The following is a 72,089-nucleotide window of genomic DNA, read 5'->3' on the forward strand; positions in this document are numbered from 1 at the left end:
CGCTCGCTGTTCACAGTTTCTTCAAAGAAAAAGGGTCCAATAAGTCCGTGGCTGGAAATTGCTACCCACGCTGTAATCCTCGGAGCGTGATGTTGTCGTTCATGAAGCACTTGTGGGTTTTCAGTGGTCCAAAAGTGTACATTTTGTTTATTAACCGCACCGCATAAATGAAAATGCATCTCGTCTCAAAACCAAATGTTGTTCAGAGTTTCTTCCCTATCCTCCGCCGACTGAGCAAACAGTAGTCTCTGCTGCCTGTGTTCTTCTGTGAGCTTCTGTGCACAGGTCATCTTGTATGGGTACATATGGAGGTCACGTTGAACGGAGCGTCAGGATATTCCCAGTTGCACTGCTGCCTTTCTACAAGATTTCCCGGGACTTCTCTGTACAGCAACTCGTACCGCTTCAATATTCTCCGGCGAACAAACAGGCTTAGGCCGAGGGCGCTTCGCTTCCAATACTGTTCCCTCCTGTACAATTTATCGTACAACCTGTGGATGGTCTTCTTGCAAGGGACCCATCGTGTGTTAAACTGTTATCGAAAACGCCTCTGAGTCACAACAAGGCTTTTAGTTTCATGAAAAAGTAACACAAATGGCGATCGTTGCTGTGTCGTTAGTCTTCCATTGTCAGCCATTGCTGCTTACTAGTCTCCTAGCGGCAGTATCGTGAATTACACGTCATTTCGTAACTGCTGGTACTGCTGTAGAGATCCCAGTGGGATATCTAATGTGCGTCGTAAATTGTGAAAGAAACAATTGGTAACACATTTCGTGCGCCACCCTGTATATACAGCAGAAATAAATACACTATTACATCCATACATATTAAATATAGTTTCTGTGATAACGGCGTAAAATTTTGGATGGTGCAAAAGGTATTTTATCTGCATTTTATGTGTCACAATTTGTCTAGTTCCTTTGTTATATACGTAATCCCATTGTTCTAGACGCTTTTGAAGAGATGCAACTTTATAATGGATATCTAATTCGATTACTTCTACAACCAAGTGCGTATGCACTGCCCATGTGGGACGAGTTGGAGCTACACCAGTGGTACAGGGTACCCTCTGTATCCTGGCTGTGTTTAAACATATTACTTGGATTAAATGATGGAATGTTACTAATTGTACTGTGATCGAAATCACCGAGAATATCACGAAATGCATAGAACAGCATTATAATGGAGAGATGAGAAACAGCTCGATGAATTTCATACAGGGTGATAATTATTGAACCTTATGAAATGAAATCGTCATAACCTCTGAAAGGTTTGCATTTGGACGTTCAAACTGCACGGTTGGCCGCGGGCATGATGGAAATTAGTATGCGCAGTATGGTTTGGTTTCGCGATGAAGCCCACTTTCATTTGGATGGGTTCGTCAATTGGCGCATCAGGGCGACTGAGAATCCGCATTTCGCGATCAAGAAGTCGTTCCACCCTCAGTGGGTGACTGCGTGGTGTGCAGTGTCCAGAATATCGGTGCGGTATTCCTTGAAGGCACGATTATCGAACGGTACGTCACGGTTTTGGAAGATGATTTCATGCCCATTATCCAAGTGACCCTGATTACGAAAAGATGTGGTTAATGCGAGATGGAGCTCAACCCCGTGGAATCAGGAGGCTGTTTGATGTGCTTGAGGAGTAACTTGGGGACCGCATTCTGGCTCTGGGGTGCCCAGAGACCACTGGCCACTGGCACAGGCCTCGATTGGCCGCCATATCCTCCGTATCTGAACACATGCGACTCCTTTTTGTGGCTACATTAAAGGCAAGGTGTACAGCAACAACCCCAAAACCATTGATGACCTGAAAACAGCCATTCGGGAGGTCACCGGCAGCATCGATGTTCCTACAGTTCAGTGTGTCATGCAGAATTTCGCTATTCGTCTGCAGCACATCATGCTGATGAAGGCAGGCTTATCAAAGATGCCATGACCTAAATTCAGATATTTGTAGTGACATTTACAATTTGAATAAAACGTGTGCACGCCGTAGTTTTAACTGATTTACGTTTCTTTCATTGATGAAACCTCTCATGTCGCCTTGTGTGTACCAGATGCGTGCACATGTCTTGGCCTTTTTATTTGCGATTTTCTTTTTCAAATACGGTCTGCAACTACACTGGAAGGCACTCCCTACATTAATGTTCACTACAAGGTGAATAGCTACTTTTGATCTGATAGCATAAGCAAATGTAGATCACACATCCGGTCTGTATAAAGACGACTTTAAGTCCCTACAAGACACACTATTGACAGGAGGATATGTTGTTAACGGAATGCCGTAAATTTATGTGACACATCTGACGTCATCCGATACATAGCTGAGAGGTGTAGATTAGTAGTGTGGGTTGTTGATATCCACGCTTCTGTGTGTAACACAACAACTCTATGAGCTACCCAATTTTTTCTTTGCAATTTTGCTTTTTTCTGTGAATCAAAGGTTGTAAATAAGTGTACTAACGTTCGTATGATGAGATGAAATGTATTCTTATCGTAAAGTGAAATAAATGTTAGTTGGAAGCTAGTTGTAAGTAGACACGCTGGCTTGGTCAGGACGATGTGATACTGTCAGAGAGCGTAGTAAACTGGAAGTTGCAATATCGTTGGGCGCGCAAGCGACGAGCAGTTGAGTTCAGTGCAGGGCAGAATGTAGAAGAGTGTTCAGAGAGACAGTTGAGTCGAGTCGCGCTGCGGCTTTTTTGTTGAGAAGTGGTCGTAAAGCCGAGGTGCTAAAGGTTGTAATAGCTAATGGTTCGGCGTACGTTTGGTGTGGACGGCCAGAGTATACGGCGTTAAATGGGCGCAGTATAATTACCGCAAGAAGATGCAAATTAACATGAAGAGTACTGTGGGCCCAGTTTCATTTGTTACGGAGTTTTAAGAAGAACAGCTTGTGCCACATACTATCAACGAACAATGCTTTATATTGCACCAACGACGTCTGAACCAGAAGTAAGAAGTAATAAATTTCTTGCTTACACTTGTATACGGCTAGCCAGCCTCGTAGTTCTTTTTTGTTTGGACAATACTGATTTATACCAAAGTCATGACCTCCAGTTTTACCTAATACAAACAAAATACGTAAGCAGGGCCCACCCTATCCAATATTCATCTAGAGAGCCCTAATCAATGAGAAACTACTACTATGTTTTTATTAAAAGATATAATAGTAATTAACATTTCAAGAGTTTGCAAAATAGTAATTAACGCAACTAATTTGAAGTCAGTGTTTAACTAAGTAAAATTCAGTAAAAGATATTTTGTGTTGTACTCCTTCGTTGATAAATACGTTTACATTTTTATGCAGCTGCAATCAGTCAGAAATGTGCCTTAACATCTTGAGCCAGTAATGAACCCATGTTCAGAAAAAACAGAACACCTTGAACGACTAGAGATAGAACGGTCATATTCACAGGACATGTACATTAGTATGTTCTGCAGAAATGATAAGCATTTGAACCACGCCGGCCTGTGCGTTCAAGGTCGACATTGACATGGCGGCGCAACTCCACCTACGGGTAAAATGTGCCTGCGGTTCTCGTTGTCGCTATAAACTGAAGGTTATGGATCAGTAGGATTTGAGCAGAACGTGTAAGATGCCTCGCAGACGTATGAGCGAACCACACTGTCAAACCAGTGAGTTTGGAAGAGGGCGCATTATTGGCATGAGAGAATGTGATGCAACCATCTGGGAAGTTGCTGCTCGTGTGGGACAAAGCGTTTCGGCAGGGCAAGGGGTGTGTGCAGAATGGTTCACGGAAGGCAGTAGAATATGACGAGATGGGTCAGGTCGCACCATCCAGACCACCCCCTGAGAAGATCGATACCTTATCCGAACAGCATTTCAGGACAGATCTGCGTCCCCCACGGCTCTGGCGCAACAATGGAACAGTCTAACTCATCGTACACTATCAGGGGTGACAGTCGTCACCGTTCATTACGGAATGGGTTACGTGTGCATCGTCTACTTCTACACATACCTTTGACAAATGTATAGAAACATGCTAGACGGCAATGGTGTATTAAATCAGGTCACTGGGGACAGGAATGGCATCAGATAGTGTTCTCGAACGAACCTAGGTTCCATTTGTTTGTAAATGATTGCCATATTTTGGTTCGTCGCAGATGGAGCAGCATCACACTGACGGCATATGCACTAGACATATAGAGCCAACTCAAGGCTTCATGGTGTGGGGTGCTATTGGGTACAACCACGAATCACAGTTGCTGCGTGTCCAGGACACTGTGAGCAATGTGACCTACGTGAATGACATCCTGTGACTCATAGTCACACACTTTAGACAACACCCCAGACGCCAGTTTTTAGCAAGACATTTCTGCACGGACACATGCCTTCCTGGTGTCACAGGATGCCAGCCTTTTGCTCTGGCTCGCCAGATCACCAGACCTGTCGATAATAGAAAATGTAAGGTACATGGTGAAACTACGTGTGCAGCACTGTCGCCCAGTACCAAGCACAACAGTTTAACATTGGAAGCAGGTGAATGCAGCGTGGATGGCTATATGACATGACGCCATTCGTGTCTTATACGCGTCGATGCCAACTCGCATGGAACCAGTTACCAGGGCCCATGGCGAAACCTGTGCCTACCAGACAACAGGGTACATCCAGAACCGAGTTGACTGAAATGCTAATCATTTCTGCAAAAAATACCAGCGTATATGTGCTGTCAATATGATCGTCCTATCTCTAGTCGTTCAAGGTTTTCTGTTTTTTTCTGAACATGAGTGTATTGGTAATTCCACAAAGTGATCTGATAGTGTCATCATAGTGTATCGAGCACTGTTTCTAAATCACTAACAACGTGAGAACAAGTTCCTTTCAGTGAAATATTCCTACATAAATGGTCTTGGTAAGTAGCAAGAATATATTTGTTTAAATAATGCACTGTGATAATTGTTAAATGTGTAACCATGGGATATTCATGTAATTTGTACATAGAAAGAGTGTAGCTGTTTGAATAGTGCACTGTGGTATTTGTTAAATATTTTTTACGTCTTGCATTTAGGACAATCTGCTTACCTCCTGGATGACGATCTTGGAAAGTAGTTGAAAGTGAGTGTTTGGAATACCGGGAGAAAATTGCCCTAAATTGTAACAAATTTCTCCAAACCTGTAACAAATTTCCGAGACTGTAAATAGCAATGGAAAGTGATCATACTTTCGAGCATCAATGTCAATGTTGGGCAGCCATTACATCATTTTTAAATCATGAATTATAGCATCTTAGCTCACCCCTTCAACCATCTGATTTACATTCGAGTGTGACAGTCTTCTTCTTCTTGTTAGTTTGTCTGGGGGTAGTGGCTAATCTCTGCTGTTGCTAACACTTCATGGTGACTGACTGACATAGAGAGCACAAATTAAAAGTCGATCTTATGATAATCCTCCTTATGCAGATGAGTGGTAAAGTGGTGGTGGTTAGTGTTTAACATCCCGTCGACAACGAGGTCATTAGAGACGGAGCGCAAGCTCGGGTTAGGGACGGATTGGGAAGGAAATCGGCCGTGCCCTTTCAAAGGAACCATCGCGGCATTTGCCTGAAACGATTTAGGGATATCACGGAAAACCTAAATCAGGATGGCTGGAGACGGGGTTGAACCGTCGTCCTTCCGAATGCGAGTCCAGTGTGGATGAGTGGTGAAGGAAATCACAAGTTAGACTGGTGGTGGGGAAAATCTTAGGCAGTGATTTTCGAATCATGGATTATGTCGAATAAGATGAGGCTAAACACACTTGGTCATAAATTAGACTCAGATAATCACAATGTAGAAGCACAAGTGATTGGTTTGTATCCATGAGAGTAATAACTTGGAATGATATAAACATAACTTAAGAGCACAAGTAAGCAGTAAGTTTACATAAGGATCATAAATCAACATGGACCCTGACATATGGGATGAAAAGTGAGGTAGAAATGGTATAGCTCCACTATTGCCATCTGCCATAACTAGAGGTCACACCTACTAGTGATTGACGAAATATAAATGGCACAGCGGTATGTCACGAACATCCTACATCCCCATGTGTTCTCTCTCATGCGACAGGGTCATGAAACCATTTTTCAACATGTCAATGCTTTTCCAACACGGCATGTGTGTCTATGAACTACTTGCATGATGTTGAAGTGGTTCCATGGGGCCGTGCCAGGGAGATCCCCAGATCTCTCCTCGACAGAACGGATGTGGGACCAGCTTGGACGTCAGCTCCATCTCAGCGTCACTATTCAGGATATCAACAATCAGTTAAACATATGTGGGCAGGTTGTCTCGGTAGAGGATACAAGGGCACTATGACACCTATTACAAATGAATTAACGCATATAATCCAGGCCAGAGGGGATGCAGTTTGATAATGATAAGAAGACCCATACTGCCAAGTTGTTTTTAAATTTGACTCAATATTCTAATCACTGAAATAACATCACATACTCTTCCTCCTCTTAATCCGAGTGTTGCACTTGTTTTGTCAGGCAGTGTATTTTGCCGTTGACGTCGTTTTGGAAGGGCAGGTCTCTGATCATTGTGCAACAAGATATAACAACTAATAGTGTGTTACGTTTTAGAAAAGCCTTGAGATGAGTCATAAACTTTTTCCTTAGGATTAAACTTCTTTTCACATCGAAGTGTGTGACGTTTCCTAACAGAAAATCTGCTGAGCAACTTCCTTAATCAGCATTCCATACAAGCAAACCAATTGTGACTTTGCCGGTGGTTGTTCGTACCTTAGGTAAATGGGCAATGCACGACGCTGTGATGTCGATAATGTCAAAGGGTCGAGCCGCATGCATCTGCTTTCAAACCCAGCAGCTAACTTTCTTTAAATAATAACCTGTAGTAGTGGTCCTGCAGTCAGATAGCATATTATTCGTCTATAACTGAAAATTGGTATAATAAACAGAAATGTTAAATAAAAGCCAAATGAAGAGCTAACAAAAAGAGTTCTATTCTAAAGTCTGTATTTGATATATACAACATAAATGAATTTTGTAGAACAAAGTTTATTCATGAAAGTACATTTCAAATAAACAGAAAGTGGTGCTGTGATAACCAGTGTAACACAGATATAAATAACCTTATTAGATGAATTACAATTCCACAGAGAGTATTATAAGAATAGTAGAAAGATTCCCAAACTAGTCATCAAAGATAATTGAAAAACAATGAAATGGTTCATGGTCACAATGCACGAAATATTCGCCAGCTCAAAATATTTGAGTTTAGTGTGATGACTTACAAATGAACACACATGAGTCAAGTAGGGGGTCGCACTCTGTCTATACTCGTTTCTGTAATGCAATCTTGAAAAGTTAAAGTTCTGCTTCAGAGCACATTCAGACCTCGCAGTAGTTAAAGTTCTGTAGAAAGTTAAAGGATTTTAGCAGTCGTTCATCACTAACAATCTGTCACTCATATGACTAAATAACACATGCTGTCACAGGCAGGTCTGCCTTCTTAAAGACTTTGCTATAACGTGTCTGTCCGCTTCAAGAACTAATGTAACAGCGTCTTCAAAATTTAAAGTGTTGTATCGGCCGTTCACTGCCCTGAACCCATCTCTTACGTGATGAAAATCGTACTGTAGTGCAGACAGGCCTGCCTACTTCCAGAAACCGACATAAATGGTCCAGAATCACTCTGTTGAGTGCATCCCTCAAAGAGTGTCTATCTCCAGTTGACCCCAGCCATGTTTGCCACTGTCTGCTTCTCCTTTGGTTGAATGCTGGCCCCACTGAACTTATGTTCCACAGACATGGTTTTTACTCAGTTTGACCACTTTTGGCAATAAACTAATATGTTTCAGTAAAGACATGTTACAAAACATTTGGTCATACTCAGATCATTTACTACAAATATTAGCAATAGTTTTTCATACATAAATGAACTAGTATTCTTCCACAAGTGCACTCACATTAAATGCCAACAGATTATGATTAAGTATTGTTTAGACAGATTATTTATATCTGCTTGATAGTACCGTCTTTTGTCAATCTTTTCAATAATGGTGCCAACTAACACATACAACTGACCACCTTCAAATTATGTTGATTTCCCGTATTGCCTGTAACTATATTTAAATAAAATTATTGGCAAGAATGGTAACCTGTTCCTTAAATAATTATTCAAGTATGACAAGATACGAGCTATTCTTGCTGCATTCAGTTGCTGTGTTATTGGCGAAGATATTAATTTCTGACATACATTTGCAAAATGTAACAGACCTAAAAACATTCTAAATCAGTAAATAAAACTGATACAGATAGGTAGTTTTTGGGGATTATAGGTATAGTGCAATGTTATCATTTTAGATATCTATTGTCGAAATTACATGAAGCATTTAAAAGTTGTTAAATTTATTGTCAATTGTGAAAATACGTAGTGGCTGTAAAATATTAGATTCTATAGTTTTTAAAGATTCTGAAAATACACTCCTGGAAATGGAAAAAAGAACACATTGACACCGGTGTGTCAGACCCACCATACTTGCTCCGGACACTGCGAGAGGGCTGTACAAGCAATGATTACACGCACGGCACAGCGGACACACCAGGAACCACGGTGTTGGCCGTCCAATGGCGCTAGCTGCGCAGCATTTGTGCACCGCCGCCGTCAGTCAGTCAGCCAGTTTGCCGTGGCATACGGAGCTCCATCATAGTCTTTAACACTGGTAGCATGCCGCGACAGCGTGGACGTGAACGATATACGCAGTTGACGGACTTTAAGCGAGGGCGTATAGTGGGCATGCGGGAGGCCAGGTGGACGTACCGATGAATTGCTCAACACGTGGGGCGTGAGGTCTCCACAGTACATCGATGTTGTGCCAGTGGTCGGCGGAAGGTGCACGTGCCCGTCGACCTGGGACCGGACCGCAGCGACGCACGGATGCACGCCAAGACCGTAGGATCCTACGCAGTGCCGTAGGGGACCGCACCGCCACTTCCCAGCAAATTAGGGACACTGTTGCTCCTGGGGTATAGGCGAGGACCATTCGCAACCGACTCCATGAAGCTGTGCTACGGTCCCGCTCACCGTTAGGCCGTCTTCCGCTCACGCCCCAACATCGTGCAGCCCGCCTCCAGTGGTGTCGCGACAGGCGTGAATGGAGGGACGAATGGAGACGTGTCGTCTTCAGCGTTGAGAGTCGCTTCTGCCTTGGTGCCAATGATGGTCGTATGCGTGTTTGGCGCCGTGCAGGTGAGCGCCACAATCAGGACTGCATACGACCGAGGCACACAGGGCCAACACCAGCCATCATGGTGTGGGGACCGATCTCCTACACTGGCCGTACACCTCTGGTGATCGTCGAGGGGACACTGAATAGTGCACGGTACATCCAAACCGTCATCGAACCCATCGTTCTACCATTCCTAGACCGGCAAGGGAACTTGCTGTTCCAACAGGACAATGCACGTCCGCATGTATCCCGTGCCACCCAACGTGCTCTAGAAGGTGTAAGTTAACTACCCTGGCCAGCAAGATCTGTCCCCCATTGAGCATGTTTGGGACTGGATGAAGCGTCGTCTCACGCGGTCTGCACGTCCAGCACGAACGCTGGTCCAACTGAGGCGCCAGGTGGAAATGGCATGGCAAGCCGTTCCACAGGACTACATCCAGCATCTCTACGATCGTCTCCATGGGAGAATAGCATCCTGCATTGCTGCGAAAGGTGGATATACACTGTACTAGTGCCGACATTGTGCATGCTCTGTTGCCTGTGTCTATGTGCCTGTGGTTCTGTCAGTGTGATCATGTGATGTATCTGACCCCAGGAATGTGTCAATAAAGTTTCCCCTTCCTGGGACAATGAATTCACGGTGTTCTTATTTCAATTTCCAGGAGTGTATTATTGTGTCACTGTATAACACTACCGTCTGCTACCGCTGCACCATAACCTTAAAGTTGGAAACAGGTCGTGAAATATAATCATCTAGTTAAAACAATTATGGTATAAAGTAACAGAGCAGTGTTACCCTCTGAGAGGACTTCTGTTGTGTTGACCGTGTTGTACCTAATGGAGGTGGCTTATCGGAAGTGAAAGTCAGAATTACTGAAATATTTGAACAGTAACAAACAAAATTTTGCCTATTCCCTGCCTAACTAGGTAAGAGAATGATTAACATTCTCGTTCAAGAAAATAGTTATTAGTAATTTTAATGGATAAACACAACCTATACTTTGTCACACGGGAGTTGCAGTGAACTCTGACACATACATATGTTTACGTTAAGATTGAAGCTAGGAGCTAGAGCAGCACAAACTATTAGCAAAATTATAACAGATACCGAAATATACTATTACTTTCAGGGCTTACACAAACTGAATGGTCTTTATAAGGTTATTATTACTATTCACTGCAGAATCATTAATTGGATATAGGTTAAGTCTCTCTCTCAGTTAAATACTTTACTATTTAAAATGAAAGTTAATTGGAATCGACTAAGAGGTTGCTTCTCACTATCATTTGAATAAAGAAATTAAGGTTTTCCTAATTATTGGTCTTTCTGTTACTTGTTACTGAGTATTAACTCAATAAACAAACTGTGGATCCTGTTATATTATTAATAAGCCCTTCTAACACAGAGGAGAGACAAAAGTTAGCAAACATGAGTATATTACGTTTCACACTGCAGTTTTCCGCTTTTACTACATTGAGAGACAAAATTAACATATATGTAAGACACTGACTCACCTTCTGAGATTTACAACAGGCAGTAATGTGATCATTTACTAAGCAAAACTTTATAAGCCACAGTCTTATGAACTCTTAATTTCAAGTTGGCAACAGTACATTAATAAACAGTTTTACTAGGAAAATTATTTTTAGCATCATTAACTTTAACTTTCTCTCTTGCCACATTAACTTTTACTTTCATTTAACTATGTTCAAGAGGCATCAATTAGCAAAACACTGGGCTTTAATGTTCTTTCAGTAAGGACACTCGGAAATCACTTTAGTTCAAACGGAGAGGAACCTGAGAGGTGTTATGATAAGGAGAAAAATCAAGGGAGGTACATAAATTCAGTTATAAATTACCTTATATTTTAGCACACTAACACATCCATTAAGCTGATCCTTCACTGCACATTGCTATAGTGCTCCATTACAGTGATTGCGCAATGTGGTGGCGATTGCATGTCGGTAGGTGGAATTACAGGTAGAATTGCTGGACTGTGTCAGTTCTTGGTGGCGATGATAGATACAAATTCCAGAATAGTTCCAGCTATTTATCCATCCATCCGAGGCATTGGAAAGTAGCAGAAAAAGACTCTCTCGGGACCAGCACAATATGCAACATTTACATTACACTTTGGTAGTTCGTCCCTGACTGGTAGCTCGTCCCCAACTGGTGGCTCGCCCCCGACTGACTCTCAGTTCCACCTTTTCTACCTAGGCCAACCACAATTTGCGCGCGCTACACAGTTCTGTCCCCGAGGGGAACCACAACACCTTTTACATACAAACTAACTAAGAACCCTAAGTGAGGATCAGCAGTTTACATAACAGCAAACAAATACAATAAATAAAACAGAATATTTCTACCAAAAATTATTCACACAAAATTACAATTATATACAGTAAGTTTTGTTCCCTCCAAATGGGACAAAGAATTTAATTAATAGATACACTACTTTGCATAGAATCAAGCCACAACATCAAAGTTTTAAACAAAGAAAGGAGTATACAATTTTGTGTTATCAATTCAATCAAACACATTTATAGACGCTTAACGATGTAATATAAAATGAAACAAAAGCAAAATAAATACATACAGCATAAGAGCTGTGGTGTTACAACTGGAATGTCTCATTTCTGTGAGATCACCGATGTATACAGACTTGCTTTATTATTTAACTGCGATTTATTAAAGATTTTCTAAGTTGTAAGAAGCCACCTTTCAGACAACCTTCAACTCAACCATTCTGGTGAATCTAAGCAAGCCACCACTGCCCCACATGCAATGGTGTTTACCAATTTTCATCTAAGCTTTTGACTGCCTTTGTACTGGAGGTTGGCTTTACCAGTCGCCTTGACTGATCTTACCTCACTGTGCGCTGGGCCCTAGACCCACCACCATTTAGTCAAACAAGCAAATTCATCTCCTACAGTTCTAGATTACCAGAAAACTCGCCTAAATACGCCTATGTTAGAAGTGCTAAGGAATACCTTGATAGTAGTTTTCCATTCTGTGTAATTAAGAAATTAGAATTATTATCATACTAATATTTTTTTCATTTTCAAGTGTCATTGGGTGCTGTCATGGTGGTATGCAGTTTCCAGTGAACTTGGATATTAAAAACACTTGTCTGAAATGCGTGACACTAATATTAAAATAAGTTGAAATCTGTTAATGCTGTTGGTTGTTATACACTGAGTAGCCAGACCTCAGCTGAAACTTGTCAGTTTATTCTTGCTTTAGCTATGGACTTGAAGGCACTTTCAAGTAGCAGAGTTGGAGTGTGGAGTTGCCTTTTGTTAGACTGAATAAATAAATGACATTTTTTCATTTGAGACAATCACAAAATGCTTCAAAACTGTAACATGTATTGGCTTACATGGCCCATTATGATAACATGTGAAATGAAATAGTCAAATGATTCTCAGAGCAGCACAGCATGACAAAGCACATTACCTGTTATTATGATCACTATTTGCTGCTTTCGTTTTACAGCTCTGAATATGGATAGTATTGATCAACATCAGTTAGCATTTTAAGCACTGTGCGACTGAGTCAATACATGTTTTCATAATACATTATTTTGTTATGATTTGCAGAAGCTGATAGAAAGAAACTGTGATTGCCATGTTTCCACTACATGCCACATCCAATGTTTCTGTTAACTCTCCTTTCATATCGAAACATTCAGGAATGATAGTTCATCTGTTTTCTCCTATTACACAATTTAACACTGATGCACGAAGCACGATGTTCATCCTAACTTTTTATAATGTTCTGTGAAACTTCGTAGTTCCATCAGAAAATAAACAGAAAGCACATGTTTCATATTATAAATTAATTACAAATACTGATATTAATTTGTGTGTGCTTATGATTGCTGAAAGAAGGTTTTTATAAAATCTGGTAGGTTTTTATTATTCTGTAATGAAAGTTGGTGTAAAATCGTAGGTAATCGTCTGTGGTTATTGGTTTTTCATAACTTACTTTTTCATCTAACAATCCTCCATTTTCGCTACAAAATGCTTGAATTCACACCACTTGAGGAGATAGCATATCCTGCTGCAGATTCATGAGCGAATTGAAAAATATGAATCCCTAAATCTCTCATGTATGTCAAAATAACTAACTTGGCACTAGAAACTATACGTTGAAGCAAAGTATCTTAATATCAGCTTCACTTTGAAATGGTTGATCCCTGATCAATATCAATACAAACTGAGTGGTCAAACGTTATGAAAATGATTGTTCCAGCTGAAAAAGTGTCATGTGTGATGCTTATATGTCTCTGTTAGATGTGGTATATAATGTGAGTGTAGACACAGTGTCAGAACAGTCTGTTAAAGACAGGTGTGTACAGCACATGACAACTCGTTGAGAGTTAACAGATACTGTGAATATCATCCACAGATTACGCAGATAACGAAACAAAACCAATCTATATCAAACCAATGAGGAACAATGACTCTTACCAGAATAATCATGTTAGCATAATCTTTACAAGACTTTTAAGATCTAGACAATCAACAAGAGACACACTATAAAATACATATTTCATCCTTTTAATGAGAACTGATAACCATCTTTCCTAATCAGTTACAGTCCAAATGTAGCTCCAAAAGATTAATTTCTAGTGAAAGTACACAAAATTAATTTTCACTCTGCAGCGAATTGTTAGGTTCTGTCAGTGAACATTTTGTTCCTTTCGATTTTCTAAGGGGTTTGTATGTTATTTCTGAAGACAGATAGTGTGTCTACATCTTTTGTTATTTCCCCTTAATATACTATTGAAGCTAAATATTGAGCCCTTAAATCTGCTTTTGCACCTCATCTTTTAACATACTGAATGCATCATTTAAACTTTGTTGTTGTTTCTCAATTAAATGTGTAATATATGATCCATCAGAACACAAATGAGATTTTCTCTATAATGTAGACAGAGTTCACCTAAAAGCAACAAATTTTTTTGGAAGTGCAGTTGTATTGGTTTGTGCATACAATGAATTTGCTTCAGATTTATCTGTTGTACAGAATGCAGTGTACCTAATTTCATTTTTCAGTGCTTCTCTAAGAAGACCACATTGCTGAGTTCGTACCTAGGAGGCAATATATTGGTCAAAAATATCATCCTAATTGAATATTTTGCGCTTCGAATACAGTACTTTTACTGCAGAGTCCATTACTCATTCAGAGCACAGTAATTTCATTTGCATTCTCTGTGCAGAAACCCTGTGTTACATCTGTCATAGTAACATTCTGCCATAGTACTTGACATAGTTTGCTAAAAAAACTCTCAGTTAACCTTCTTCTTTTTAAACATACTTACTCAGCAGTTCAATTCAATTTCTCCTGATTACTCATGTCTAGCCAATTAAAAAGTTTACATACACTGTTAATATACTGAAATAATCTAAGAGAAAGCTTTCACAAAGCTTCTGCATCAAATTTACACTAGTATTTGAGAAGAACAGTTATTTGTTATAAAGTATACACAGTTTTCTGGAGGAGCCTTATTTTAACATTTTTCTTCATTCCATCGTCTTCTTTCATCTATCCTACACACTACAAGCTAATATGGTCTCTTCAGGACCTTCCTGATATCTTGCGGTTGATAAAATGTTGATATAAATGCCCAAACTTTTTGCAACTGCAGTCTCTGACTTATTGATTGAATTTTTATACTCATTCTCCTGATTGGAGGCAGTGAAAGTTCATCATTGTGTATGACTGTAGTGATTTACATTATTTCACTACTTTAATTCCCAAAATTGAGGTAACTTATTTTGTTAGAAGAATGAACAAAAATGTTAAAATTTAGAATATGAGAAAATATCTTAGTTTAGATTTCCATATGAAATGAGGATAATAAGAATAAAATCCAAATAATAAATCAAATTCAGTGACATTGTTTATCATAATATTACAGCTACATGACTGACATTTTATTGGGATAATACAAATCAGTTACATCAAGACTTGTATGATAATAAACAGTTAATGTATATCATTTGTGTGTATATATATATATATATATATATATATATATATATATATCAATGTCTCTTTCTAGGACAATTAAGAACCAAGTTATACAGATGTTTGTATCAAAAAATATAGGAAATAAATTTTATTATACACTTATTGTACAAATATTTAATTAACATTAACATTATACTGCAGACATATTCAAATATTACAAGCCTCACAGGATGGAAAAAGGTTGGAAAAGGCAAGTTATTATACATGACACCATCGACTGTTAACCATCTATATTATTTGTTAGAATAATTAGAAACGATATTATATTTAGATTTGTATCAATAAATACTGATAATAAATTTTATTACATAGAAATAATTCACCTTACAATATCTGTCATAATTGTCCACTACTATAATTAATATTACTTCATTTTATTTACTGTAGTTCAAGGCTGGGTAATAAATAAACTGAAATTAAGTGGAAATAATCTAGGAAAAGCTATGATATTTCCCCATCTCAAAAATAAATTGTATCTGAAAGATAATATTAGTGACAAAATATTGTACATAAGTTCAACAGGGGTTTGTCAACCGTACAATAAGTGTATTGTATCGAAAATTTTAAAAATAAGAGTAGAATACATGAATAAAGTAAGAGTATGTGATTGGTCAGTTTAGAAACAGCATAACAGCATAGATACAAATTTTTCAGTAAATGTAACTATTTTTAAAAGAAAGTTTAACACATATCAAAAATTGCTTCATTCTTTTTAAAGAGTGTGGTTAGGCGAGTAATACAGTAGAATCTCTAGCTCCTAGCATAATTTGCCTAAACAGAGATCAAAATGACTGGAGTTACGTTTTCTCTAGAGTTAACTCAATTTATCATTAAAATGTCCTGTTGTAATCAGCTTTGGTTTAAAAGATATGAAACATATAAAAACTGATTTATAAAGAAAATTTGTACAAATGTATGAAATTACACTCCTGGAAATGGAAAAAAGAACACATTGACACCGGTGTGTCAGACCCACCATACTTGCTCTGGACACTGTGAGAGGGCTGTACAAGCAATGATTACACGCACGGCACAGCGGACACACCAGGAACCGCGGTGTTGGCCGTCGAATGGCGCTAGCTGCGCAGCATTTGTGCACAGCCGCCGTCAGTGTCAGCCAGTTTGCCGTGGCATACGGAGCTCCAACGCAGTCTTTAACACTGGTAGCATGCCGCGACAGCGTGGACGTGAACCGTTTGTGCAGTTGACGGACTTTGAGCGAGGGCGTATAGTGGGCATGTGGGAGGCCGGGTGGACGTACCGCCGAATTGCTCAACACGTGGGGCGTGAGGTCTCCACAGTACATCGATGTTGTCGCCAGTGGTCGGCGGAAGGTGCAAATGCCCGTCGACCTGGGACCGGACCGCAGTGACGCACGGGTGCACGCCAAGACCGTAGGATCCTACGCAGTGCCGTAGGGGACCGCACCGCCACTTCCCAGCAAATTAGGGACACTGTTGCTCCTGGGGTATCGGCGAGGACCATTCGCAACCGTCTCCATGAAGCTGGGCTACGGTCCCGCACACCGTTAGGCCGTCTTCCGCTCACGCCCCAACATCGTGCAGCCCGCCTCCAGTGGTGTCGCGACAGGCGTGAATGGAGGGACGAATGGAGACGTGTCGTCTTCAGCGTTGAGAGTCGCTTCTGCCTTGGTGCCAATGATGGTCGTATGCGTGTTTGGCGCCGTGCAGGTGAGCGCCACAATCAGGACTGCATACGACTGAGGCACACAGGGCCAACACCTGGCATCATGGTGTGGGGAGCGATCTCCTACACTGGCCGTACACCTCTGGTGATCGTCGAGGGGACACTGAATAGTGCACGGTACATCCAAACCGTCATCGAACCCATCGTTCTACCATTCCTAGACCGGCAAGGGAACTTGCTGTTCCAACAGGACAATGCACGTCCGCATGTATCCCGTGCCACCCAACGTGCTCTAGAAGGTGTAAGTTAACTACCCTGGCCAGCAAGATCTGTCCCCCATTGAGCATGTTTGGGACTGGATGAAGCGTCGTCTCACGCGGTCTGCACGTCCAGCACGAACACTGGTCCAACTGAGGCGCCAGGTGGAAATGGCATGGCAAGCCGTTCCACAGGACTACATCCAGCATCTCTACGATCGTCTCCATGGGAGAATAGCATCCTGCATTGCTGCGAAAGGTGGATATACACTGTACTAGTGCCGACATTGTGCATGCTCTGTTGCCTGTGTCTATGTGCCTGTGGTTCTGTCAGTGTGATCATGTGATGTATCTGACCCCAGGAATGTGTCAATAAAGTTTCCCCTTCCTGGGACAATGAATTCACGGTGTTCTTATTTCAATTTCCAGGAGTGTATTATTGTGTCACTGTATAACACTACCGTCTGCTACCGCTGCACCATAACCTTAAAGTTGGAAACAGGTCGTGAAATATAATCATCTAGTTAAAACAATTATGGTATAAAGCAACAGAGCAGTGTTACCCTCTGAGAGGACTTCTGTTGTGTTGACCGTGTTGTACCTAATGGAGGTGGCTTATCGGAAGTGAAAGTCAGAATTACTGAAATATTTGAACAGTAACAAACAAAATTTTGCCTATTCCCTGCCTAACTAGGTAAGAGAATGATTAACATTCTCGTTCAAGAAAATAGTTATTAGTAATTTTAATGGATAAACACAACCTATACTTTGTCACACAGGAGTTGCAGTGAACTCTGACACATACATATGTTTACGTTAAGATTGAAGCTAGGAGCTAGAGCAGCACAAACTATTAGCAAAATTATAACAGATACCGAAATATACTATTACTTTCAGGGCTTACACAAACTGAATGCTCTTTATAAGGTTATTATTACTATTCACTGCAGAATCATTAATTGGATATAGGTTAAGTCTCTCTCTCAGTTAAATACTTTACTATTTAAAATGAAAGTTAATTGGAATCGACTAAGAGGTTGCTTCTCACTATCATTTGAATAAAGAAATTAAGGTTTTCCTAATTATTGGTCTTTCTGTTACTTGTTACTGAGTATTAACTCAATAAACAAACTGTGGATCCTGTTATATTATTAATAAGCCCTTCTAACACAGAGGAGAGACAAAAGTTAGCAAACATGAGTATATTACGTTTCACACTGCAGTTTTCCGCTTTTACTACATTGAGAGACAAAATTAACATATATGTAAGACACTGACTCACCTTCTGAGATTTACAACAGGCAGTAATGTGATCATTTACTAAGCAAAACTTTATAAGCCACAGTCTTATGAACTCTTAATTTCAAGTTGGCAACAGTACATTAATAAACAGTTTTACTAGGAAAATTATTTTTAGCATCATTAACTTTAACTTTCTCTCTTGCCACATTAACTTTTACTTTCATTTAACTATGTTCAAGAGGCATCAATTAGCAAAACACTGGGCTTTAATGTTCTTTCAGTAAGGACACTCGGAAATCACTTTAGTTCAAACGGAGAGGAACCTGAGAGGTGTTATGATAAGGAGAAAAATCAAGGGAGGTACATAAATTCAGTTATAAATTACCTTATATTTTAGCACACTAACACATCCATTAAGCTGATCCTTCACTGCACATTGCTATAGTGCTCCATTACAGTGATTGCGCAATGTGGTGGCGATTGCATGTCGGTAGGTGGAATTACAGGTAGAATTGCTGGACTGTGTCAGTTCTTGGTGGCGATGATAGATACAAATTCCAGAATAGTTCCAGCTATTTATCCATCCATCCGAGGCATTGGAAAGTAGCAGAAAAAGACTCTCTCGGGACCAGCACAATATGCAACATTTACATTACACTTTGGTAGTTCGTCCCTGACTGGTAGCTCGTCCCCAACTGGTGGCTCGCCCCCGACTGACTCTCAGTTCCACCTTTTCTACCTAGGCCAACCACAATTTGCGCGCGCTACACAGTTCTGTCCCCGAGGGGAACCACAACACCTTTTACATACAAACTAACTAAGAACCCTAAGTGAGGATCAGCAGTTTACATAACAGCAAACAAATACAATAAATAAAACAGAATATTTCTACCAAAAATTATTCACACAAAATTACAATTATATACAGTAAGTTTTGTTCCCTCCAAATGGGACAAAGAATTTAATTAATAGATACACTACTTTGCATAGAATCAAGCCACAACATCAAAGTTTTAAACAAAGAAAGGAGTATACAATTTTGTGTTATCAATTCAATCAAACACATTTATAGACACTTAACGATGTAATATAAAATGAAACAAAAGCAAAATAAATACATACAGCATAAGAGCTGTGGTGTTACAACTGGAATGTCTCATTTCTGTGAGATCACCGATGTATACAGACTTGCTTTATTATTTAACTGCGATTTATTAAAGATTTTCTAAGTTGTAAGAAGCCACCTTTCAGACAACCTTCAACTCAACCATTCTGGTGAATCTAAGCAAGCCACCACTGCCCCACATGCAATGGTGTTTACCAATTTTCATCTAAGCTTTTGACTGCCTTTGTACTGGAGGTTGGCTTTACCAGTCGCCTTGACTGATCTTACCTCACTGTGCGCTGGGCCCTAGACCCACCACCATTTAGTCAAACAAGCAAATTCATCTCCTACAGTTCTAGATTACCAGAAAACTCGCCTAAATACGCCTATGTTAGAAGTGCTAAGGAATACCTTGATAGTAGTTTTCCATTCTGTGTAATTAAGAAATTAGAATTATTATCATACTAATATTTTTTTCATTTTCAAGTGTCATTGGGTGCTGTCATGGTGGTATGCAGTTTCCAGTGAACTTGGATATTAAAAACACTTGTCTGAAATGCGTGACACTAATATTAAAATAAGTTGAAATCTGTTAATGCTGTTGGTTGTTATACACTGAGTAGCCAGACCTCAGCTGAAACTTGTCAGTTTATTCTTGCTTTAGCTATGGACTTGAAGGCACTTTCAAGTAGCAGAGTTGGAGTGTGGAGTTGCCTTTTGTTAGACTGAATAAATAAATGACATTTTTTCATTTGAGACAATCACAAAATGCTTCAAAACTGTAACATGTATTGGCTTACATGGCCCATTATGATAACATGTGAAATGAAATAGTCAAATGATTCTCAGAGCAGCACAGCATGACAAAGCACATTACCTGTTATTATGATCACTATTTGCTGCTTTCGTTTTACAGCTCTGAATATGGATAGTATTGATCAACATCAGTTAGCATTTTAAGCACTGTGCGACTGAGTCAATACATGTTTTCATAATACATTATTTTGTTATGATTTGCAGAAGCTGATAGAAAGAAACTGTGATTGCCATGTTTCCACTACATGCCACATCCAATGTTTCTGTTAACTCTCCTTTCATATCGAAACATTCAGGAATGATAGTTCATCTGTTTTCTCCTATTACACAATTTAACACTGATGCACGAAGCACGATGTTCATCCTAACTTTTTATAATGTTCTGTGAGACTTCGTAGTTCCATCAGAAAATAAACAGAAAGCACATGTTTCATATTATAAATTAATTACAAATACTGATATTAATTTGTGTGTGCTTATGATTGCTGAAAGAAGGTTTTTATAAAATCTGGTAGGTTTTTATTATTCTGTAATGAAAGTTGGTGTAAAATCGTAGGTAATCGTCTGTGGTTATTGGTTTTTCATAACTTACTTTTTCATCTAACAATCCTCCATTTTCGCTACAAAATGCGTGAATTCACACCACTTGAGGAGATAGCATATCCTGCTGCAGATTCATGAGCGAATTGAAAAATATGAATCCCTAAATCTCTCATGTATGTCAAAATAACTAACTTGGCACTAGAAACTATACGTTGAAGCAAAGTATCTTAATATCAGCTTCACTTTGAAATGGTTGATCCCTGATCAATATCAATACAAACTGAGTGGTCAAACGTTATGAAAATGATTGTTCCAGCTGAAAAAGTGTCATGTGTGATGCTTATATGTCTCTGTTAGATGTGGTATATAATGTGAGTGTAGACACAGTGTCAGAACAGTCTGTTAAAGACAGGTGTGTACAGCACATGACAACTCGTTGAGAGTTAACAGATACTGTGAATATCATCCACAGATTACGCAGATAACGAAACAAAACCAATCTATATCAAACCAATGAGGAACAATGACTCTTACCAGAATAATCATGTTAGCATAATCTTTACAAGACTTTTAAGATCTAGACAATCAACAAGAGACACACTATAAAATACATATTTCATCCTTTTAATGAGAACTGATAACCATCTTTCCTAATCAGTTACAGTCCAAATGTAGCTCCAAAAGATTAATTTCTAGTGAAAGTACACAAAATTAATTTTCACTCTGCAGCGAATTGTTAGGTTCTGTCAGTGAACATTTTGTTCCTTTCGATTTTCTAAGGGGTTTGTATGTTATTTCTGAAGACAGATAGTGTGTCTACATCTTTTGTTATTTCCCCTTAATATACTATTGAAGCTAAATATTGAGCCCTTAAATCTGCTTTTGCACCTCATCTTTTAACATACTGAATGCATCATTTAAACTTTGTTGTTGTTTCTCAATTAAATGTGTAATATATGATCCATCAGAACACAAATGAGATTTTCTCTATAATGTAGACAGAGTTCACCTAAAAGCAACAAATTTTTTTGGAAGTGCAGTTGTATTGGTTTGTGCATACAATGAATTTGCTTCAGATTTATCTGTTGTACAGAATGCAGTGTACCTAATTTCATTTTTCAGTGCTTCTCTAAGAAGACCACATTGCTGAGTTCGTACCTAGGAGGCAATATATTGGTCAAAAATATCATCCTAATTGAATATTTTGCGCTTCGAATACAGTACTTTTACTGCAGAGTCCATTACTCATTCAGAGCACAGTAATTTCATTTGCATTCTCTGTGCAGAAACCCTGTGTTACATCTGTCATAGTAACATTCTGCCATAGTACTTGACATAGTTTGCTAAAAAAACTCTCAGTTAACCTTCTTCTTTTTAAACATACTTACTCAGCAGTTCAATTCAATTTCTCCTGATTACTCATGTCTAGCCAATTAAAAAGTTTACATACACTGTTAATATACTGAAATAATCTAAGAGAAAGCTTTCACAAAGCTTCTGCATCAAATTTACACTAGTATTTGAGAAGAACAGTTATTTGTTATAAAGTATACACAGTTTTCTGGAGGAGCCTTATTTTAACATTTTTCTTCATTCCATCGTCTTCTTTCATCTATCCTACACACTACAAGCTAATATGGTCTCTTCAGGACCTTCCTGATATCTTGCGGTTGATAAAATGTTGATATAAATGCCCAAACTTTTTGCAACTGCAGTCTCTGACTTATTGATTGAATTTTTATACTCATTCTCCTGATTGGAGGCAGTGAAAGTTCATCATTGTGTATGACTGTAGTGATTTACATTATTTCACTACTTTAATTCCCAAAATTGAGGTAACTTATTTTGTTAGAAGAATGAACAAAAATGTTAAAATTTAGAATATGAGAAAATATCTTAGTTTAGATTTCCATATGAAATGAGGATAATAAGAATAAAATCCAAATAATAAATCAAATTCAGTGACATTGTTTATCATAATATTACAGCTACATGACTGACATTTTATTGGGATAATACAAATCAGTTACATCAAGACTTGTATGATAATAAACAGTTAATGTATATCATTTGTGTATATATATATATATATATATATATATATATATATATATCAATGTCTCTTTCTAGGACAATTAAGAACCAAGTTATACAGATGTTTGTATCAAAAAATATAGGAAATAAATTTTATTATACACTTATTGTACAAATATTTAATTAACATTAACATTATACTGCAGACATATTCAAATATTACAAGCCTCACAGGATGGAAAAAGGTTGGAAAAGGCAAGTTATTATACATGACACCATCGACTGTTAACCATCTATATTATTTGTTAGAATAATTAGAAACGATATTATATTTAGATTTGTATCAATAAATACTGATAATAAATTTTATTACATAGAAATAATTCACCTTACAATATCTGTCATAATTGTCCACTACTATAATTAATATTACTTCATTTTATTTACTGTAGTTCAAGGCTGGGTAATAAATAAACTGAAATTAAGTGGAAATAATCTAGGAAAAGCTATGATATTTCCCCATCTCAAAAATAAATTGTATCTGAAAGATAATATTAGTGACAAAATATTGTACATAAGTTCAACAGGGGTTTGTCAACCGTACAATAAGTGTATTGTATCGAAAATTTTAAAAATAAGAGTAGAATACATGAATAAAGTAAGAGTATGTGATTGGTCAGTTTAGAAACAGCATAACAGCATAGATACAAATTTTTCAGTAAATGTAACTATTTTTAAAAGAAAGTTTAACACATATCAAAAATTGCTTCATTCTTTTTAAAGAGTGTGGTTAGGCGAGTAATACAGTAGAATCTCTAGCTCCTAGCATAATTTGCCTAAACAGAGATCAAAATGACTGGAGTTACGTTTTCTCTAGAGTTAACTCAATTTATCATTAAAATGTCCTGTTGTAATCAGCTTTGGTTTAAAAGATATGAAACATATAAAAACTGATTTATAAAGAAAATTTGTACAAATGTATGAAATTACACTCCTGGAAATGGAAAAAAGAACACATTGACACCGGTGTGTCAGACCCACCATACTTGCTCTGGACACTGTGAGAGGGCTGTACAAGCAATGATTACACGCACGGCACAGCGGACACACCAGGAACCGCGGTGTTGGCCGTCGAATGGCGCTAGCTGCGCAGCATTTGTGCACCGCCGCCGTCAGTGTCAGCCAGTTTGCCGTGGCATATGGAGCTCCATCGCAGTCTTTAACACTGGTAGCATGCCGCGACAGCGTGGACGTGAACCGTATGTGCAGTTGACGGACTTTGAGCAAGGGCGTATAGTGGGCATGTGGGAGGCCGGGTGGGCGTACCGCTGAATTGCTCAACACGTGGGGCGTGAGGTCTCCACAGTACATCGATGTTGTCGCCAGTGGTTGGCGGAAGGTGCACGTGCCCTTCGACTTTGGACCGGACCGCAGCGACGCATGGATGCACGCCAAGACCGTAGGATCCTACGCAGTGCCGTAGGGGACCGCACCGCCACTTCCCAGCAAATTAGGGACACTGTTGCTCCTGGGGTATCGGCGAGGACCATTCGCAACCGTCTCCATGAAGCTGGGCTACGGTCCCGCACACCGTTAGGCCGTCTTCCGCTCACGCCCCAACATCGTGCAGCCCGCCTCCAGTGGTGTCGCGACAGGCGTGAATGGAGGGACGAATGGAGACGTGTCGTCTTCAGCGTTGAGAGTCGCTTCTGCCTTGGTGCCAATGATGGTCGTATGCGTGTTTGGCGCCGTGCAGGTGAGCGCCACAATCAGGACTGCATACGACTGAGGCACACAGGGCCAACACCCGGCATCATGGTGTGGGGAGCGATCTCCTACACTGGCCGTACACCTCTGGTGATCGTCGAGGGGACACTGAATAGTGCACGGTACATCCAAACCGTCATCGAACCCATCGTTCTACCATTCCTAGACCGACAAGGGAACTTGCTGTTCCAACAGGACAATGCACGTCCGCATGTATCCCGTGCCACCCAACGTGCTCTAGAAGGTGTAAGTCAACTACCCTGGCCAGCAAGATCTCCGGATCTTTGCCCCATTGACAATGTTTGGGACTGGATGAAGCGTCGTCTCACGCGGTCTGCACGTCCAGCACGAACGCTGGTCCAACTGAGGCGCCAGGTGGAAATGGCATGGCAAGCCGTTCCACAGGACTACATCCAGCATCTCTACGATCGTCTCCATGGGAGAATAGCATCCTGCATTGCTGCGAAAGGTGGATATACACTGTACTAGTTCCGACATTGTGCATGCTCTGTTGCCTGTGTCTATGTGCCTGTGGTTCTGTCAGTGTCATCATGTGATGTATCTGACCCCAGGAATGTGTCAATAAAGTTTCCTCTTCCTGGGACAATGACTTCACGGTGTTCTTATTTCAATTTCCAGGAGTGTATTAATTTTTTGCCTTTAATGCTAACACTACTTTGAGGCATCTAACATTTTTTACTTACACAAGGAAAATAATCATATAGTGTTATAATTGGCAATGCAAGTGCAAGACTGAAAACAATTACTTCAAATTATCAATGATTGTCCAAAATTTCAAGGTACAACTGCTAATATTCTTCAGGAATATACTGCAAGATCATCTTCATTCAGCATGTTACGATTTAGTTACTGACAGCTGTCTCTTGTATGATCTTGTCTGCTGTAGACACACATTTCACTCCCAGTACCCTGCAGGACGAAAGTATGATCCATTGTTGTGTAGATGAATGGTGATGCAACACTTCCCCTGGATGCCACGATGAGTACCTGAAATGTGTTAGTGTTGATATCTGGGATGAGGGCACCTGTCTCTTGAAAGATGTTCGCTCTCCAGAGAATTAACTGCCATCTTATACAGAGGAGGCCACCAATCCTTGAAGTTAATTACACTTTCAACGCCTAATATAGCAACCATGAACTTCCCAGGGAGTCTTCACTTTATACTATTATCTCACATACTTCTTTTGGAAGATAAATTGTATTGTGCATTGACATGAATTAAATTTAAACTTGTAATATTTACAGGTTTAATACTTACATCTGCTTTCATTAAATCCATCATTCAGACATTTTCTAGTTCCTTTCCTATTACAACCAAGTATTGTCCAAAATTAAAGTAAATTATTCATTTCAATGATCTTCAGTTAAGAACAGTCAGATTATGTACAAGATTTAAAGTTAAACTTCCACTATTCACAGACTTAAGACTTACATCTGCTTTGTTTATATCCATCATTCATACAGTAGGTAGTTATCTGGCTGTTTCAACCAAGTATTCTAAAAAATTAGAGTATAATAAATTTTCATTAAAATGATCTACTGCACTTGTTGAGAAACTCATGGATGGAATAGAAAGATATAATTGCATAGGCTTCTGCGGCCAGAGTCAGTCGACATAAAAGTTTTCTGGGTTTGGCACCATGTCATAATGTAAAAACTACTGCTGCTATAGAAAAGCCAGCGTTTTGGCCACGATTGTAGCGGTCTTCTTCTGCAACCGTTGCCGAAACGTTGGCTCTTCTGTAGCAGTAGTAGTTTTTACATTATGACCTGGTACTAAACCCAGAAATCTTTTATGTCGGAATAGAAGGAGTTTGCCACCAAAAATTCTTTTAAATTATGTTTAAATTGTGCCTTGTCTGAAACTAAACTCTTAATGGTTGCTGGTAGCTTATTGAAAATATGCATTGCTGAATACTGGACTCCTTTCTGGGCTTGAGTAAGTGATTTTAAATCTTTATGTATATTGTTCTGTTTCCTAGTATTGATACTGTGTACTAAGCAGTTAGTTGGAAAAAAGAGACGTATTATTGACAACAAACTTCATTAAGGTATAAATACACTGAGAAGCTGTGGTTAATATGCCCAATTCTTTGAATAGGTTTTGACATGATGTTCTTGGATTAACACTACTCATTACTCTTTGTAAACAGTTCTGTAGTCTAAAAAATTTTTCTCTGTTTGTGGAGTTACCCAAAATATGATACCATATGAAATGATGCAGTGAAAATGAGCAAAATATGACAGTTTGTTTATATTTATATCTCGTATGTCTGACATCATTTGCATTGCAAACACAGACTTGTTTAGGCGCTTTAGCAGTTCGTTAGTATGTTGCTTCCAACAGAATTTATTATCAAGTTGTAATTCCAAGAATTTTACACCCTCAACTTCTCCTATACACACACCAGAAGGAAAGCTCTTAGAAGTTCTGAACTGCATATAGCGGGTCTTTTCAAAGTTTAATGACAGTGAATTGGCTTTGAAGCACTTATTAATGTCAGTAAAAGTGTCATTTGCTGCCCTTTCTAAATTTATATTTGATTTACTATTTATTGCAATGTTTGTAACATCTGCAAATAAGACAAACTTGGCATCTGGTAATGTAACGTATGACAGGTCATTTATATACACAGGAAACAATAGTGAACCTAGTATGGAACCTTGGGGAACACCACATGTAATTTCTTCCCAGTCAGATGATGTCTGATTGCCCACTGCTGAAGTGTTACGTAATGGCACCCTTTGTTTTCTATTAGTAAGATATGACGGAAACCACTTTGCAGCACTACCAGTGACGCCATAATATTTTAATTTACTTAAAAGAATGCTGTGATTCACTCAGTCAAACGCCTTTGACAGGTCACTGCGCTCCAAAGCATTCATTAATATAGTTACTGCCTCTTTTGAAAATTGTTTTCCCATAAAGGCAATTCAGACCAAACAGGTGTCTAAAACTAAGCTGTGGATTACACAAGAAATAAGGACATCATGTGGAACAAAAAGGAGACTGTGTCTACTATTTAGGAACAGATCCGATGTTAGCATTTTAATGCATTACAAATAATGCTGAGAAATACTGAAGCAAGTAATCCAGAAATCTAAGCAGGTTTATTGTGAGAAAAAGATAATTAAACCAGCAACAAAAGAAAAACTATGTGTGTATCGTGAAGACAGAAGCAGGTGGGCCCAAAACGAAAGAGGAACAGATACCTCTAAAAATAAATGAGGCATTGGTAACTAGTGCCTGTAGTGTTCAAAACCTCCTGAACAAGAACTTTGTTTCTGTTAGTGGCAGTTCGGGGTTATTAGGTTTGGCAAACAATCCAGACGATATCTGAGACCAGTCTTTACAAATAACTTCAGTAAAATGGAAATGACATTCATGTCTCCCAAAGAGGTAGCATCCATCACATCCTTAAAAGCTAGGTATTCTAATGGTTATGAGAATGTACCAACAAAGTTAATCAAAGGCATTCATGTGAGCTGTGCAATCCATCTCTTATCAGCAGAACATGTCCATACTGGCTAAAATATGCTGAAGTTACGCCTCTTTGCAAAAGGGGAGATCAAGAGATACCATTGAAGTATTGACCAATTTCACTTTTGCCAGCTTTTTAAAAAAAATGTTTGAAAAGTTTATGTTCAAGTGTCTTCTTAAGCATCTGACTGCAAAAAATATATTGTCCTAGTCACAGTCTGGCTTCCTTAAGGGTCCATTATAGAAAAAGCTAATTACATTACACTGAGAATGTACTTAATTCTTTAGATAACGAATTAGATGCTACCAGCATTTTATGTCATGTGTCAAAAGCCTTTAACTGTGTGGAAAACAACATTTTCTTAAGTAAATTAGAATATTATGGTGTCACTGGCAGTGCTACAAAATGGTTTGAGTCTTACCCAGCTTGTAGCAAACAAAGGGTGTTGTTGCGAAATACCTCTGCAGGAAGCAGACATTCTTCATCTGATTGAGAATAAATTACATGTGGCGTTCCTCAAGATTCCATCATGTGTCTTTCGCTTTTTCTCGTGTACATTAATGACCTTTTGTCTGTTACATTGTCACATGTTAAGTTTGTTTTGTTTGCGGGTGATACAAACGTTGCAATACGTAGGAAGCAAAGTACAGATTTAGAGCTGGCAGCTAATCAAATTTTCACTGACATTAATAAATGGTTTAAAACTTCACTGTCATTAAACTTTAAAAAGACTCACTATATGCAGTTCAGAACCTGTAAGAGATTTCCTTCCAGCTTGTGTATGACACACAAAGACAAGCAGATCGAAGATGTTGACAGTGTTAAATTTCTGGGATTACAACTTGATAATAAATTCAGTTTCGAAGGGCATAACACGGGATTCCAGAAACGCCTAAACAGGTCTATGCTTGCAATGAGAATTATGTCAGCTGTAGGAGATATTAATATAAACGTTGCTTACTTTCGTTCTTTTATGGCATATAGGATCATATTCTACGGAAACTTGGCAAACTGAACAGAAACTGTATCTGCAAAAGAGATGTAATGAACAACAAATTAGAGAATAGATGAAAAGCTTGAAATTTAATACATTCCAGATTGAAGTTCCGGATTTAATACACTCCAGACTGAGAGGAGCTTGGGTGAATACCACGCCAAATTATTTCGTCTATGCAAGGAAAGGTGGGCTCAGTTGGATTACTAACTTACATCTATAGTTTCCAGAATGAGATTTTCACTCTGTTGTGGCGTGTGTGCTGATATGAAACTTCCTGATAGATTAAAACTGTGTGCCAGACCGAGACTTAAACTCGGGACCTTGGCCTTTCATGGGCAAGTGCTCTAGAGCACTTGCCTGCGAAAGCCAAAGGTCCTGAGTTCGAGTCTCGGTCCTGCACACAGTTTTAATCTGTCAGGAAGTTTCACATGTATAGTTTCTTTGAGAAGCAACACACTGTGGTTCATCTGATGTAATATGATAATTCCATGTTACCTTATGAAGTGTATCTCTCCTAAACATTGCTTGCTAATATTACATTATTTCCATCATACAAAAGAACATCAGTGTGATCAATCAGCATGGGTGACTAGGAATAGTGTAAAGATAACAAGGAATACGATAGCATCTATAGGCATGCATTATAAACAAACATCTCGTTAGTATGGCTGTCATTATCAGTAGCTCTGAAACGATCACAATGCAGCACACAGGAGCTAAAGAAAATGACACCAGAAAATGCATTTATCATTCAAACTAAGGCAATTGTAAAGGAATTGTATGCCTGTAATACATAATAATTTTTCTACTTTAAGATGAACAAATTATGAATTCATGTGGCTTAAGAGTGGTCAGTAATCTGCCAATGTTTGCTTTAGGATGTAGGAACAACAGAGGGGTAATATGCCCCACAGAACAATAATGAATAAATTAACTGTTTTCTATAATAAAACTAAAGCTCAATTCATTCATATCCATCTTGTTTACAACTTTCTTGACAGAGAACAAAACGAGTATGGTTTATCGAGTTTTGCAACTCACTCTTTTATCCAAGAGCAAATATGTTCTAATAAACGTGTGCAGAAATATTATCTTTTGCTGGCAGGACTTTTGGAGGTGAGAGCACAGTTAAAAAAGTTTGCCAATTTTGGCACTAAAAAGTTTTACACGTTCTTCAAAAATTGTTTTAAAGTATTTAGCATCTGTATCAAGTCAAGTAAACAGTGAATATTAAAAGGAACCATCTGAGTTGTGTACAGTTGTACAGTAACTCTTTATAACGGTTACAGAAGTATCTACTTTTCTCTCTGAAAGGCTGGCATTGTGGGTTAAACTGACAATGGGAATAATAGCTGGAGTAAAACGTGCCAGTATTCATAACAAATAAAATAGAGAATATTGATCAGATTATCCAAGATTACTTCTGGTAACACACAAGAGAAAAAAACAATAAAATATCACAATCATTGACAGCAAGAAGACAAAATTATTCATACACTTGACTCATATTAATCAGGAATTAGGTTCAAGCCCTCATCTCACATCCTGAATTTAAGTTTTATTGTTTCCCTAATTCACTAGAGGTAACTGTTGAAACAGTTCCTCCATTATGGCTCTTGAGAATTTCCTTCCTCACACATTTACAACCAGAAAAAGCATTTCAGTAATTGTTTCGATGTCAACATGAAATTAAATTCTAATCTTTTTTTATTTTCATTAAATGGACAAAGAAGGTGGTGGAAGGATAAACTGAATAATTTCTAATGCTTTGCCAACTTTGGCACTAAAAAGTTTTACAGGTTAAAAATAAAAATTAGATAACTTTTTTCTTTGTGTTTCTTCAAAAAATGTTTTAAAGTATTTAGCATTTATATCAAGAATATAATGACATTCAATAAGGGTATCTATTTGTTTCTTTACATCACATGAAGATTGCTTAAAATGTAACATATAACTTTTCATGTCTGAAATCATCTGTTTGACATTTAAATGAATATATTTACAACATTCAGCTCATTTTTGTGGATTCATACCTAAGGAAGACAACATACAAACAATATCATTTCTATTATGCCTCTATTTTTAGTTTATAAAGTATTTTCAACTAGTAATTGACTAGAAAGGAAGAATTAAAACGAACTTTTAAGCAGTATATATTATTGTATAAATGTTATTGTAATGCCATATTTACAACAAATGAGGTCTTCTGTGTTATCCATATGGTTTTAAATGGAAAACTACTATTATTCCACACATTACTTTAGTACTACATCAATAAATGTCATTTGACAAGTTCAGTTTGGTGTCCGCTGCCTGTATCATCTCACAATATAATAGTCAATTCTTGCTTGAGGAAAACTTGAGCAGTGAAATTCTGGTCCTTTGACAAATTGTCAGTAGAATGTTCACAGAATTAATGTTCCCAAAACACACATTGTTGCTAGGATTGTTCTGTTTTAGGGCACCAGAAAAGGAGCACAACTAATATTTTGACTTCAGTACTCCATAGCAAACTAATAACTATACTGTAATGCCATCAAGTTTATCAACAATAGAACATTCTTTCATGAGAGATCGATTACACATCATTATTAACTATTAAACATACCACTGACAAACGTATCCTTTCACCCTAAACATCATTTTGTGTATTTTTGTGCACAAAAAGAAATCACACCTATGGATATCTTTCTCCAAGCAGAGCTCTGGAATAAGGTCATAAGTACTCCCAATACGATAGTTCAGAATCAGATACTTATTTTAGTCTTCAGCTCTTTGTATGTAATCTTGGTCTGAGGAAATACCTTCTGCTTTGCATTTTCTTTGCAAGGCGCATACTTTTTCTCCGCTCGCCCTCCTTCCGTTCAGTCCAAACATGACGTGGCAGTTTGAAAGCATTCTCAGCCACGAAGTTCAAGAGTCCCTTGTGGTCCCAAGGCTCCCTGCTTCTCTTTCCTGTGGCGGGTGCGCATTTTCTCGCTTCAGCTTCGAGATTGGGCGACTGCTGTGAACTTGTTGGTGTCATGCACTGTGCTTCCTCATCTGCAGGCTTTGGTCTGCGGCGATCCTGATGATTCCGAGGCCGCATGTTTCTCTTCACACTGGTGCAAGTAGATTCTTTAGCTACAGACTGAAGCCTCAGCGAGCGACGTAACTGTTTAGGACCTGAGCAATGGGCTGCTTCACACATAGCCTCTGTTTCCCTATATGGCCGTTTCTGGCCCGCCGATATGGTAGTTGAGCCTGGTAATAGGTGCTGAGTTGATGATGCATCTGTAAAATGCTGCCTCATATCTTTATCTCGTGAAGAATGGGACTGTTCTTTTAGCATAGGGAGCGGGAAATAGTAATTCTGTTGGACACAGGAATTTCGAGACGATGATGCCTGGGAATGAAAAAGGAGCGCCTTAGTATTTTTCTCAGGTGACATGATCGAATCCATAGATAATGTGCTCGACTCCCAATGTGATACTGATGGCACTGTAAGCGCTGATATGGGAGATATAGGCTTTTGGAAATGCAGCGTATTCTGCTCTGCTCTTTGTACCTCTGTAGGTACTTCAACAAGGAGCTGCTGGTTAGACAGTGAGCACACTGTTGGTGATTGAACATGAAGCTGCTCACTCCCCACTCCACTTTTATCATCATCATCATCATTTGGATTGACATGAATCACTTCAAACTCCTCACCTCCTGGCCGCATATGTTCGTCAGCCATATTTTCTGCACTGCTTGTTGCATCACTGTGCACATAAAAGCTGTCTTCTTTCAGTTCGACGATTTTTTGTTTCTGTTTTGGAACTTCATGGGACAATTCAATCATGTCCAAAAATTGATTCCGCAATAGCCAGCAAATATATAAAACAATTGCTGAAGGGTCCATAAACATTTGTGCAAAACTGGCCACAAGATCAAACATGGATATATTAGCTCTCTCAATTATGGGTTGCATAGATATCCATGGTAGGGCAAGCTGATGTGGCACTAATTGTTCAAATCGTTTCTTTGCAAAACTGGGCGTAGATGTCTGCAGATTTTGTAGGTTTTCATCCAAGTCTTCCTCTGAATCGTTAGATACATCTGACAAATGTGTGTAGGTTAGTTGGCAAATGGGAGACTCAGCGCCTCCATAACAAGAGTCTTGAAATGCATCAGCATTCTGGAATGAATTTTCATCTGCTGTACTCTCCCTGTCTAAGTTTTGCAGGGCATTCTTTGGCATAGACAAGTCAGTCGGCTGCTCGCTTTCCAAAGTGTCAGATTCATCAGACATAGTGCTGACTGGCGCGTATTCCCTAGATTGTTGGTGTGTCGCCAGTGGATGAACTGAATAGCGGCCATATTCGGCAAATGGGTAGAAAGAAGAAGATCTGATCTCAGCAGCTGGAAGGTGGTTGTGAGTACTGACATGAAGCTTCTGGACTGAAGAAGTCAATTGTTTTGCACTGACTCCAGAAGCGCCATCCAGTGAACTAACATGCACTTGGTCTACTGCACCGTCTATATTAACTGGCTGAATGGTGTCGCTAAATTTGGAGACTGATGGGGGCAGTTCTCCGCTGAATACGGAGCCGCTACTGCTGATATGGGAAAGAAATCCGTGCCGTGTGTCTTCGTCTTCAATCGCTGGAGAACTGAATACAGGGTACCAATTTTTTTGGTACGGCGAAAACAAGTCTTCAGTGTATGGTTGCCCAACTCGCCCAAAGGAGAATGGATCGATTCTCGAGTGTGAAGTCGCTAATGGCCAATGGTTCTGTCTGGTCCCATTGTGTGGTTGGAACAGGTCATCGAAATGGGCATCCGGGTTGGGAAATGATACACCCAACATGCTCGCTGACATGTCGTAACGTGTCCTGAAACAGAACCGTAAAGTACATGTTACTGAGTGAGCTCCAAGTTAATTAATTATTCCTACCATTTTTATGAGCTCATTGAATAAATTTCAAATAGTGAAAAAATACACTCCTTCATTGTCCAGGAAGGGGAAACTTTATTGACACATTCCTGGGGTCAGATACATCACATGATCACACTGACAGAACCACAGGCACATAGACACAGGCAACAGAGCATGCACAATGTCGGCACTAGTACAGTGTATATCCACCTTTCGCAGCAATGCAGGCTGCTATTCTCCCATGGAGACGATCGTAGAGATGCTGGATGTAGTCCTGTGGAACGGCTTGCCATGCCATTTCCACCTGGCGCCTCAGTTGGACCAGCGTTCGTGCTGGACGTGCAGACCGCGTGAGACGACGCTTCATCCAGTCCCAAACATGCTCAATGGGGGACAGATCGGGAGAGCTTGCTGGCCAGGGTAGTTGACTTACACCTTCTAGAGCACGTTGGGTGGCACAGGATACATGCGGACGTGCATTGTCCTGTTGGAACAGCAAGTTCCCTTGCCAGTCTAGGAATGGTAGAACGATGGGTTCGATGACGGTTTGGATATACCGTGCACTATTCAGTGTCTCCTCGACGATCACCAGAGGTGTACGGCCAGTGTAGGAGATCGCTCCCCACACCATGATGCCTGGTGTTGGGCCTGTGTGCCTCGGTCGTATGCAGTCCTGATTGTGGCACTCACCTGCACGGCGCCAAACACACATACGACCATCATTGGCACCAAGGCAGAAGCGACTCTCATCGCTGAAGACGACACGTCTCCATTCGTCCCTCCATTCACGCCTGTCGCGACACCACTGGAGACGGGCTGCACGATGTTGGGGCGTGAGCGGAAGACGGCCTAACGGTGTGCGGGACCGTAGCCCAGCTTCATGGAGACGGTTGCGAATGGTCCTCGCCGATACCCCAGGAGCAACAGTGTCCCTAATTTGCTGGGAAGTGGCGGTGCGGTCCCCTACGGCACTGCGTAGGATCCTACGGTCTTGGCGTGCATCCGTGCGTCACTGCGGTCCGGTCCCAGGTCGACGGGCATTTGCACCTTCCGCCGACCACTGGCGACAACATCGATGTACTGTGGAGACCTCACGCCCCACGTGTTGAGCAATTCGGCGGTACGTCCACCCGGCCTCCCACATGCCCACTATACGCCCTCGCTCAAAGTCCGTCAACTGCACAAACGGTTCACGTCCACGCTGTCGCGGCATGCTACCAGTGTTAAAGACTGCGTTGGAGCTCCGTATGCCACGGCAAACTGGCTGACACTGACGGCGGCTGTGCACAAATGCTGCGCAGCTAGCGCCATTCGACGGCCAACACCGCGGTTCCTGGTGTGTCCGTTGTGCCGTGCGTGTGATCATTGCTTGTACAGCCCTCTCGCAGTTTCCGGAGCAAGTATGGTGGGTCTGACACACTGGTGTGAATGTGTTCCTTTTTCCGTTTCCAGGAGTGTAGATTATAAGACAAAAAAACGATACGCCATGAAGGAATTATCTGAATAGCATGGAAATCTGTAGATGTAATTTACATTCACAAACAAACAAATGATTACAGTATCAGAAAAGCTGGACAATTTTTTTTCAAGAGAAACAGCTTTCTTATATTAAGCAAGTCAATAAGATGTTGGTCCACCTCTGGCCCATATGAAAGCCGTTAATCGGATGACATTCATTGACAGAGTTGTTGGATGTTCTCCTGAGGGATATTGCGACAAATTCTGTTCAGTTGGCAAGTTAGATTGTCAATATCTCAAGCTTGTTGGAGGACCCTTCCCATAATGATCCAAACATTCTTAACTGGGGAGAGGTTCGGAACCATGCTGTCTGAGGTACAGTTTGGCAAGCATGTAGACACAGACTAGAAACTGTCACCATGTGTGGGAAGACATTATCTTGCTAAAATGTAAGCCAAGCTTGGCTTGCCAGGAAGGGCAACAAAACAGGATGTAAATTATTGTCCACCGTCACTGTGCTTTAAGGGTGCTACAGACGACAATCATAGCGCCCTGCTATGAAAAATAATGGCACCCCAGATCATCAGTCCTTGTTATTGGGCAGTATGGTGTGACAGTGAGGTTGATACCACACCTCTACCCAGGACATCTTCAGATACTTTTTCGCTGTTCATCGGAGCTCAGCTCGAATCGAAACTCATTACTGAAGACAATTCTACTTCTGCCAACGAGATTCCAGGCCGAACAAGCCCGACACCACTGTAATTGGGCTTCTCAGTATACAGGTGTTTTTGTTAGTCAGTGCATGAGGGGCCATGAGCGCAGCCCTCCTTCTGTGAGCCGCCTATTAATATTCCTTGTGGTCACTGAAGCAGCATTTGCACGTTGTATCGATGATAATGATGAATCTGGGGCTCTGAGTGCCACTCTAATGATTGCTCAGGCTCCACGTTGCCTCTTCTCTATCTCAGCTGCTTCCTTCACGGCACTGTGTTCGGCCATGATTCACCCATTCCTGCCAATAACATCGAATAGTGACATCAAACCTACTCATATGTCGAGCGATTCACTAATTACTCTAACCGACTTCTTTGAGCCCATCTACACGTCCTTTTTACATGCCAACATCTGCGTATATTGTTCATGCACCTGTATGTGAGACATACTTACTGTTCAACTGAATACACGGAACGAAATTCGCAAAGACTTCATGCCCTGGTATCGACATGTCCCCTGCTTACTATCCTTGCTAGCTGCTCGGTGAAATCGCGCTGCAGCATCACACATTCATCCATTGGCCACCAAAGTTTACAATTTGCATTTTCCGTCGATGCCTTTATGAATATCAGTTTGTGACATGTTTGCGTAACTCCTTCATGTTGCGTCGTTTTTTTGTTGTTGTTTTTTTTGTTGTTTTTTTGTTATAGTGTATTTATCGAGTACTTGGTTCAATTAAGCTTGTTTGAGGTGGGCGCATGTTTTTGTGCCATATAGTTATAAAAACGTTTTTAAACTAATGGAAAGTATCTAACCTACCTTAAAGCTATTGAAATGTTTGTCTTCTGAATTCCAGCTGGAACATGAATCTTTGGTATTAAGCTTTTGCTAACTTCTTACACTGACGAAAGTACAGGAAGTGAACATGTTTGAAAGGACAGACACCACTTATTCTATTACAATAACGATGGCCAAAGATCCCTTCAGTGCAGATGAACACCATGCTTGTACTCTTAGGGGAATTGGCGAGATGCCGTGAGTAATGAGGCTAAAGAGCAGGGGGCACCATATCACGAGTGTGTGGTATAAGTTGAGAATTTGGTTCTGATGCTAGGGTACACCGTGCCAGTTGTGTTGACCGTTGCTTCTGGGTGGCTTAGTGGTCAATCTATGCGTTGGTAAGGAGGAGACCCAGGTTCGAATCCTGATCGAACATAAATTTTTAACTTGCCCCACTGGTATAAATCAATGTCCACTGGCAGCTACTGTCGTTAATTCCTTTGTGTCAGTAAAGTTATAGTTAGCCATGTTGGCTTTGGAATTCCTACAGTCAGAGTATTTGAGCTTCTTTTAGAAAATCCGCTGGAAGAAATATATATTGCCTTATGACTTTGCAATAGAATACTATCAAATGTGGCAGAAAGATAGTCAGGAGCTCATATGTTTCCCATCTTGAATGGCGTTAGACAAATTGAGACAAAACAGCAGAAACATATCCTCTCAAATGTCAATATTTTTGCAGCTATCGTGCACTTATTATAGAGGGTGTTAGGAGTATTAAAGCAGATATTTTTATTGGTGACTGAGGACATTGTACTGAACAATGTTTCATCACTATTTACTTCATTTAGTGTAATAATTATAATTATTAGGACCAGTATGTTTTGGGTTGGTTGGTACCTACAAGTAAAGGTGGAAAGTGTAAATTATTAATGTGTATTTTCTCCGAAGCAGCAGGTCAGACGTTGAAGAGTGGATGCGTAGATGCAAAATGGTTCGTCAGTACTTACAGGTGTAATCAACTTAGTAGTCCAGTTCGTGAAGGAAACACCAGGCAGTAAATTATGTGACATGTTTGCAGAAAGACAGATGCAGAAAAAAACAACTAACACACTAAAGTAAGTACATGTTAAGGTACCAGTGACCACAATATCTGGAGTTATACCGCCAACGCACTGCGTATGATGGGCAACTGAGGATTTACGCAGCATGTAGTTCCTCAGAGTAAATTCGCACAGAATGTCGTAGAAGGAGTTGCTGTGTGACGAGTCCACAGGCCCCAGCCGTCCTGTAGTTTCCGTGTGTTCATGATTCAGTTCCACGGGAGGAAAGCATCACTAAGAAACCAGAGATGACAGTTTGAGGAATACAAGACGCCAAAAGAGGGAACTAATGACACCAATGGGGACGTGGGTTCAACAACAGGAGGTACGAAAGATGTTTGTATGAAGGAAACTGCTACTGTACATACACTCTACTAAAAACAAAAAACAAATTGGTGACAAATTGATATTGATACAGATAGAACCAGAAAGTGGAAAACTGTAAACTTTGGCGGGCAATGGATAAATATGTGACGCTTCAGTGCAATTTCACTGCACAGTTTGCAAGGATGGTAATCAGGGAATGTGTCGATAACAGGGCATTAAGTCTTAAGTCTTTGCAAATTTCAATCTGTATATTCAGTTAGACAGTGTGCCTCACAGACAGGCCTCTGAAGAATATGCGCAGATGTCAGGATTTGAGTAAGGCCGTGTAGCTGGGCTCAAAGAAGCTGATTGGAATAATCGGTAATTCACTCGATGTTTAAATATGATCGATGTCACGATTCGACAGTGTTGGCAGGAATGGGTGAACCATACCCAAACACAGTTTCAAGAAGGAAGCAGTCGACGTAGAGGGGATAGAACATGAGGACCGAGCAGTGGGTGAACCATGGCCGAACACAGTGGCAAGATGAAAGTGGTCGACCAAGAGAAACGACAGATCTGGGGACTCAGTATTCGTCAGAGAGGCACTTAGAGCGCCAGGTTCATAATTATCATCGATCTGACGTGCAACTGGTGCCTCATTGATCACAAGGCGGCTCAGAGATAGGGGGTTGACCTCACGGCACCCTACGCGCCGAGTAACACTGATCTTTGTACACCAACAAGCCCATCTGCAGTGGCACTGGGCATATTCAGCATCGTGTCTCATTGACAGATATAGAGCTGTCTTCTGTGATGAGTTACACATCGAACCGATCCTCGATGACCGGCGGCGAAGTGTCTAGATACGTCCCAAGAGCAATGGAATATCAGTCTGACTGTCGCCCACCACATGGCCCAACAGTCAGGGATGATGGTCTGGGGTGCCTTTTCTTTTCACAGCAGGACTCCTTTGGTTGTTATCCGTGACACCCTTGCAAGCATATCGGGACGTCGACCATATTCTACGCCCCATTTTATTGCACTTCATGGCAAACCATCATGGCAGCCCACACACAGTCAGAGTTTCTACGACTTGCCTTCGTGCTTGTCAAACCCTATCTTGGCCAGCAAGGTCGCCAGATCTCTCCCCAGTTGAGAATTTTGATAGTATTAGGGGCAGAGCGCTCCAACTAGCTTTGAAATCTGACAATCTAAAGCACCAATTCGTACGATATCGCTGAGGAGGGCATCCAACAACTTTATCAATCAATGCAAAGCCGAATAACTGCTTGCATAAGGGACAGCTGTGGACCAACGAGTTGTTAACTTGCCTAGTTTGTGAAGTTCTTTCTCTTGAACAAATCCTCCATTTTTTCTGAAATTGTAATCATTTGTTTTTCTGTACATGTAAATCAAATCTAGCGATTTTCATTCCATTCGGAAAAATCCATCATGATGCGCCGATCTTTTTCTTATTTCTTATTTTTAGTTCTTTTTTTGTGTATTATGGACTCGGGGAACGTGTCGAAAGAAATCGGAACCCTGGACAAAGCTGCCATCCGTAGCATAGCTATGGAACATGACAAGAGGCCTTTCGTTACTAAGAAGGGGAAAATTATGTCCGATGGGTTATCTACAACATCTGAAAGGTCGCGAAACTCATCTCCTTCTAGGTCGCCGAAGAAAATTTCGAAGAAAAGCAAGAAAAGGAGAGTGGCACATTCAGCAGAGGAATGATTGACTCCTTCATTAAAGGAAAAATTAAGACCTCTATCGAAAAATGAAAGAATACTAGAAAAATATTCGACAGATTGACTCTGGGAGTATTTGGAAGGGGAAGTGAGTCTGGCTGAAGCAGATGACGTTAGTAGAGAAATACAGGCGACGTCTGACATCTCAAATTAGGACGACAGAACGGAAATGGAATTAGGCAGCTCTGTCTCAGAAAAAGGGATGGATTGCACGGACTTCCAAGAGGCTCAAACGAAACAAGATATGGAGGTAATCGAGCAACATGAAACATAAATATGAATTTTTGGAAACTCTGAGGTTTTTGAGGAAAGATAGTATAGAACGACAAAAACTGAAATGGACACCAATATTCCTTATTAAGTAACTTTCTTACTTGAGCAACTGGATAGGAAAACGGAACTAACATGTGATGTGTCCACGATAAACATCAACAGGACTCAAAGTGCAGTGAAAGTCGTCTCTCTACAAGAATTTCTGTAACAGTCGCCGGCCGCTGTGGCCGAGCGGTTCTAGGCGCTTCAGTTCGGACCTGCACTGCTGCCACGGTCGCAGGTTCGAATCCTGCCTCGGGCATGGCTGTGTGTGATGTCGTTACGTTAGTTAGGTGTAAGAAGTTCTAAGTCTAGGGGACTGATGACCTCAGATGTTAAGCCCCATAGTGCTTAGAGCCATTTTCTGTAACAGTCGGATACTGATACAGCCCTACTGCAGGAATTTCATATCGACACATTTTACATCTTAAGTTACAAAGGGATTTTAAATACAACGCTAGGAGGGAAATGTGGGTCTGCTGTCCTTGTAAAGGAAGATATTGAAGTTAAATATATTTGTCTTTTAGAAATAACGAAGGGACATCAGTTGTAAAATTTTTAGTATTATTGTTAAATATTTATGCCCCTTCAGGAATAATGCAAGAGAGGATGCGGATAAACTTTTTAAGAACAACTTGGTATTTTTGCTCAAACGAAAACAGGCAGAAGTGGTGGTGATTATAGTTTTGAACTCCATAGAGACGATCTGTCCCAACTTTTAACTCCTCCAGAGTACTGGAGACTTTGGTGACAAACGTGAAGTGGAAGGACGTATGGGAAGTTAAATACCCCACGATATTCAAATATACATACATCAGTAGTTGATAACAATGCACGATCGACATAATGTATGTAACAGGAAACCTAGAAAATACGAGGTTGCTGTTTAAGTTCGTAGCGTTCTCCCATAAGTTTAATAAACACAACAGATACACATAACAGACAAATAATCATCGATAATATGTTCTCCTGCACTATTTACCACGTCTACCATCGCTGGGTAACTTTTCGATCCCGCGACTGTAGAAATCACGTGGTTTCGAGCCGAGTAACTCGTCGAATCACGCTCGGGGCGCTTTTTCATCCGGAAGGGAAGTTCCTTCAAGGTTGTTCGATAGAGAGTGAAAAGATGAAAACCTAAGGGCACAAGATCAGGTGAATAAGATGGGTGCGGAATGACTTCCCACCCAACACCTCTATAGTCAGTCTAACAGAATGCGGGCGGGCGTTATCGTGGAATAGCACCACTCCACGCACTCTTCCTGGTCGTTGTTCTTGGATTGCCTCATCAAGACGTCTCAGTTGTTGACCATAAATATCAGCAGTGATGCTTAGCCCTCGGGGAAGCAATTCGTAGTACACCACACTGCAACTGTTCCACCGGATGCATAACATTACCTTTTGGGTACGCGCGCAGGACTTGTTACGGGGAGTTGTTGCTTTGTTTGGGCTCAATCATTCCTTTCTTTTCTCTATGTTAGTATAAAGACACCATTTCTCGTCAGCACCAACGAAACAGGATAGAAATGGTTGTTCACGAGCCAATTGATGATGAGCCAGCAGAGATGCACATATGGCCGCCAGCTGATTTTTTTGATTTTGGCTTAGACCATGCGATACCTATCCACCCGATTTTTGAACCTTCCCCAGTGCATACAAATGTCGCTCGAAGGTGGAATGATAACAGTTCATCACATCTGCCAGCTCTCGAGTACACTGACGTGGATCATTGTGGATTAATGCTTTTAAACGATCTTCATCAAATACCGAAGGTCTTTCTGAACATGGAAAGTCACTAATGTCAAAACAACCATTTTCTTCCTGTGAACTATCCAATGGCATTATCCCCATGCATGGTGCAAATGTGTGTGGCAGCATCCGCTGCTTTCACACCTCTACTTAGCTCGAACATAAGGATATGCCGGAAATGTTCTGATTTCTCCACTTGGCACTCCATTTTGTAGAGTCCACAGCCTCACTCACTATCTCCAGATGACAAAATGACAATACGTAATCTCAAATAGCAACAGTGAGCTACAAACAAAAAATGACAATCGATAAATAAACCCAAATCAAGGGGAATACCAACCTGCAAAACACAAACTCAAAGAACTTATGCACCAAACTAATGAAATCAGTGGAATTGAAGTTATTCCAGTACCTTCTCGGACAACCTCGCAGTGAAATGCTGCATTACACTCAAGAGGCAAGGAACATATTTTCGTCGCCCTTTATGGAAACAGAATATCAATGTGGTATTATAGGATAACCTCGTTAGACAAATAGAAGGGGTATGATCTAAATGTAAGTCCAGCATCGAGTGATGGACCTTACGTGCCAAAAAGAAACTGGGGTCAGCCCTTGTAGTTTTAGAAAGAGAGAACGAGAGAGAGAGGGAGGTTGTTTCGCAATACCGTTCAGTTCCGCTATGCCATTTTAAGGGAAATTTTCGAACAGCAAATATCTGAAGAGCCTTTAAATAACAGAAAAGTATCAAAGCTAAATTTATAAGTATTAAAAGTAAGCACCTAGCGTAATTAAAAATTGAATCTACAATCAAAACAACTGTGATGGAAGAACACTCTTCATTGTATCACTCAATTTAACGTGAAAGAAACACAAGTTTTGTGGATTACCTCTGAGCGGCAGATATTCAAATGGCTCTCAGTCCCCTATACTTAGAACTACTTAAACCTAACTAACCAAGGACATCACACACATCCATGCCCGAGGCAGGATTCGAACCTGCGATCGTAGCAGTCGCGTGGTTTCGGACTGAAGCGCCTAGAACCACTCGATCACAGTGGCCGGCTCTGAGCGGAAGGCAACAGTGTACCACCAGTACAAAAAGACATTTTACGTTGAGAGGTTTTAGGTTGAGAGGTTTTATAGTACGTTGTATACTGATGCCCAACATAATCCAGGTGCTGCAAGAGGTTCGCTGCAACATACAGGTGTAGACGACGCCATAACTGAAGAGGACAATAAGTTTCTTCCAACTGAGATAACCAGAGAGGAGGTGTTTAGCAAACTAATTCTTCGCCTACCCATTAGTCACCAGGACCTGATGGCTTGCCTTTTGAGTTCTGTCGAGAATTCTAGCCTCTAATACGTAATTCGTTAACGGATGCGATAAATTAAGCTCTGAATTAATGACTTCCACACGAGTTCAAAGGAAGTGCAACTGTATTAATACCAAAGGGCAGAAAGACATAGGTAAAGGACCACAGCAAAGTGAGACCGACATGTTTGATGAACTCTGATTACAAAATAACTACGCATGTTCTGAAAGAAAGAATGAGAACACTAATAGAAAATATAGTAGGAGACCACAAGACCCGTGTATCGGGGAGAAATACTTTTCAAGCTGCTTGTGAATATAGGGGTGCCATTGTCATCTTTTCAACATCATTCGCTAAAGGAGGCCTCGCTTTTATACACTCCTGGAAATGGAAAAAAGAACACATTGACACCGGTGTGTCAGACCCACCATACTTGCTCTGGACACTGTGAGAGGGCTGTACAAGCAATGATTACACGCACGGCACAGCGGACACACCAGGAACCGCGGTGTTGGCCGTCGAATGGCGCTAGCTGCGCAGCATTTGTGCACCGCCGCCGTCAGTGTCAGCCAGTTTGCCGTGTCATACGGAGCTCCATCGCAGTCTTTAACACTGGTAGCATGCCGCGACAGCGTGGGCGTGAACCGTATGTGCAGTTGACGGACTTTGAGCGAGGGCGTATAGTGGGCATGCGGGAGGCCGGGTGGACGTACCGCCGAATTGCTCAACACGTGGGGCGTGAGGTCTCCACAGTACATCGATGTTGTCGCCAGTGGTCGGCGGAAGGTGCACGTGCCCGTCGACCTGGGACCGGACCGCAGTGACGCACGGATGCACGCCAAGACCGTAGGATCCTACGCAGTGCCGTAGGGGACCGCACCGCCACTTCCCAGCAAATTAGGGACACTGTTGCTCCTGGGGTATCGGCGAGGACCATTCGCAACCGTCTCCATGAAGCTGGGCTACGGTCCCGCACACCGTTAGGCCGTCTTCCGCTCACGCCCCAACATCGTGCAGCCCGCCTCCAGTGGTGTCGCGACAGGCGTGAATGGAGGGACGAATGGAGACGTGTCGTCTTCAGCGTTGAGAGTCGCTTCTGCCTTGGTGCCAATGATGGTCGTATGCGTGTTTGGCGCCGTGCAGATGAGCGCCACAATCAGGACTGCATACGACCGAGGCACACAGGGCCAACACCAGGCATCATGGTGTGGGGAGCGATCTCCTACACTGGCCGTACACCTCTGGTGATCGTCGAGGGGACACTGAATAGTGCACGGTACATCCAAACCGTCATCGAACCCATCGTTCTACCATTCCTAGACCGGCAAGGGAACTTGCTGTTCCAACAGGACAATGCACGTCCGCATGTATCCCGTGCCACCCAACGTGCTCTAGAAGGTGTAAGTTAACTACCCTGGCCAGCAAGATCTGTCCCCCATTGAGCATGTTTGGGACTGGATGAAGCGTCGTCTCACGCGGTCTGCACGTCCAGCACGAACGCTGGTCCAACTGAGGCGGCAGGTGGAAATGGCATGGCAAGCCGTTCCACAGGACTACATCCAGCATCTCTACGATCGTCTCCATGGGAGAATAGCAGCCTCCATTGCTGCGAAAGGTGGATATACACTGTACTAGTGCCGACATTGTGCATGCTCTGTTGCCTGTGTCTATGTGCCTGTGGTTCTGTCAGTGTGATCATGTGATGTATCTGACCCCAGGAATATGTCAATAAAGTTTCCCCTTCCTGGGACAATGAATTCACGGTGTTCTTATTTCAATATCCAGGAGTGTAGATTTCTGAGTGGCATTCGACAGGATTAACCACCTATTTTTATTCATAACATTGACACACGTGGGCGTTAGTGAAGGTTTGGTACAGGTTTTAATCAACATTGTTGAAGGAATACAAACAAAGGTTTCAGTAAATGGGTGTTTCACGCAACTCATTGAGATAAAAATAGGTGTTCTGCACGGAGGTTCGTTGTCAGTGATCCTGTATATTATTGCACTAGATCCCTTTCCAAGCATACTGAATGTGGACCTCAAGAGGATCACAATATCAGGAATTAAAAACGTCGCAAAGCGTATGCTCATGACGTTGGACACGTTATTCGAAATAATGACAATTTAGAAAGATTAACTCAGAACGTACGGATCTACTGTAATGCAACAGGCACTAAAGTTACCGAGACTTTTCGGTCATTCTTATATCTCAAAGTTCTCAACGATGTTTATTTGGGATGGGTCAGTTCCGTGTATCACCACACCGCTATATGTGTCGCCTTTTACCGATGTCCACTTCAAACAATGACCAACAACTGGAGGAAAGTGAGGGATAAAACCAGAGGCGCAACACTAAAGATCAGAGAACTGAACATTACACAAAGAATCAATAGGACGAAAATGATTTAAACCGTCAAACTGTGGTAGGTTTCACAGGACAAACAAACAAATATATATTTTTCTCTAATGCCTCCTGCAAGCGTTATTTAATACCGTACTCAGTCTTCAGTGTAATAACTGATTTACTGTTGTAACGGTTCCTGTTGCACCAGCAGAGGACATACTTCAGTCTTCAGTTGCAATAGCTATTTCACTTTCATATTTATTTGTTCGTACTGGCCCAGCACAGTTCTAGCTTGCTAATGGAGCGATATACCTGGAGTGAGTACATCGATGTGGTTCATGCTTACCATTTAGTGACGGGGTTTTCTACATCCACAATTCACAGATTTATACTGAGCTTAATCCACCTGCCACATTTACTAGCGCTCAGTAAGTGCGGCTCTACGTGAATGTGTGGGCAGGTGTTGTTGGTGACTGTTTAATTGGCCCATATCTCCTACGTAGTTAATTAAGTGGCAGGCATTATTATAATTTTCTCGCCAGAGTACTGCCGGAAATTCTGGGTGACATGCCAATCGCTATAAGACAGCACATCTGGTTCCAACATGACAGGGCGCCGGCACATTTCAGTCACCCTTTGCGTCGATTCTTGAACCGACAGTTTCCAGAAAAGTGGAATGACGTAGAGGGTCCTGGACCATGGCCTACTCGATCACCTGATTTGACACCTCTGGAATTTGTGACCGTGTGTGTGCAGATACAGGCAGCATTGTTTGCAAAACCGCTGCCCGGATAGGAGCAGCAGCAGCAGAAATTTAGGACACTCCTGTAGCCTTTGACTATGTCAGGCAGACCCCGACCAGCCCGTGTAACCTTTGTTTACAAGTCTACTGTAATTGAAGTAATCGTGTTGTGTTCATGTCGTTGTCTCTTTGTAATAAAGAATAAAAAACTGTTTGCGTTACCTTTCCTCTACTTTAAGTCAGATTTGATGTCCTCGGAAAATGGGGTCCCGCGGGAAAACACATTAGAAAAAGCGTTTTCAGTATCCAGTGCAACGTCCCAGAGTTTGTTAGTTCAATTAATTTTCATCCAGAAAAACTTGTTCTACCGGTTTAAAAAATCCTCACAGCTAAATATGATATTAGAAAAAGTATTTGTTTTCAAGTCCCGTGCAACATCCCAGAGTTTGTTTATAGGTCACTTGTGCCAGTCTCGAAGGTATCTAAAAACATTAGAGTATAATTTGCAGATTTATATGGACGGGGAATATTTCTGTAGTAGCGGTCTGTACAGCTATGTTACTTCCTGAAGAAGTTAGCTTAGGTTTAAGTGACACATGGTGGAATACTGCGGCCATAACGCACTGTCGGAAAAAATTAGAAAACCCTTTTCGTGCTTTCCAATTCGCTCAAGATTTATTGTTGCAACAGTGTGTTTGGAGTACATGAAAGGATTACATTTACAGATCAATAGCACAGGCGTTTCTGAAGTACTTGGTTCGACCAGTTGTGAACCACCGATATTAGTACGTGGTGTTGCCTCACCATGGGTGACTGGCATCCAGTCGCTCGTACAGATGGCGAATACTGTCGTGGAATACATTATGCCACGCCTGCACGGCCTGTTCATGTAGATCTCTAAGAGTTGTTGGTTGACGAATCGCATGAGTCACTTCTCGTCCCATCATATCCCTCACGTGCTCAATTGGAGTTAAGTCTGGAGACCGAAGTTGTACATGTCTTGCAGAGCACGGAGAGTTGCCTGGGCAGTGTGTAGGCCAGCATTATCCCATTGGAACAACGCATCACTTTCCTGTTACAAGACTGGCAAAAGAACGGGTATAATATTTTGCACATACCGTGCTTAGCGTCCCCTCCAAAAACACCAAAGGTGAACGAGAGTTACAGCTTATCGCTCGCCAGACCATAAAGCCTCGGGTGGGGCCTATGTGTCTTGGACGAATGCTCTTTATGAGACAGTGGCCACCAGATCTATATAGTATCCACAGACGGCCATCAGTTGCGTGCAGGCAGAATCTGCTTTCATCGCTGAAGACTATGGCGTTCCATTCCACCTTCCATGGGATGCTCTGATAGGAGCAGTCCAGCTATGCATGTCGTTACCGAGGCTTCAGTGGAAGACTGGCTAGAGATGTGCGTGTCCGATGTCCCAAGGCTAATAACCAGTTTGCAACAGTTCATCTTGACATGTCTCGGCTGAAAAGCCCTACTACCTGTGCTGTGGCAGCTGTATGATCTGCCACTGCTGCCCTTACAATACGAGGTTCCTGGCAGGCGTCCAAGCTGTGCGGACGTTCAGAGAATGCTCACGTGACCACTGATACCAGCACCATTGCACAACTGACGCAACACGTCCAGCTTTCATGGCAACTGTCCGAAAGGCCCATTCCACCATTTGCCACTCAGAAGGTCGCTCAGTTGGCCGTAGGAAGCACGAGTGCATATCCGTGGCATGGTTGGGTGCTTGACTCACATGTTAGCACAACACTGAAACTTCTGGCTGTGAGCATTCCCTAATAAATGGTAGACACAGAAGGCTCTCTGGCTATGCCACTACGTCATCTGTTGACGGAAGACATTGAAACCATTGTCAGGACATCCACTATCCTGCAGGTGGCAAATGCTGTCATCAGATCAAAATCAGTGTCATCTTTCCACGTATACTAATTTTTCCGGCACTGTATGAAGATGATGATGAGGTCCCATACTCCGAGGACCGTAGGGAACGATGCGGGAGACCCCCACCGCCGACTAGGCAAGGTCCTAGCGGAGGTGGTTTGCCATTGCCTTCCTCTGACCGTAATGGGGATGAATGATGATGATGAAGACGACACAACAACACCCAGTCATCTCGAGGCAGGGATAACCCCTGACCCCGCCGGGAATCGAACCCGGGACCCCATGCGCGGGAAGCGAGAACGCTACCGCAAGACCAAGAGTTGCGGACAGTGTAGAAAGAGAATGCTTCAGATTATTGAAAATCATTCAAATAGTGTAATCACCAGATTATATGAACTTCTAAAGCCCAAACAACCTAAGTCCACCCATAAATACAAGCGGAATTAACTATTAATTGAAATTATTGGCCTCTTCTTACTCGAGATTTATATTTATCAAACTGTTCTAAGAAGAAGCGACGTAAGAATCAACTGACATAAACCGTATTTAGTAACCGCGTTAGTTTCTAAGTATGTAGCACAATCCTGCTCCGGTATTTCGAGTTTCTTGTGAACGTTTCGCGATCAACGACGGTAACCCATAGGTCTATACTACCTCTGTATTGTCACCTTCCGCAACCACTTTCAAAGAGTGACAAATGTTGTGCGAAACCAGCTATGATGGTCTTCAGCAGGTGTGTACGGGGGAACATGGAGATGTACGGCTCGGAAGTGCATGCGAGGACCGTGAAACAATCGATTTTTACGAATAACGATGCTCTGCTGACGGCAGCGTGGTAGGGTTACAGATTCCTAACAAATTCTCCATATGGCGAGTGAAAGTGTCTTCATAATTACTGGAACTAGGTAGAATCTTTCAAGGCGTCAATTTTCCGACACCGTTATGATCACACTGTTAAAATTATCGTCTGCTTATAGAAAATTCATATGTAGCTCAGTACGTTTCCAGTTCCCTGACGGAAACTTTAAATAAATTTTAGATTATCTCTGTATTGCATTATATATATATATATATATATATATATATATATATATATATATATATATATATATATATATAAAAATTCTTGATTTTATACGAACTAGTTGATGGCCTCCATATTCCCTGCATATATTTTTACATCTACTAGATACAATCGTTTGACCACCTTTATCAACATTGCCTCTTGACGTGTTGCTTGCACATTTTGGGTAAATGATAACAGGGTAATTACATATATCTGATTCAGTAGCACATCTGTAGATACTTATGTCATGATATTTGCGCTGATAAGCGTCTTGGTATCTTCCCCATCATATCCCGGTATTTACTATGCGACAAGGGAATTTGTTCTTTATTTTTGATCCAATTTACCTGTCTGTTTTTCTTGTCATAGGTCACTCTGTTCTCTTTCTTTCCCTGTATAAGAGCTACGTGTCTTTGGTTTTCTGATTGAATTGAGTGTTTATCCGATATATTGTGTATATATTCCAGTAAAATCCTTTAGACCTAATTCATAGTTTACAAGTCCCTATACAGAGTGAGTGGCTAACTATTGCCACCTAGAATAACTCCGGAAGTACGCTAGGAACTGAAAAGTTTGTGGGACAAAAGTCGCATGGGATCAGGGGGGCCATAATATGACGTTTGTTTTTTTATGCTAGGTAGGGTCGCTTCAGAGATATGAAGGTCAACTTTTTTTTTAGTGGGCTGCTATAGTTTGGTATTTATTTTGAGACGAATCCAATGACGTGTAACAGGTCTTTGAATGAAAACGAAGGTCGCAAAGTTGGCATGAACGTCTATTTACAGAAGGTGTTCAAGTGATGACCATTGGTATCGATGCAGTACTGCAACTTCTTATCATGGATTGAGTGGTATTCCTTATCAAATTGGCATTGTTCGCAGCGCATCCTCTGACAACTCTCTCTCGCGTATCTTCAGGTGTAGTTGGAACATCTTCATAAACAATGTCTTTTACGAATCCCAACAAGAAAAAAATCCAGAGGAGTCTAAGTCTGGCGAACGAGCCGGCCAAGACACATCTCCTCCGCGTCCAATCCAACGATTTAGGAATTGTTTCTGCAACTCATTTCTAACCATCAGCGAAAAATGTGCCGGTCACCCATCATGTTGATACCATATACTGTTACTTGTTCCTAAAGGTATTTCTTCCAATGACAGACCTAATGTTTCTTGCAGGAATCCATCACGTTGGAAGTACATCGTCATTCTGTCATGCAGACATTGCACCATTTAGATTGCCATCGATAAAATGGGGGCCAATTATCCTTCCTCCCATAATGCCGCACCATACATTAACCCGCCAAGGTCGCTGATGTTCCACTTGTCGCAGGATTTTCTGTTGCCCAGTAGCACATACCATGCCGGTTTACTTTACCGCTACAGGTGAATGACGCTTCGTCGCTAAATAGAACGCGTGCAAAAAATCTGTTATCGTCCGGTAATTTCTCTTGTGACCAGTGGCAGAACTGTACACGACGTTCAAAGTCGTCGCCATGCAATTCCTGGTGCATAGAAATTTGGTACGGCTGCAATTGATGTTGATGCAGCATTCTCAACACCGACTTTTTGAGATTACCGATTCTCGCGCAATTTGTCTGCTACTGAAGTGCGGATTAGCCGCGACAGCAGCTAAAACACCTACTCGGGCATCATCATTTGTTGCTGGTCGTGGTTGACGTTCCACATGTGGCTGAACACTTCCTGTTTCCTTAAGTAACGTAACTATCCGGCGAACCGTCCGGACACTTGGATGATGTCTTCCAGGATAGCGAGCAGCATACATAGCACACGCCCGCTGGGCATTTTGATCACAATAGCCACACATCAACACGATATCGACATTTTTCGCAATTGGTAAACGGTCTATTTTAACAGGAGTAATGTATCACGAAGCAAATAACGTCCGCACTGGAGGAATGTTACGTGATACAACGTACTTACACGTTTGTGACTATTACAGCGCCATCTATCACAAAGCGAAAAAAGTGGTCCAACTAAAACATTAATATTTCTTTACGTACTACACGAATATGTAATAAAAATGGGGGTTCCTATTTAAAAAAAGAAACAAAACGCAGTTGATAGCCGTTTGACCTATGGCAGCACCATCTAGCGGGCCAACCATAGCACCATCTGGTTTCCCTTTTCAAGCTAGACGAGTTTCGTTCTTTGTAGTTTTTTCGTTTGATGCTTGCTTCGTGAGATATTTGGCCCGGTCACAATCAATGGACTACCCGTACTGGGTTTACATAATGTCCGGGAACACTTTCAATTATTTATTGCACAAGAACTAAACATTGTTCAGGTGTCATACATAATACTGCATTTTGAAGAGAAACAAAGTTTTCCTGGAGCTCTGCTACATCACATGGTAGAGGCGGTACATACACCAGATCATTAATGCGTCCCCACAGAAAAAAATCACACGGAGTGAGATCTGGCGATCGGGGAGGCCACTTCCGACACACAGAAACCTCGCTCCACACCTGAACGCGCCATGTTTGCGGCTAGCGCTGTCAACAAATTACCAAACTACGCTGTGGCGGAATACGTGATGATAATTTCCAGGGTTTCTCTTCAAAATGACGTATGTATGATATCTGTGCAATGTTTGGTTCTTGTGCAATAAATAACTGAAAATGTCCCAGACTTTATGTACACCCTGTATATAGTTTTTTTTTTTTCTTCTGCTTCGTTAGAACCCTTCAGGATCACGTGTGGCTTGTTTTGCACGTCTTCTTTCTTCCCAATAACTCTTCATTCTCTTGCTTCTTCTGTTTCTTTCTTCTTCTGTTAAGATAATTTTGATTTTGGCCACCTGTGACCATCCACGAACCCTTTATAATTCTCTCTTTCCTGTGCTACTGCCTGTAGACTCCTTTCTTTTATTCCTGCAGCCTTCTAGTCACCTCTGACTTGCTTCACCCAGTTGTTTCCCGTATGATATGTTGCATTCCGTGTCTTCTTATCCAACCTCTCCTTGTCCATTCTCATGATGTGCCCAACAAATCGTAACCTCCTCTTCCGTATCTCGATCGATATGGGTTCAATATTTTCATACAGTTCCTGTCGCATTCTGTGTATCTAGATATCTGTGCTGTCATAATAATGAGTAACTTACTTTTTGAAGTCCTCTCATATAATAGACAGATGCGTTGTTATTTGTTATCACGAGGACATTCCATTAAGTGCAAGGCTCAGCAGCTATAGTAATCATTTCGAAGGTTAAAACCATCTTGCCTCTGTCGTCTATCAATAATCCTCTAAAATGAATGTTATTTTATATCACCACTCGTCCGTGTAATGTCAGAAGATTTTTGGCTCTGTTTATTATCAAGCGATTCTCGAAATATCCAACGCGACGAGGAATACGATAGACATTGTAAAGACAAAGGACACTAGTATAAATCTGACAACACGAAATTATCAAACAACGTAAAAAACATTTTTTTAGGCACGGCTAATTAAGAAATCAAAATTTCATCTACAGCTCACAGAGAGAAGATTTTTGTTTAGAAACCCGAAGAGCTTCAATTGGACAATAATACGAAAGGACATTCATTGTGTCCTTTTCGTAGAGTCGACCTGAGATTCGCCATAAGGGCCTTGAGGAAACCACGGAAACCTAAATCAGGATGACCGAACGCAGACTGGATTGCTGTTTCTCCCGAAGAGAGTCTGGTCTGTTAACCAATGCCCAGCTAGCTCGCTAAGCCCAGAAGTAACGTAATATCTGCACCGTTTCGGAGAGTACGATTTCGAAGTGAACAATTTGCCACGTTTGTAAAAACAATCCGTCTTGTATTACGATCTCCTGAAAACTTCAGTCATTCTGCATCTTGGCACATGTCATTATTTGCTACCGGTCAATTTATACTGCCTACTTCCATTCTAAAGGAAAAAATGCTCTTCACAAGTACTGCACGCTCTAATTGAAAACCACAAAAAATCAGTTGACGTTTGTGCATCTCTGTTTATCTCATGTACAGAATAGATTATCCCTTTCCACGACTTATTCGCTTATTACGAGATGCTTCAAATTTGTTGCCAACAATTCCGATGCTCGGTGAGCATAACTGAATTAAAAAGAGGCTGCAAGTATAGCTTTAACACGATAATGCTCTCCCAGAAGCCGTTAACGTGACTACAGGGTATTGCAGGAGGATGGTCAATATTCAGAGATATTACAGAAACGATCATTTGATGCAAAAGTCTAGTAAAATGGAAATCAACGCCTCATCTTCGATGCTATGAAACAAATCTCTTCATCTGGAGTCTCTTTGCTTTCAATATTTTGGAAATATGGACCAGAACAAGAAAAAATTGCCTAGTAAACAGGGGCTCTAAAATGCACACTTAAGAGGTATGAGCACTTGCTCAGTACAAGAGACGTGTTACACAGTAGCGAAGATTAACAAGTGCTCAGAGCTTTAAGGTATGCATTTTCTAGTCCATGTTTACTGCACATTTTTTCCTTGTTTTGGTCTGTACTATCACCTCTCAAAACACGGAAAGCTAAGACCTTGTTGTAGAAAAGATTTGTTTCACAGAATAGAAGAAGTGGTTATAGCTCTCAAGGTATGAATTTTAGAGCCCATGTTTCATAGGCGTTTTTGCTTTGAATGATCGTTCGTCATATTCCCCATTCCTTCTGGGGCACCCTGGATATCTGTCATGCAGGAGCTTTGTTAGGAGGAGAAAGGCTTGTAATTCCCGACTAGGGTACCTGCATTACATTTTCACTGGGTTCCTTAAATTAATTTCAGGTGAACGCAGCGATGGATTCACCGAGAAAGCCACCACTAGTTCACTGACCCTTTCTTGGCCAATGCGAAATTGTGCTCATCGATGGAGTGTTAAACTCTAATATATTGCTTTTCGCACTTGGCTTTTTCGAGTCCACACCAGTAGTTTTCATTACATGTACAACCAAGAAATCATTAGGCAGAAGGAGAATGTGCCAGACAATTAAGTGTAATATATTACTGATTTTTTCTGAGTGCTGACCACCTTACACGATAAGAAAGTTTGCACAACCTCAATACAATTGTAATTTTATTTCATCTTTGTAAAAATACACATAATTGCAAAACTGATTCAAAAAACTCATGAAATTACTGATTACTTTATAGCATCGTCAACTACGTTAAAATTCTAAAACGTAAGTAGAGTAGCGTTTTTAATATGTGTCCAGAGCATTTATAAAATTGTTTCTAAATGACTTTCCTTCCACAACAGAATCTTTTTTTTCCTTACACTGTCGCCTATGCAAATTTTCAGTTTCTATACACTGAAATGTTAAATTAAGTAACATACTGGTAGCAGAATTACTATAAGTGATTGAAAAAACAAAGTGTTATCGTCAGTGACCATGGGTACTCAAAGAAACACATAGCTGGCACAGGTATTCGCAAGGGTAGAGGGGCTGCAAGAGGGGGCACTTGCTGCACACCCCTCTTTAATCTGGAGTACAATTTTCAATCGTTTATTGATTGGATAACCATCAATCCTCTGGAATACAATAATTTCTTAGTGTCACATACAAAATTTAATTTTATGGCATGAAATCTCCCAAAACTAAACAACTCATTTGTTTCGAAAACGCCAGTTATAGAATATAGTCACCCTCCATCCCCAGAAAAATTTTCTGCAGATGCAATTAAAATTTAATTCTTTTCGAAGAGAGCTAACTGTTTAAAATTTTTCAGTTATGTCTATCTTCTGATATGGTGACAGTTAACTAATAAGTGTTAGGGATTTAAGAAATATTCCTGAAAAACATTTAAGATTATATCATCAAGTCTTATGTGGGTTATAAAACTATAACATGAAACAAGAAGTGGGTGCACAATGGATGATTTGCCACAGCACAGCTTCAAATCCTCTGCGTATCTTAAGAGAGAAACAAACACATTGTTTATATACAAGTTTCTGTTTGTGTACTTATTAACACACTTTATGCAGACAAAGTTATATTTTTGCACTCAAATATTTCACATTGAGCTGAACATGCTAGTCTAATATTTCGGATGCACACTCGGAAAATTCATTAACTATTAACATTATAATTAAGAAAATATTAGAATAACTTGCGTAATAAAAGTCAGCTGCACCTGCAAAGAAAATAAGTTTCTTAGGAGACAGAAGAACACTTTGCAGATAGAAAACAAATTTCATTGCTCATATTTTTCCGACAAACCGCTGTTAACTATAAATTGTGGAGCAAGGTCACATCAGCAATTCCAGCCACAGCAGTGAAAAGCAAAGGAATACATTAAAAGAATTTTAAAACACAAATAGAATGATGAGAATTCATTGCAAAGTTAATATTTATTGCTGCAAGTACGTTTTTACATTCAAAGCAAAAACAAAATTATATAAGAACTGTTACCAGTACCGTGGCTGCTTAAGTCTTTATGGGCGTTGGTTTTAGACAAACTGAGTAGTTTGCTCTGTTGCGTTGATTAAAGGTGAATAGCCTGAAGCAGCTACCTACCTTCAGCTACGTTTACTGTCGTACTGATGTCAACAGCGTAGTGAGGACAGGTGTGCCGTCTTCCGCTGTCCTGAAGAATATGACGCGACACTGCGTAGGCTGTCCCACATTGAGGTTGCGCGGAGCTGCTGACAGAGGCGCTGCAGTCGCTGGACTGCCATCTGCTGCTGAACAAAGTAACTTCGTTCAAATGCACAGGCGCGTACTCGTGCAAACGACTGCCAGTCAACATGGCCTTCGCACAGAAAGAGAGTTACCTGCGTTGCGGGCGTCAGAGCGAGGCAGCTTCAATCATTGCCGAAAACACCCCCTTGTTATCAAATGACGTAGCACACAATGGCAGCCTGGTAGCGGCGCCGACTTGTGCGGTTCCGCCTACAGACGAGCCGAAATGAACGAGACATTCTTTAACCGCTTTCGACGCGCCGGTTGTCGACGCGCTGTGCAGACGGAGACGCGCGGCCTATAATCTTTCTCAAAAGATTTTACAGAAACTGCTTCCTAAAAAAACTCATTTTTACGTTACTTACAGCTGTGTATGTCAGCTTCATGGTGAAGTGCCCGTCATTTCATTAATGGTCATGGATACTGTGATATTTCACATTTAAAAATCCCAAAAGTTTGCAATGAAAAATAGAGGTCGCTGTTATTTTTGCGTTTGATGCATATTACGTGAAATGTTGCTGCGTAAGAAATTTAGCTACCGTTCTGAATTTTTGTTTAGACATAGGAGGAAGTTTTATCAATATCAACATAAGAGTTTCATTCCACCAAAACTACGATTCGATCATTTTGGTACAATACACAAATACAAAAATGATAGGATTACCAATAATATTTGTAGCTTTGTAGGAAAACAAACATAAATGAATGTGTAAGAGAGGAACTGTTTTTTGTTTGTTAATCGATTGTTGGTTTTGCACATAATTAGAACCGCTCGTCTTTCAATGTTAGTCCACTGCGTATTTTATATCCTTACAAAATGGTAGTTACTTTTTATAAGTAAAAAATAAATTAGCTGTTCACGTTCTGCGCACTTACGTTATCAAACAAAATCGTCGTGTGGGAGTCATCTCCAAAAATGTTATTTTCTGTTTTTATAATGTATGTCCTCACACAAACAGTTCCTGTATCTCCAAGTTGCGAGCTTATTAGAGAGACAGACATGTTTTTGCACTTTATTTCTCTAGTCTGGGGTACGCGCGTCTCAATTTTCGGATCAGCAGAACATATGGGCGTTTATGTTCTTCCGATTGGTTATTTCATGAAGTAAATTTGCAAGTTCGTTTTAACGCAGCAGAGACCATTATCTGCTTGTTTTGCATAACATAATTTTGCTGCATTTCTGCGCTATTTTTCTGGGTGCTGAAAGAGAAGTATGTATTGTCTAGCAGCTAATAACAAAGCTAGCGACACCAAGTGGAAACGTCGCACTACGTCCCACCGCTGAATCATTCGTCTGTCTACCAATTCTCGACGCACAAGGTCCCCAGCTATTGCATGTCCCTTGCAAGAATCAGTAAGTGGAGAAACGCTAGACTAAACAATGAGTGCTCTTTGTAAACATTGTCAACGCAGTCATATTGCTTTCATTGCCATGTCACATTTTGTTTAGTTTCGTGAAGTATTCACTGCGAAGAGGTTAGCGTTAATGTGCGCTCTCTGTTAGATAAAAAATGGCTTCATGAGGAAGGAGAATGATTGAGTTAGTAATGCAAAATTACGTCAGTGAAAGGAATTCAGCATCCGATGAACATAAGACTCGGTTCTTATTCATTGTTTAAATATTTTAGAAATTACAGGAGCTGACGAAAGGAATGGTGAAACATCGTCTGTAATACAAAACAGTTTCGATATGTTACGACTGCCAGAGTTAAGAAGAGTGTAATGTATTCAAAGTGCTTAGTTCGGGTTCATCAGATAATTACATACCCGAAAGCAATGCGGATTCTTCATCAGCATCGTCATCAACATCACGATCTCCGAGGCGAAAGAAAAGAAGAGCTGCAGTTTAACTGCAAACGCAACAATCTCTACAAAATCTAAGTAAGTAAAATAATAATCCGTTTACACCGTGGAGCTTGTTTAACATTTCAAATACTAATTTCTCAATCACAAATTATTTGTATGTTTTGTTAAAGGAATGTAACAAGAACAATGAAACATGTATACTGAGACTATCGTTTTAATATGGTTGTGTATACACCTTTCCTTTGTGGTGCTGGATTTTATTGCGATTTATTTCTTCTCCTAATTGAGGTGTTACTAAAATAATTACACAAGTGCACTTCAGTAGACCTAGGGCCACATTATTATGTCTTTGACTGACCTGGTAGATTTTGTCGTAATTATCGCACATAATACAATGGGACGGTGTAAGATACACAGTTGATCACTGTCAGAAATATAATTTTCTCTTTTCACCGACAAATGAGCTATTCAGTCCTGATTCTTCAGTTTGTCTGTGCTTTTGGATGTTAATGAACATGCAACAGGAAGAAGTAAATTCAGTGACTGTTGAGACTAATGATGAAGAACCTGGGTAATCTGATCGAGGAAATGAAGTTGGAAAGGAAAATAAAACGAGAAAAAGAAGTAAGAACAAGTGGAGAAGTAACCCAAGAAAAATGAAAAGGTAGTCAGGAAATGCAAACACACCAACTGCCACTAAAGAAGTGCCAGCCAGAACATTTAAGTACAAGAATTGTTCCAAATGACAGAGAGCATAGCGAGATGGAAGCGAGAGAGATACTCCAAGGATTTTGGATGATGAATGATATAGTAAAGCAGCGGCAGTATTTATCTCCACTTGTTAAGGAGGTACCTAAAGCACGGTCACGTTTGCAGGTGCGCTGCTCGAAGACAAGAGGCAAAGATGTACTTTCTCCTGAAAGAAGGTTGTGCAATTCAAGTGTGTGTAGGGGTTTTCCTTGGCACTTTTAATGTATCGGAAACATACATACAGAAAAAAAGAGACAGCAGCAACATGATTCTGACTGCTGACAAGATGCGTCGTCATAGTCTGGGTATAAGGAGATCTAAGGAGGCAAGGGAGACAATAAGGAACCACATAAAACCATTTATTACTGCCCCATTGCATTAGTGCCGACAGAGCACTGTGCGACAGTTCTTACCAGGAGATCTGCACGAACTACATATATATAAAACGTTGCGAAGAGGAACCGCTTACTGCTGAAAAATATTGTTTGTACAGAGAAGTATCCACTACAGAATTTAACTTAGGCTCTCACGTACCAAAAAAAAAGATGTGGCGACCACTCTATCATTTTCAAAACCTCGCGCAGAAAATCGAGAAGCAGAGAGAGATCAGCACATAGAACATCTAAAGAGAAAAAAGGGAGCTAGAAAACTAACAAATTAAATCAAGGAGCTGGCCCAAGCAGGAGAATATCATTTACTGAAATTTGACCTAGAAGTTGTAAGGTACCGTCCACATATAGCGACTAAAGCCATTTTTTGCAAAAGAAGACTGGCTGAATACAATCTCACAATATATAACACTATTACCAGGAAAGCTAGAAATTACTTGTGGCATGAAGATGTGGCTAAACGTGGATCAATTGAAGCAGCATCATGTGTATTTCAAGAGCTTCAGAAAATTGTCGATGACCGTCCAGTTGTTTTGTTCTCCGACACCTGCGGAGGACAGAATCGAAACGTCAACATCAGCACCATGTTTTTTGACGCTGTAAAAACTCGGAATATACCTATGATACAGCAATGCGTCTTTCGGCCTGGCCACTCCTTAATGCAGTGATGCAGTTCATGCCCGTAGAGAGGAGGCTGCGAAAATTGTTAATAGCTATGACCCTTCAGGGTGATATACTGTTGTTCAGACTGAAAAAAAAAACTATATGAAGTCGTTGAAATGGGCCAGAAGGGCTTCCTGGATTTTTGCGCTATGCTGAAGGATAAGTTGAAAAATACTAAAACCAAAAGAGAAGGAAATCGAGTAGAGTGGCTTAAAGTGACGCAACTTCAGTATTGCAAAAGTGATGTTAATCACATCTTTTTCAAACATTTACATCATCAACAATTCAAAAGTTTGCCAGTTTCCAGAAAATCCCGAAATTCCGATACAGTCTTCCAGTTGGGACCGAAATACCGTGGAGACTAAAATTTCAGGAAGAGAAGATAAAAGACCTCCTGGATCTGTGCATTACCAGCATTATCAAGGAACAGAATCACGCATTTTACAAGAGTCTTCAATAAGAGAAAGGTGGAGGTTCAGACTGTGTTGGCAACTGTTTTAATGAAGTCAGCTAGAAAGTGAACAGTCACCGATGACGCTGGAAAAAAATTTACTAATATGCTTTGATTTAAACTGTTCTGTTTTAATGAGTAAATTAACGTTTTATGTTATACCGTGGCAAAACCAAGAGCGTATCTCCAAAGTGTAAAACTTCTGTGTAGCTTGATTCACTAAGAAGCATAATGACATATTTTTGCATCCCGCCTGATAGGCGGCTCATGGGTCTCCTCCTGTGAACTGCTCCTGTAATACAGGCCGAGAGTGAAGGAAGCGAGTAGCAACAGGAGAGGTGAAGCACTTCGGTACTGCATGTAACTGTAACTGTTTTACTAAGGTCTGAAACACAAGTAAATAACAAATGCATACATAACTTTGTCTAGGATGAGCACGTAGGTGTGACGCCGTAGTCCATGTCTAATCAAATTCTCAATAGCAATCTAGACCACTCGGTAGTAGAATCGGTGTTTCCAGGCCGTCTGCTCTTAATGAAATGGGCCGAAATCTAGACGGCACTCGCTGAGCTCCACAGTGTTGGCCAGAGGGCGCTGTGGTTGGCAAAGTTAGTCTTCTCTCGTAGTGCCACCTTACGAGAGTGTGCATCTACGTTGTAGCATGGTAACCATCAACGCCACACATATGTCCTTAGCACTATATTAAACAATTTATAATGTTAAACCAGTAAGGACTATTTTTAAAGGTATATTACCATATGATAGCATTTTAAGTGGATTCTTGAGTAGTGTTGAAATTTTTCGATGACGTTACATCTTAAAATACCCTTTTTCATCTCTACTGTAAAGTAGCTAGAATGGAATTACGTTCCTCTGATCCTCACACAGCGAACTTCTTTAGATGCAAGTACAATTTACATGCACAGACACAAAAAAGCCCATGTAATTATTGTTGTTATTTTGTACCCAATATAACGTTCATTATGGTCAAAGGCCCCCATGAACCATGGACCTTGCCGTTGGTGGGGAGGCTTGCGTGCCTCAGCGATACAGATAGACGTACCGTAGGTGCAACCACAACCGAGGGGTATATGTTGAGAGGCCAGACAAACGTGTGGATCCTGAAGAGGGGCAGCAGCCTTTTGAGTAGTTGCAGGGGCAACAGTTTCGATGATTGGCTGATCTGGCCTTGTAACACTAACCAAAACTGCCTTGCTGTGCTGGTACTGCAAACGGCTGAAAGCAAGGGGAAACTACAGCCGTAATTTTTCCCGAGGGCATGCAGCTTTACTGTATGATTACATGATGATGGCGTCCTCTTGGGTAAAATATTCCGGAGGTAAAATAGTCCCCCATTCGGATCTCAGGGCGGGGACTACTCAAGAGGACGTTGCCATCAGGAGAAAGAAAACTGGCGTTATACGGATCGGAGCGTGGAATGTCAGATCCCCTAATCGGGCAGTTGTTGTTGTTGTTGTTGTTGTTGTTGTTGTTGTTGTGGTCTTCAGTCCTGAGACTGGTTTGATGCAGCTCTCCATGCTACTCTATCCTGTGCAAGCTTCTTCATCTCCCAGTACCTAAAGCAACCTACATCCTTCTGAATCTGCTTAGTGTATTCATCTCTTGGTCTCCCTCTACGATTTTTACCCTCCACACTGCCATCCAATGCTAAATTGGTGATCCCTTGATGCCTCAGAACATGTCCTACCAACCGATCCCTTCTTCTGGTCAAGTTGTGCCACAAACTTCTCTTCTCCCCAATCATATTCAATACCTCCTCATAAGTTATGTGATCTACCCATCTAATCTTCAGCATTCTTCTGTAGTACCACATTTCGAAAGCTTCTATTCTCTTCTTGTCCAAACTATTTATCGTCCATGTTTCACTTCCATACATGGCTACACTCCATACAAATACTTTCAGAAATGACTTCCTGACACTTAAATCTATACTCGATGTTAACAAATTTCTCTTCTTCAGAAACGCTTTCCTTGGCATTGCCAGTCTACATTTTATATCCTCTCTACTTCGACCATCATCAGTTATTTTGCTCCCCAAATAGCAAACCTCCTTTACTACTTTAAGTGTCTCATTTCCTAATCTAATTCCCTCAGCATCACCCGACTTAATTCGACTACATTCCATTATCCTCGTTTTGCTTTTGTTGATGTTCATCTTATATCCTGCTTTCAAGACACTGTGCATTCCATTCAGTTGCTCTTCCAAGTCCTTTGCTGTCTCTGACAGAATTACAATGTCATCGGCGAACCTCAAAGTTTTTATTTCTTCTCCATGGATTTTAATACCTACCCCGAAATTTGTTTTGTTTCCTTTACTTCTTGCTCAATATACAGATTGAATAACATCGGGGAGCGGCTACAACCCTGTCTTACTCCCTTCCCAACCACTGCTTCCCTTTCATGTCCCTCATGTCGGGCAGGTAGGTTAGAAAACTTAAAAAGGGAAATGGATAGGTTAAAGTTAGATATAATGGGAATTAGTCAAGTTAGGTGTCAGGAGGAATACTGCGTTGTAAACACAAAATCAAATAGGGGTAATGCAGGAGTAGGTTTAATAATGAATGGAAAAATGGGAATGTGGGTAAGCTACTACAAACAGCATAGTGAATGCATTATTGTGGCCAAGGTAGATACGAAGCCCACGCCTACCACAGTAGTACAAGTTTATATGCCAACTAGCTCTGCAGATGACGAAGAAATTGAAGAAATGTGCAATGAAATGAAAGAATTATTCAGATAGTGAAGGGAGACGAAAATTTAATGGTCATGGGTGACTGTAATTCGTCAGTAGGAAAAGGGAGAGAAGGAAACATAGTAGGTGAATATGGATTGGAGGTAAGAAACGAAAGAGGAAGCCGCCTGGTAGAATTTTGCACAGATCACAACTTAATCATAGCTAACACTTGGTTCAAGAATCATAAAAGAAGACTGTATACATGGAAAAAGCCTGGAGATACTGACAGGTTTCAGATAGATTATATAATGGGAAGACAGAGATTTATTAACCAGATTTTAAATTGTAAGACATTTCCAGTGGCAGATGAGGCCTCTGACCACAATCTATTGGTTCTGAACCGTAGATTAAAACTGAAGAAACTGCAAAAAGGTGGGAATTTAAGGAGATGGGACCTGGATAAACTGACTAAACCAGAGGTTGTACAGAGTTTCAGGGAGATCATAAGGGAACAATTGACAGGAATGGGTAGAAGAGGAATGGGTAGCTTTAAGGGATGAAGTAGTGAAGGCAGCAGAGAATCAAGTAGGTAAAAAGACGAGGGCTAGTATAAATCCTTGGGTAACAGAAGAAATATTGAATTTAATTGATGAAAGGAGAAAATATATAAATTCAGTAAATGAAGCAAGCAGAAAGGAACACAAACGTCTCAAGAATGAGATCGACAGGAAGTGCAAATCGCCTAAGCAGGGATGGCCAGAGGACAAATGTAAGGATGTAGAGGCTTATTTCACTAGGGTTAAGATAGATACTGCCTACAGGAAAATTAAAGAGACCTTTGGAGAAAAGAGAACCACTTGTATGAATATCAAGAGCTCATATGAAAACCCAGTTCTAATCAAAGAAGGGAAAGCAGAAAGGTGGAAGAAGTATATAGAGGGTCTATACAAGGGCGATGTACTTGAGGACAATATTATGGAAATGGAAGAGGATGTAGATGAAGATGAAATGGGAGATATGATACTGCGTGAAGTGATCACTGAAAGACCTGAGTTGAAACAAGGCTCCTGGACACTCAGATGTTTAGGACGGGTGGCAGGGACAGAGCATCGAGTGACATTATATTGAGTGCACTATCCGAAAATTACCTCGAGCAATTAAACAGAGAACCGACTCGTGGAGATAACATCTTGACCTACTGATAACAAACAGACCCGAACTTTTCGACTCTGTATGTGCAGAACAGGGAATCAGTGATCATAAGGCCGTTGCAGCATCCCTGAATATGGAAGTTAATAGGAATATAAAAAAGGGAGGTAGGTTTATCTGTTTAGCAAGAGTAATAGAAGGCAGATTTTAGACTACCTAACAGATCAAAACGAAAATTTCTGTTCCAACACTGACAATGTTGAGTGTTTATGTAAAACGTTCAACGCAATCGTAAAATGCATTTTAGGCAGGTACGTGCCGAGTAAAACTGTGAGAGACGGGAAAAACCCACCGTGGTACAGCAACAAAGTTAGGAAACTACTGCGAAAGCAAAGAGAGCTTCACTCCAAGTTTAAACGCAGCCAAAACCTCTCAGACAAACAGAAGCTAAACGATGTCAAAGTTAGCGTAAGGAGGGCTATGCGTGAATCGTTCAGTGAATTCGAAAGTAAAATTCTATGTACTGACTTGACAGAAAATCCTAGGAAGTTCTGGTCTTACGTTAAATCAGTAAGTGTCTCGAAACAGCATATCCAGACACTCCGGGATGATGATGGCATTGAAACAGAGGATGACACGCGTAAAGCTGAAATACTAAACACCTTTTTCCAAAGCTGTTTCACAGAGGAAGACCGCACTGCAGTTCCTTCTCTAAATCCTCGCACAAACGAAAAAATGGCTGACATCTAAATAAGTGTCCAAGGAATAGAAAAGCACCTGGAATCACTCAACAGAGGAAAGTCCACTGGACCTGACGGGACACCAGTCCGATTCTACACAGAGTACGCGAAAGAACTTGCCCCCCTACTAACAGCCGTGCACCGCAAGTCTCTAGAGGAACGGAAGGTTCCAAATGATTGGAAAAGAGCACAAGTAGACCCAGTCTTCAAGAAGGATCGTCGAGCACATGCGCAAAACTATAGACCTATATCTCTGACGTCGATCTGTTGTAGAATTTTAGAACATGTTTTTGCTCGGGTAACATGTCGTTTTTGGGAACCCGGAATTTACTCTGTAGGAAACAGCATGGATTCCGGAAACAGCGATCGTGTGAGACCCAACTCGCTTTATTTGTTCATGAGACCCAGAAAATATTAGATACAGGCTCCCAGGTAGATGCTATTTTCCTTGACTTCCGGAAGGCGTTCGATACAATTCCGCGCTGTCGCCTGATAAACAAAGTAAGAGCCTACGGAATATCAGACCAGCTGTGTGGCTGGGTTGAAGAGTTTTTAGCAAACAGAACACAGCATGTTGTTATCAATGGAGAGACGTCTACAGACGTTAAAGTAACCTCCGGCGTGCCACAGGGGAGTGTTAGGGACCATTGCTTTTCACAATATATATAAATGACCTAGTAGATAGTGTCGGAAGTTCCATGCGGCTTTTTGCGGATGATGCTGCAGTATAGAGAGAAGTTGCAGCATTAGAAAATTGTAGTGAAATGCAGGAAGATCTGCAGCGGATAGGCACTTGGAGCAGGGAGTGGCAACTGACCATTAACATAGACAAATGTAATGTATTGCGAATACATAGAAAGAAGGATCATTTATTGTATGATTATATGATAACGAACAAACACTGGTAGCAGTTACTTCTGTAAAATATCTGGTAGTATGCGTGCGGAACGATTTGAAGTGGAATGATCATATAAAATTAATTGTTGGTAAGGCGGGTACCAGGTTGAGATTCATTGGGAGAGTCCTTAGAAAATGTAGTCCATCAATAAAGGAGGTGGCTTACAAAACACTCGTTCGACCTTTACTTGAGTGTTGCTCATCAGTGTGGGATCCGTACCAGATCAGGTTGACGGAGGAGATAGAGAAGATCGAAAGAAGAGCGGCGCGTTTCGCCACAGGGTTATTTGGTAAGCGTTACGGAGATGTTTAGCAAACTCAAGTGGCAGACTCTGCAAGAGAGGCACTCTGCATCAAGGTGGAGCTTGCGGTCCAGTTTCGAGAGGGTGCGTTTCTGGATGAGGTATCTCATATATTGCTTCCCCCTACTTTACCTCCCGAGGAGATCACGAATGTAAAATTAGAGAGATTAGAGCGCGCACGGAGACTTTCAGAAAGTCGTTCTTCCCGCGAACCATACGCGACTGGAACAGGAAAGGGAGGTAATGACAGTGGCACGTAAAGTGCCCTCCGCCACACACCGTTGGGTGGCTATAGATGTAGAGTAGACAACATTCCATTAGAACTACTGACAGCCTTGGGAAAGCCAGTCCTGACAAAACTCTACCATCTGCTGAGCAAGATGTATGAGACAGGCGAAATACCATCAGACTTCAAGACGAAATATAATAATTCCAATCCCAAAGAAAGCAGGTGTTGACAGATGTGAAAATTACCGAACTATCAGTTTAATGAGCCACAGCTGCAAAATACTAGCGTTAATTCTTTAGAGACGAATGGAAAAACTGGTAGAAGCTGACCTCGGGGAAGATCAGTTTGGATTCCGTAAAATATCGGAGCACGTGAGGCAATACTGACCCTACGACTTATCTTAGAAGCTAGATTAAGGAAAGGCAAACCTACGTTTCTAGCATTTGTAGACTTAGAAAAAGCTTTTGACAATGTTGACTGAAATACTCTCTTTAAAATTCTGAAGGTGGCTGGGGTAAAATACAGGGAGCGAAAAGCTATTTACAATTTGTACGGAAACGAGATGGCAGTTATAAGAGTCGAGGGACATCAAAGGGAAGCAGTGGTTGGGAAGGGAGTGAGACAGGGTTGTAGCCTCTCCCCGATGTTATTCAATCTCTATTTTGAGAAAGCAGTGAAGGAAACAAAAGAAAAATTCGGAGTAGATATTAAAATCCATGGAGAAGAAATAAAAACTTTGAGGTTCGCCGATGATATTGTAACTCTGTCAGAGTCAGCAAAGGACTTGGAAGAGCAGTTGAACGGAATGGATAGTGTCTTGAAAGGAGGATATACCTGTAAGATGAACATCAACAAAAGCAAGAGAAATTTGTTAACATCGAGTATAGATTTAAGTGTCAGGAAGTCGTTTCTGAAAGTATTTGTATGGAGTGTAGCCATGTATGGAAGTGAAACATGGACGATTAATATTTTGAACAAGAAGAGAATAGAAGCTTTCGAAGTGTGGTGCTACAGAAGAATGCTGAAGATTAGATGGGTAGATCACATAACTAATGAAGAAGTGTTGAACAGGATTGGGGAGAAGAGAAGTTTGTGGCACAACTTGACTAGAAGAAGGGATCGGTTGGTAGGACATGTTCTGAAGCATCAAGGTATCACCAGTTTAGTATTGGAGGGCAGTGTGGAGGGTAAAAATCGTAGAGGGAGACCAAGAGGCGAATACACTAAGCAGATTCAGAAGGATGTAGGTTGCAGTAGGTACTGGGAGATGAAGAAGCTTCACAGGATAGAGTAGCATGGAGAGCTGCATCACACCAGTCTCAGGACTGAAGACCACAACAACAATGGTCAAAGGCAAGAGTTTACTGTTACAGAAATTTGCTTTATACAAGCTCAACGCAGTGTTGAAGCGATGTTTGAAATGATTTTGTTTTGATTTTTTTGAATTTTACCTTTCTTCGAGGAAATTGCGTTTTATTGTTCTGTATGATAAATCTGTATTTTTTTTATTTTTACTACAAAATCCCTCTGTTTCACATTACAAATAAACAATTTTCGAGTAAAACATGAACTAAACAATGACAATTTAATTTTAGTATAAATTCTGTTAATTTTTAAGTAACAGAGAGGATGAGGGCTACATAGAACAAAAATGTTCCGTAGGTTACATGTCCCTTTATATATATGCACTCTGTTTCTAGACGGTCCACCGCTTTCGGCTTCTAGAGGAATCTAGTAAGACATTGATAGTATACGCAAACAAAGTGATAGAAAGAGGTAACACCTAATAACCATCTAACACACCTAACGTACAATAACACAGTTATGGTTTAACTGGCTAAAGCTACTATGGAACTACTGTAGCCTATACTTACTTACGATAGTCTTCTGTACTCTTTGGTAGTTTTTGCAACTCTGATCAACATAGATGAGAAACAAGTAATTAATCCAAAACTGAACTACGGCACTGTTTTTATCTAATGTTTGTGATTAATGTACTGACACTAATTTGTTTCACACCATCTGCATCTTATTTTTATGGCATTCGCTTGCTACAACGTATAACGAATTATTAATTAGAAATGAAAGAAAAATGGCTACAATTAAGGGTTTAGAAAATACCCCATTCCAGGAAATGCGTTTTATTATAAATTTAATTTGCATATCGTTGCTTTGAGCGAAGGTAAGCCACTGATTATGTTCCTGAAGTCAAACACAGCACCTGTGTCGTATTCTGTCGACAAGGTAGTTAAGTTTGACAGTGTAGCTTTTTTATCATCTTTAATTTGTTGAAACTGAGTTCACGAGATCAACAGAGGATAGCTGTCTATAAGCACAATAAAAACTCCAGTAGTAATATTAATCAGCCACAGAAGGCTTATCCTTGAATTCGGTTTTATTTTCACAGTAGATCGTAGCGACTGAAACAGTAAAAGTACTGGCTGGAGGGGCAAGTAAATGACACCCCCTCCCTCTATCGTTTTTGCTTGCTTCCTCCATAGTTTCTCGCTCCAGTTCTGTGTCAGCAGAAATCGGCAAAAACCTGGAAGCCTTCTGCCGAGTAGCACCTTCACTTCAGCACCAACTCACTGACCTCTAAGATTATTCAGTAGTCAGTGAAGTGAAAAATGGCGAGCACTATGGGACTTAACTGCTGTGGTCATCAGTCACCTAGAACTTAGAACTACTTAAACCTAACTAACCTAATGACATCACACACATCCATGCCCGAGGCAGGATTCGAACCTGCGACCGTAGCGGTCGCGCGGTTCCAGACTGTAGCGCCTAGAACCGCTCGGCCACTCCGGCCGGCAGTGAAGTGAAGCTCGCACAGGATACAGTGACCGATGCGCAATGAACAGTTTTGTCCAAAGCGCTGGGGGAGTTCATACATTTCTTCGTGTTATAGCAGAATAACACAATAACGTCAGAGAAACTTAAAAGATTTATTCACAACGATATTGGTTCACAATAGCACTTCACAATCCACAGCAGTTACACAAGTCCAGGGCACTCCAGTTCACATCCAAGATGGTTGAGACAGTATCCTAAATCCCACAGGGTTCCTAGTCCTTACGGTCACTAGGCTCAAGTACGAGCGAAGGCAGGCGTAGGAGTGCCTGTACGATGCTGTTGCAGATGCCTGTTTACCGTCCTGGTAGTCCAGGAATACGGCGTGTGGTGGCGCCAGAAGCCGAGCGGAGAGTCACTTCCTTCTCGCGACACCGGCCCTCAGTGGTCATCTCGAAATGGACTACGCGGTTGGTCGGCGCATCTGTATGCCCGGTTCGCGTGTGTTATCTTTGCAGCTGCACCTTTTGTTTGTGTTTACGTCCGCCGCTATAGGCCGGTGGCTGAGCGATGGCGGATATCACAGTTCAAAAGGGGAGGCCGAAGTATTTTCCACGTTCGCCGATGGCAGAACCGAGGCGCGCACCCTGCAATCTTTCCCAAACGATTTTACAGAGAGTATCCGTTACACAAAAAAAAAAAGAAAATGCTTTAGGTATTGCTTTATGTCTGAGTCTCATGTCGACATGCCCATTATTTCGTTAATGGTCACAGTTATTGCGATATTTGCGTGAAAGTAAGACACTGCGCGAAGTTCAGAAAAATATGCAATGAAAAATAGAGGTCGCTATGATTTTGCGTTTGGTGCATATGACATAATATGTCGTTGCATATGAAATTTAGCTGACATATTTAATTTTTTCTTACACCTGTCACTAATCTCGAGAAAATGTGATGCAGCACACTCACTTGCGAATGCGCCGCGCCAGCGATAAGGCTACAGTGAAATATACACAACATTCCTCATATTTCATAAACGGTGTCAACTACCCTCAATGACCCATCTTTCGCACATGTTGAAAGATTACTCAAGTATCTTTTTCTCATGATGCTAGATGTTTCTCTGAGCAGCCTTACTGGACTCGTATTCGGGAGGGCGGGTATTCAAAACCCCGACCTCCCAACCAGACTGTGTTTGTCCTTGATTTCCTCCCCGCCGCGCAGGATTAGCCGAACGGTCTCAGGCGCTGCAGTCATGGACTGTGCGGATGGTCCTGGCGGAGGTTCGAGTCTTCCCTCGGGCATGGGTGTGTGTGTTTGTCCTTAGGATAGTTTAGGTTGCATAGTGTGTAAGCTTAGGGACTGATGACCTTAGCAGTTCAGTCCCATAAGCTTTCACACACACTTGACTTCCTCTCCAAATCGCCAGAACGCTGGGATAGTTCCTTCGACACCGAAACTGCATATTTCCGTTCCCTTCCTTCACTTACCTTAGTTTCCGCTCCGTCTCCAATAAGATATCATTATATCGTGGTTCATAGTACAATAATTTGAAATTTTTGAAATGTGGTCAGAAAATAGTTCAGATACACAATTAGTGCTGCCATGTCTAGTAAATTAATTTTGGGGATAGAGGATTACAAACATTGGGACTTTTTATCTCAGATCAAGACAATTAAAATAAATATAGTTTTTATAAATCAGTATTTATTTTACACACTGGCCAGTAACTATTAAGTTACGGTAGTAAAATTGGCAGTACCTATTTAGTAATGACCATTGACATACTTTTTTCAACACAACAGTTGCTAACAGTTATCACATAATAGGGGAGAGAGTGTGGCAGATATGATACGCGAGTTGTGATGGAAGTCATTAAAGCAAAGATGTTTTTCGTCGCGGCAAGATCTATTTACGAAATTTCAGTCACCAATTTTCTCTTCCGAATGAAAAATATTTTGTTGAGCCCAACCTAGATAGGTAGGAATGACCATCAAAATAAAATAAGAGAAATCAGAGCTCGAACAGAAAAATTTAGGTGTTCGTTTATCCCGCGCGCTGTTCGGGAGTGGAATGGTAGAGAGATAGTATGATTGTGGTTCAATGAACCGTCTGCCAAGCACTTAAATGTGAATTGCAGAGTAATCATGTAGATGTACATGTAGAACTATTAAATTGCTATAACTTAGTGGGCGAGTGGTTCTAGGCGTTTCAAACCGGAACCACACTGCTGCTACAGTCGCAGGTTCGAATCCTGCTTCGGGCATGGATGTGTGTGATGTCCTTAGATTAGTTAGGTTTGAGTAGTTCTAAGTTCTAGGGGACTGATGGCCTCGGATATTAACTCCCACAGCGCTCAGAGCCATTTGAACCTTTTTTTTCAGTATCCATGATGACCGTTCTCTACAGCACTACTTCAGACGTTAGACGAGTCCAGGGCACGTCGTGATGCGGCACTTTTGCTTGCTCGTGGGGGCGCTACACGATATTAGGCAGTTCCTTTGATTCTTCAGTGTGTTGTCCGTTACGTAGTTAATTCTGTGTCCTGCTGTCAACTCATTCATTTATCTTTTTGGAAGCGAGTAATGAAGCAATTGCTGGACTATTGCACGTACTGTCTATATCTTGGAGAAGACATTTTCTTGAGATATTTAACAATCGTTACGCATATGTCTTACTTTTATCATCATCGCTTGTAAGGGACAAAGCATAACATATGTGTGTAGTGCGTGGACCATGTGAGGAGCGTGCAACCTCCACCGCATTAATGATACTAATTGAGAAGAAATAATTATTAATAACTTACATTATCAGTGTTGGAGTCTTACAAAACTGTGGTATAATAATGATGTTTTGAAAATAAGTTAGTTTCGAGACTGAAATAGAATCGAATCGTTTTGTTTTTACCCCTCAGAAGTTTCCGTTTTATCCCTCAGGGGTTTCCCCTATTGGAAACCACTGCCCTATAGC

The 72,089-nt window shown here is 40.9% G+C and overlaps 1 protein-coding gene across 1 annotated transcript; it reads right to left on the reverse strand.

Annotated features, from left to right (window-relative positions):
• Positions 1-29,598: 29,598 nt before the first annotated feature.
• Positions 29,599-56,210, reverse strand: LOC126333336 (uncharacterized). The gene is made up of 2 exons (XM_049996728.1): positions 56,094-56,210; positions 29,599-34,008 (listed from the first exon to the last, which is right to left on the reverse strand). The coding sequence occupies exon 2, from the start codon at positions 33,993-33,995 to the stop codon at positions 31,920-31,922; it is 2,076 nt and encodes a 691-aa protein (XP_049852685.1). The 5' UTR covers positions 33,996-34,008; positions 56,094-56,210; the 3' UTR covers positions 29,599-31,919.
• Positions 56,211-72,089: the final 15,879 nt, after the last annotated feature.

Source organism: Schistocerca gregaria, chromosome 2, assembly GCF_023897955.1.
Source record: "Schistocerca gregaria isolate iqSchGreg1 chromosome 2, iqSchGreg1.2, whole genome shotgun sequence".
NCBI classification, from domain to species: domain Eukaryota; kingdom Metazoa; phylum Arthropoda; class Insecta; order Orthoptera; family Acrididae; genus Schistocerca; species Schistocerca gregaria.

Excerpts from the sequence above, each read along its gene's own strand:
- LOC126333336 (XM_049996728.1), bottom strand. The coding sequence starts at position 33,995 with ATGTCAGCGAGCATGTTGGGTGTATCATTTCCCAACCCGGATGCCCAT.